The sequence below is a fragment of the Danio aesculapii genome, chromosome 7, assembly GCF_903798145.1.
Source record: "Danio aesculapii chromosome 7, fDanAes4.1, whole genome shotgun sequence".
In the NCBI taxonomy this organism is placed as follows: Eukaryota; Metazoa; Chordata; class Actinopteri; order Cypriniformes; family Danionidae; genus Danio; species Danio aesculapii.
The window spans coordinates 47,204,185-47,276,273 of record NC_079441.1 but is presented as its reverse complement, the minus strand read 5'-3'; the positions used below and the strand labels follow the sequence as shown (position 1 = coordinate 47,276,273).

At 36.8% G+C, this 72,089-nt stretch overlaps 3 protein-coding genes and 1 long non-coding RNA gene across 6 annotated transcripts in view; 3 read left to right on the top strand and 1 right to left on the bottom strand.

The window, feature by feature from the left end:
- Window positions 1-7,679, bottom strand: part of oaz2b (ornithine decarboxylase antizyme 2b) — an 8,959-nt gene extending 1,280 nt beyond the window's left edge. Inside the window, 5 exon segments of the mRNA XM_056462014.1 lie at window positions 1,867-1,952; window positions 4,119-4,291; window positions 4,923-5,000; window positions 5,002-5,074; window positions 7,645-7,679. Of these exon segments, the coding sequence (XP_056317989.1) occupies window positions 1,867-1,952; window positions 4,119-4,291; window positions 4,923-5,000; window positions 5,002-5,074; window positions 7,645-7,664 (430 nt within the window). The 5' untranslated portion in view covers window positions 7,665-7,679.
- LOC130232237 (uncharacterized) overlaps window positions 1-9,507 on the top strand; it is a 12,254-nt gene extending 2,747 nt beyond the window's left edge. Inside the window, exon 3 of the long non-coding RNA XR_008838097.1 lies at window positions 9,442-9,507. This is a non-coding gene — a long non-coding RNA (uncharacterized LOC130232237). The remainder of the gene's footprint in view (window positions 1-9,441) is intronic.
- Window positions 9,508-17,893: 8,386 nt separating this feature from the next.
- Window positions 17,894-40,004, top strand: rbpms2b (RNA binding protein, mRNA processing factor 2b). 3 transcript variants are annotated; one of them, XM_056462013.1, is made up of 9 exons: window positions 17,894-17,987; window positions 19,376-19,516; window positions 31,935-32,012; window positions 34,037-34,075; window positions 34,314-34,376; window positions 36,414-36,564; window positions 36,974-37,125; window positions 38,880-38,960; window positions 39,043-40,004. In XM_056462013.1, the coding sequence occupies exons 2-8, from the start codon at window positions 19,463-19,465 to the stop codon at window positions 38,943-38,945; spliced, it is 603 nt and encodes a 200-aa protein (XP_056317988.1). In that variant the 5' UTR covers window positions 17,894-17,987; window positions 19,376-19,462; the 3' UTR covers window positions 38,946-38,960; window positions 39,043-40,004. The 3 variants fall into 3 exon arrangements, with proteins under 3 accessions (XP_056317988.1, XP_056317986.1, XP_056317987.1); XM_056462011.1 differs by lacking the exon at window positions 17,894-17,987 and having other exon boundaries at window positions 19,260-19,516; XM_056462012.1 differs by lacking the exons at window positions 17,894-17,987; window positions 19,376-19,516 and adding an exon at window positions 29,505-30,049.
- Window positions 40,005-43,064: 3,060 nt separating this feature from the next.
- Window positions 43,065-52,832, top strand: cpeb1b (cytoplasmic polyadenylation element binding protein 1b). The gene is made up of 10 exons (XM_056462914.1): window positions 43,065-43,237; window positions 43,715-43,923; window positions 45,051-45,303; window positions 46,044-46,157; window positions 48,684-48,773; window positions 49,047-49,183; window positions 49,422-49,620; window positions 49,716-49,810; window positions 51,434-51,514; window positions 52,631-52,832. Exons 1-10 carry the CDS (start codon window positions 43,084-43,086, stop codon window positions 52,739-52,741), a joined length of 1,443 nt encoding a protein of 480 aa, XP_056318889.1. The 5' UTR covers window positions 43,065-43,083; the 3' UTR covers window positions 52,742-52,832.
- Window positions 52,833-72,089: the final 19,257 nt, after the last annotated feature.

Genomic DNA, 72,089 nt, shown 5'->3' with positions numbered 1-72,089 from the left:
ACTGTGAAAAGGGTGGCTAATAATTCTGACTTCAACTATAAGCAAGTAAAGTAAAAGTATCTGTTCGAAATAGTACTCAAAGTATAAGTAAACAGTAGCCCTTCTAAAAATACACAAGTGCAGTTAGTGAATATTGCACTGTGAAAATTACTCCAGATTATATTATATTATATTATATTATATTATATTATATTATATTATATTATATTATATTATATTATATTATATTATATTATATTATATTATATTATATTATATATGTAGCTTACATCAGTGCCAGATAAATGTAAGATATCTAAGTGTAAGATAAATTATTTGCCATCCATGTACTATAATTCTAAAATGTGAGAATAATTTAATTTCAATTACTCATTAAATGAATATATATATCTATAATAAGCTGACAGAAAGCAGGTTGATGCGTTTACATGTAGAGTCTCAAAAATCTTAAAATGTGGCAACAATCTAGCTCTGATAATATGTTAACACTTAGGTCATGAATGTTAAACCTGAATAAAAAGCTATGAGTGGCACCACAAACACAGCACTGATAGAATACATTCAATTTGTGCACGTATTTGAAAATGTAACATTTTGTAGTGCATTTAAGTTATTGTTTCATCATACAGTACTGTAAAAAATGCAGGGTTCCACACAATTCATCCATGTTTCCCAACACAAAGGATTAAGTTAACTTAACACTTTTAACAAATTTATGTGGATTGAACATAAAAAATTAAGTTGTCCTAATGAAATCTCAAGAATTGTGTTGTTTCAGCTCATTTTATTTTAGTTTGAACAAGTAAAAAAAATTTAGTCTGTAGACATCCTTCATCTTTCAGTACTAATTTGAGTATTTGTAATTCATTACACCGGTGGAATTAGATTTTATAGGGTCAAATATTTTTGTCAATACCATTGGTGGATGTGCTGTTGACAGCTGCCTTAAAGTGCACCTATTACGAAAATCAGATTTTGTAAGCTGTTTCGACGGGACTGTCTGTATGTATTGTGTCCACTGTCATAATGGGATAGAAACACAACAAGTCTCTATTTAAAATTTCCTGATGTTAAAATAGGACCCAAATCCCAGTGATTTTGAGGCCCATCGAAATGTGATGTACAGGTAGGAGTGCTGTTTACCCCGCCCACCGGATTGATTGACAAGTGCCATGTTCATATAATAACATGTGCACACATGTACACAGAAATTTTTTTTGCAAACTTAGATTAAAATATTTGTTATAACTCTATGATTTTTATAAGTTTAAAACGTTTTTTAAAATAGAGCATATTTGTAATGAAGTCAGTAAAATCGCTGCAATTCTTAACCACTATAATCACTACGGTCGCATGGTGTCAGCAAACGCTAATATGTGTGTGTCTGTCTGTGTGTGTACTGCAAACAGCATGTGTGTGACTCATCGTTTCAGAAAGGCTTGAATAGACTCCACAACAGTTACATCAAATAAACTAACTTGGTATTTTTGACTAATGAGCTGTATTTCAGCTTCATCTGTGTCTGTCGCTGACACTGTGCTGTTCGTCTGACGTAACGCAAGATGAGAAGCAGACACACATGTGGGCGAAGAGAAGCAGCTCATATAGATTTAAAGCCACAGGCTACAAAAACATTGTCCTCAGACACTAAAATGAGAAGATTCTGGAGGCTATAATAAATAATCTGATGGGTATTTTGAGCTGAAACTTTACAGACACATTTTGGAGACACCAAAGGCTTATTTTATATCATGTAAAAGGGGTAAAACAGATGCCCTTTAAATGATAAAAAAAATTATGATTGTATGTGAAAGTGTAAAACTCAAGTCATTTCCAGCAAGTCAATACCACTCATTCTGAACTTACATTTATCTGGCCTGTTCTTCATGAACCAGACAAAAACATGACTGATCTTCAGTTTCTCCTCTGCAAACTCTAAAACAGCGGTGAGCCTTCAAAAGGGAAAAGAGTAAAACAAAAAACATCTATTTAAAATAAATTTCAAGAACATTCAGTTCACGCTGAAGCTGTCAAATTCAGTTCATCACATGTAGAAAAACTTGATTGAGGAACTTCAGAAATCTCCAAAACTTATAATGTTTCATATTCGAAATATGCTCTAATTTCTGACATTAACTGTACTATAAATCTTATTTCTTATGCTGAAATAGTGTTATAATTCATTCTAACCAACACACGTGCAGCATTACGTCACTTTTTATGAGTACTATGTCATTGGACTCTTTTATTAAAAAAATTAAATAACAAACAGAACTGGGCGATGCGGTAGCACTGTCGTCTCGCAGCAAGAAGGTCACTGGTTCGAGGCTTGGCTGGGTCACTTGGCATTTCTGTGTAGAATTTGCATGTTGTCCTCGTGTTGGCGTGGGTTTCCCCCACAAGTCCAAACACATGCAGTACAGGTGAATTGGGTAGGCTAAATTGTCCGTAGTGTGTGTGAATGAGTGTGTGTGAATGTTTCTCAGTACTGGGTTGCAGCTGGAAGTGCATCTGCTGCGTAAAACATTTGCTGGATAAGTGGGCGGTTCATTCTGCTGTGGCGACCCCTGCTTAATAAAAGGACCAAGCCAAAAAGAAAATGAATGAATGAATAAACAGAACTTTTTCCACAATAGTTTTACCCACATGAGTGAATCACGCTGTTATTTAACTCTTCCACCTGTATCTAAATGTGTTTACCTGTAAACAAAATTCCCTTTGTGGATCCAGTGAGAAAGAAGTCACGCAAGACCTTTTTAGGCCAGGCTTAGGAAGTTCTGAAACATTTATAACCTTTCTTAAATGTGACAGAGGGGTTCCATTCAAAGTATCTCACGGCTAAAATAGGTCTTGGGCAAAATTGTTACTTGTTCTGCCAGTATACCAGGGTGTTATTGTTAACAAATAAATAAATACTATACTAGTGAAAACCTGAACCATGAAAAAAGAAATGTAAAACGGAGCTAACTGAAATAGGTTTAAGTTAAAGCTATTAAATTACTGGAAATAAAGGAGAAGAAAAAAAAAACTAAAGCTGGAACTGAATTAAAACACATTTAAAAAACACTGTAATATTACAGATACACCTAAATGAGATATGCACACGGTATCCACAGGGTCTTAAAGTCTTAAAATGTCTTACACTTCAAAAACTAAATTTTAGGCCTTACAAAAATCTTAAATTCACTGAAATATAGTGTTGCATGTCTTAAATCATTTTAAACAGGTCTCAATTTTCCTCTGTCCAAGTAAAGCTACCCAATTGGCCCAACATCCATCAAATCACCAATCCATCTTAATGAAACCAGGGAAAGAAAACTAAAAACAATTACACAGTCAGTCCTCATGATAATAACAAAGCAATTTATCCCTTTACGTTATCTTCCATTCATTCAAAAACTCTTGACAGAAGTAAGGGGGAGTAGACATAATGTTTATAAATAGGCATGAAACTTAAGGTTTTATAACAGAAATGCATTAGGTTGAATAGAAGTTGTACTCAATCAGTGTGGACCAAACGCCAACAAATATATATTTTGATTATTTATGTAATTGTCTCCACAAAAAAATATACTTTTAACAATGCTAAACTTGCATTAAAAAAAAGAAATATTATATTATATTATAGTGTATACAACTAGAGTTGTCTTGTTTTGATACATTAAAGTATGTCGATAAGAAATTATTACATTCGTTTTTTTGTTGTTGTTGTTTTTTTGTGGCATGCAAATTAAAAAGAAATTAAGAAATATTCATTAGTGTTTAGCCATCTAAAAGTCTAAAATTTCATTCCTAATGGTCTTAAAAGGGTCTTAAAGTCTTATATTTGACTTGACGAAACCTGCAGAAACTTTGTATGCATGTAATAAAATTACTAAGTTTAAATTACTATAAAATTAAAACTGAAATTATAGAGAATAAAAGCTAAATAATAAGAGTAAAAGCTAATTCAAAATATAAATTCAAACAAATAGTGAACAAATAATACTCACACTGCAGGTTTCAGACACATAAGGCAGTTTACATGCACCTGTTTGGTACTGAAACAATACAAGGGCAGTGAACAGGATATGAACTGTTCAACAGGAAAAAGGATGCAGTCCATACTAATAGCTTACCCTTCTTTGGTGCCTTTGAGAAGTTCTCCGTTTGGTAAACCAACAAAGAGGCTGTGGCCAGAAAGCACAGTCTGCATGCTCCATGACAACTGCTCACTGAGCTCGTACTGAAAGAGCAGAACTGATGAGTCACAGTCCAGCGAGGATACCTGTTTCACTGTCAACTTCCCATCCTGCATGACATTTCGTGAAGACACACACACACAAATAACAATTATTAAAAGCATTATGTGATCTGTACTTTCCTATCTAATTATTCTCTGTAGCTTTAAAATCACATTCATCTCATAAACACAAATAAAAGTAGATAACTTGGACCACTTAAAGGGGCAGTTCACCCAAAAATGACAATGTTTGAGTTTCTATCTGAACGATAAAAGCAACAGTCACTGACTTCTGTAGTATTTTGTTCTATAATGGATGTCAATGGTTCCTATTTTACAACATTCTTCAAAATATCTTATTTAGTGTTCAACAGAAGAAAAAATATTTATAAATATAATCACTTCAGTGTGAGCAAATGGTTTGAATCCTGAGTGAACTGTCCCTTTAAGTATTGAATGCTATAGCTAATGGAGTGTCTTAGTCAACACGATTCTTTTGTTCACACTGTAAAACCAAACAGTGAAATAAAAACAAAAACAGGAAAATAGAAATAAAAACAGTGAAATAAAAATTTCAAAGTTCTACTAACTTAAACAAAAGAAAGTAAATTAGCAGAAATGCTTTGAATATTCTGATCCTATCAGGTTTTACAGTGTGGCTTTGTCAATTAAGCATCTCCATTAGTGGTGATGGGCTCACCTTGTAAAGAAGCACATCTTGATTCAGATCCCTGTTCACATCTTGTCCGGCTGTGCTTATCTTTGTATGAGGGGCATCAGGAGCACCACTGAGGCCCCGGAGCCTGCAGCCTGACCCAACGGAGCACACATGCTGAATCCAGGAGAACAGCTCTGCACAAACACAAGACAGAACTTTGAACTTTGATTTGATTGACCATAACTGGTGCTAAACCATCAAGTTATAAGATACGGTCAGTGTGACACAAACTCTTATTCAGACGCATTTGGAATAAGACCTAAAAGACTTCAACAAGAGCCTTTTTTATATGCAGGGCAATAAATGGGTCAGAAATGACAAGGCTTGGGTTGCTGCAGTGGTGAGGATAATGCATCCTGCCATGCATACATTTTTTAGCAATTTGGAGAAGAGCATGATGTAAAATTTAAGGTGTTGCCCTGACCTTCAAATTCTACAAATCTCAGTTCAACTGCACATCTGCGGGATGGGATGGACTGGACTACCAAATTGAATCTACTCACAGCCGAAAGGGCTTGAAAGATTGTCTAACTCATCAATCAAATTTATTAAAATTGTGCAGTGAAGAATATGCATGCTTTTTAAAAGGTGATTTTTTTATTTTTTTTCCTCAGATTCCAGATTTTCAAATTGTTGTATCTGGACCAAATGCTGCCCTATTTAATGTTGTCCTATCCAGTATACATCAATGGAAAGCTTATATATATATATATATATATATATATATATATATATATATATATATATATATATATATATATATATATATATACGATCTGCTGCAGTTTAAATTGAGCATCAGAATAGGGAAGAAAGGTGATTTAAGTGACTTTGAACATGGCATGGTTGTTGGTGCCAGATGGGCTGGTCTGAGTATTTCAGAAACTGCTGATCTGGGATTTCACACACAACCATTTCTAGGGTTTACAGAGAATGGTCCGATAAAGGGAAAATTTCCAGTGAGCGGCAGTTCTGTAGGCGCAAATACCTTGTTTAATGCCAAAGGTCAGGGGAGAATGACCAGATTTTTTTTTGAGCTGATAGAAAGGCAACAGTCACTCAAATAACTAGTTACAACCGAGGTATGCAGAGGAGCATCTCTGAACACACAACACTTACAACCTTAAGGCGGATGGGCTACAGCAGCAGAAGACCACTCCGGGTGTCACTCCTGTCAGCTAAGAACAGGAAACTGAGGCTACAATTTGCACAGGCTCAGCACAATTGGACAATAGAAGATTGGAGAAACGTTGCCTGGTCTGATGAGTCTCGATTTCTGCTGCGACATTCGGATGGTAGGGTCAGAATTAGGTGTCAACAACATGAAAGCATGAATCCATCCTGCCTTGTATCAATGGGGGATATTTTCTTGGGACGCTTTGGGCCCATTAGTACCATTTTGAGCATTGTGTCAACGCCACAGTCTTCCTGAGCAGGGCCGTGCACAGGGGGGTGGCCCGGTGGCTAGAGCCACTGCCCCTTTGCCCTCATTGGGAGAGGTGCACTTGCTCGATCAGAAGAATGCCCCATACACCCCCCCACTCCCTACATTGTGATCGCCACCAACCAATCTTCCAATCACCAATCTTCTGATGGCTACTTCCAGCAGGATAACACGCCATGTAATAAAGCGTGAATCATCTCAGACTGGTTTCTTGAACATCACAATGAGTTCACTGTACTCAAATGGCCTCCACAGTCACCAGAATCCAATCCAATAGAGCATCTTTTGGATGTATTGGAATGGGAGATTCGCATCATGGATGTGCAGCTGACAAATCCGCAGCAACTGTGTGATGCTATCATGTCAATATGGACCAGAATCTTGTTGAACCTATGCCACAAAAAGGATTACGGCAGTTCTGAAGGCAAAAGGGGGTCCAACACTGAACTAGTAAGGTGTACCTAATAAAGTGAGTGTATATTTATATTTATTTATTTATATATTATATAATTTAAGAAATTAATAAAAATATATATTTTCCTAAAGTGGGTGAGGTGTATCAATTTATGCTGAGAACTATTTATTTATTTATTTATTTTTTTTTTTATGGACTTGCTGCGAGCTCTAGCATTACGTAACGTCCCGCTGGAGGACGCGCGCATGTAATCATGTAAACCGGTTGACACCGGAGATGGAGGAACATGTAGTGCTGAATCACAAACTTTAACGACGGTGTGTAAAGATGCAGCAAATAGACGTAGAGGACAGACACCGTAATTATATAGAGAAAGGTCCGTTAGGTAAAATGCGCTGTCCAGGACGCGAATATGAGACTGGTGATGTAAAGAACATGATGTACTGTACACCGTCATCACCATCACCACCACTCTAAATATAGAGCACATCTAAACATCTTTCTCGGATAAGGCAATCGATACAATACAATACATGGTGGATATTTTCAGACTGAGAATGAGCTGTGATCCCAATCTAAATTTTTTTTTTTCCACCATAGTTTATTTAAAGGAAGCAGTTCATCTAGGGTAAATAATGCCACTCATCTTTTGAGTTGCAATGCCATGTAAATCAATGGGCTCATTTGGGGTTTGTGTTATTTAAACAATTAGTAATCTACAGTAAAACGGCAAACCGTATCAGCAATGTAGTCAAGATGCTGTAAGTCTCTCAACTGATGCTGTAGGCTACACACAGACTAAACCAAAGAAAAATATATACACATAGGCTATGTAATTAGCTTACCTTGCTTGTGTGTTGATCATTTCCACTCTTCGGAGTTGCTCTTGTTGTGTCTTGCGCACTTGTTCGAGTCGCAGGTTCTCGACTGATACTCTCTCTCTCTCTCTCTCTCTCTCTCTCTCTCTCTCTCTCTCTCTCTCTCTCTCTCTCTCTCACACACACACACACGCACACACAAACCCCATATCATTTAGGAGTTACTGATGGGAGGATGAAAGGGAAGTGTGATTTGTTTTCCCCTTCTCGTCTTATACTGAAAATACCTCAAAATAGCAAATTGAAATATTAATATAAAATAGTTTTGATGACATTCATGTTTTCAAAACATAAAAAATAGCATATAACGCTGCATGTGAAGATTGCTAAACAACAACAACTGTTGACTTAAAATGTTGTCCTTCACGTGGGTTTCCTCCAGGTGCTCCGGTTTCCCCCACTGTCCAAAAACATACGCTATAGGTGAATTGGGTGAACTAAATTGACCAGTATGTGTGTGAGTGTGTGTATGGATGATTCCAAGTTGCAGCTGGAAGGGCATCCTCTGTGTAAAATAATGCTGATAAGCTGGCGGTTCATTCCGCTGTGGCAACCACAAATGAATAAAGGGAGTGAGCCGAAAAGAAAATTAATGAAGTAAAATGTAAAATGTCTTTACAATGAAAATGGGGGGAATCGAGTCTGCATCGCTCGTTTTGTCGTGACATCTCCACTAGATGGAGCAATAATCCTGAAATATTAGTCCTTTTTTCATTGTCACTCCAGGTTGCTTTTTGTAATTTTCAGTACTCTCGTCTGCCGACAGGGTCAATACACATATTTTACCTACATTAAATTAAGCTTGCATTGAAAGTATAACAATAAAATAAGCACAAAGTAGAATATTTTTGAACACATCATACAAAACATCAGTAAAAAAGCATAATGCGTGTAAAAACAAGTGAATACATTTTATAATGTTAATAAACGCATGTAAGTTATAAAAGTAATTCTTATATGATGCTTGGATTACTTCTGTATTGTCAACATTGGATTTATTATGTGTTTGATATTCTGAGGTTGCACATAATTGCACAATTTCATATAGTTTTCGTTTTAAGTAAATACTTATTACAACAGTGTTTGCATTCATCAACAGGGTTTCCAGGGTGAAATTAATAAGACTACCTCTCTTATATTTAACTAAATAAAAAATACTTATATGTTATCTTTAAAATTCTATATGTAATTACACTCTCAGAAACAAAGGTACGCGAGCTGTCACTGGGGTGGCATTGTCAAAAGGTACAAATTTGTACCTAAAAGGTCCATATTAATACCTTAAGGGTACATATTAGTACCTAAAAAGTACAAAAGTGTTCCTCTTAAAATGTTTAGGTACTAATATGTACTTCTTTAGTACCAATATAGACTCTTCAAGTACAAATCTGTTCCTTTTGAAAAGATACCACCCTAGTGACAATTCACGTACCATTGTTTCTGAGAGTGTATTAAGAAATTGAAGCAGAAAGTTGAATCTAAACCTTATAGATGCATTTCTTTGCACATGCTGATTTAGTTGTTAAACTAATATTTATGCAATTTTGTGGTGTTTTGTCTAAAAAAAGACGAAAAAATAAATTAAATAACTAACAAAATGAAATACTTTGTCTTTGGGATAGTTCGATCACCCACAAGCTGAAAATGTGCACCTTCAATTTATTCCAAACCTGATTGAGCTATTTTCTGTTGAACAAAAAGGAAGATATTTTGAAGAATGTTGAAAGCCAGTAGTCATGTTTTTTTTTTCTTCTTCAATTATAGAAGTCTGTGGATGCCAGTTTTCAACATTTCATACTTTGGAGCCAATTTAGGATGCGTAAATGTTGAGTAAGTTTTCATTTTTAAGAGAACTGCCTCTTTAGGTAGGGCGAATGTATATTTTTGTAAATTCTTTTACCTCAAAGACAGTAACAGTCTTCAAGAAGTGAGCAGTAAAAGTGCTTGCTGAGGTATTTTGTCTTGTTTGTATTGTCATGGGAGGTAAAGACAAATATTTGTCTTCTGCACTTACTGGAGATTTGCTGAGTATAGTTTTAAGTTTAGTTTCGGTGTTATAAGTTACTTCAAGCAAGAAATTAATTACTAATTACATAATTAAATAACTTTTCTAATTACTTAAATTACTTGAAAAGAAATTTAGGTGACACAATGACTCAATGGTGAACACTGTCACCTCACAGAAAGAAGGTTGCAGGTTCGAGTTCCGGCTGGGTCAGTTGATATTTCATATGTAGAGTTTGTATGTTCTACCTGTGTTGGCATGGATTTCCTCCAGTTTCCCCCACAGTCCAAAGACATGCAGTACAGGTGAATTGAATAAACTAAACTAGCCATAGTGTATGAGTGTGTGCGTGAAAGAGTGTGTATGGATGGGGTAAAAGATATGCTGGGTAAGTTGCTGGTTCATTCCGCTGTGGAGACCCCTGATAAATAAAAAAAACTTAGCCAAAGATAAAATTAATGAATGAATGAAAAAAATTAATTAAATTACTTATTAAATAATTTACTTGCCTGGCTCACTAAACAACGGATAGGCAACAAAAAATAAACCCTTTTAAATATTTGAATTTAATACTTTAAAAAAAGTTTAACATTATATTTATCAAAACACTAAATGTTTCAAATTAATGACACCCTATTTAATAAATAATTTAATACATAATATTGTCATTAATTTGCAATCGCAAAGCATGCATCTTGATAAATGCGTCTTGATAAATGCAACCTTATTTGATAAATGCAAACTTATTTAGCTGAAAAATATTAGTATTTTGCTAAATGTATTTGTATAACAAAACACAATGACTCTGCTTCTCTGAACTGTTTAATGCAGAACTGTTGAATCTATTTACAGTATTTACAGAATTACAGAACTGCTAATAAGGATTGTCTTGTCTCGAAGTGTAACACCTCTTTTGGTCAATCTGTTTTCTCTGTTAAGGGAACCAAATTGTGACTTAGCTGTTAGCCTAAAATTAGAAAGTAATGTAAATGTTTTTAGTTGTGTACTTAAAGTTGCAGTAGGTGATCTGCCAAAATGTTATTCGTTAGCATAATGACATAATGACCCTGCCGTCCTAAGCCACGCCACCTAAAATCATGAACGCACACCTTAACGATGACAGTAAACAACCCACTAGATCATGTCATTCGCCAGTTAGAAAACTTTATAGTACTTTACAACACTACATTTCCGAACGAAAAAAACTATTATATCATAAATAATATATAAAAATTGTCATAAAGTGCAATATTTTATTATTGCAAGGATCGCTGGTTTCACTCTCTCACGTGCTTTGTCCTAATGCGACTATGCTCATAGTATCTGGATGCAGCCTTTATGACACAATGCACTCAGTGGAGCGAGTGACGTCACTGTGACGGGTAAGGTTAGGTGGGCGCATTAAAAAGCATTGGATGCAGCTCAGATTGCACTGCACCAGGTCTGCATCCAGACCCCTCTCGGTTGACCGGCGGCATGCAGGAATTACACTTATTACTAAGCCATACTTACATGCAGTTGCAGACTGAATATTCAGAGTAGCATGGTAAACAATAAAGGGAGCGCATCACAGGCTGTCATTGTTAAAAAATGAACCAATATGAATATAAAACAAACTTCAGCTCAGTAAAGCAGGCTAGGTGGAATAGCGTTATTTACTAATGTTTTGTTGTGAAACTAAATAAAAATCTACATTATTAATGCTGTAAAAGGTTCCTTATGAAACTGAAAATAGTCACATCAATCTTTTGCCGGATTTCAGTGGCTGAACAACACTTCTGTGCATATAACCCATTCATAAAATGACAAAATCTGCATCAGCTTTGCGTGACTAAAATAGTTTTAAAACAGAACATTATCTGTCTAAAAGAAATCCTTCAGCCATGGTGTCATCCTCCAGCGTGCAAAAGCAACTCCAATATTGATTCAGGATTTTAATAAGTTTTGATTCAGCACTTGTTTTTACTGCTGTCACTCTCTCTCTCTCATGTGCACATGAACGTGGCACGTGAACGGCTGTGCAGTTGTACAAATCTCTTGTCGTCAGACTGTTTTCTACTTATCAGAATTATGGGAATTACTGACCTGACAATGTTTTAATTGAATGCCCATTTTTTAGTCCTATGCCTCACCCAGAATATAAAAATACCTATAAATACATTCAGATCATTTACTTCAATCATTACTATTGGAATGTGAAGAGACTTTCAACCAGCACAACAAAAATGTGTCTGAAGACAATCACCTACTGCACCTTTAAAAAGGGGTTAAAAACAAAACAGCAGTGTTTACACTAATAGTCTTAGTTGATCATGCCGCCTTTGCTTTTGCCTTACAGTAATTTTTATGTAAAGAATTATAATGTTGCGTATATGTATGTATTTTACTGTCATCTTTACTTTCACAAGCCTCCCTTGGAAAGGTGTTAAGAATTAGCAAGTCTGCTAAAACAAGTAAATGCATTTGATTAGTCCAGTGTTATTGTGATGTACATGTTGAATAAACTATAAATAAATACAAATATTTAAGGAAAGTGCATTAAAAATAACTCTAATACAGTTATCAAGAAATGAAAAGTAATCCTTTATTTACTATTTTAATCAGAAAATTAATTTAATTAGACTAAATATACTGTAAGGGCGGCACAGTGGTGCAGTGGTTAGCACTGTCGCCTCACAGCAAGATGGTCGCTATTTTGAGCCCCAGCTGGTCAGTTGGTGTTTTTGTGTGGAGTTTGCATGTTCTCCCAATGTTGACGTGGGTTTTCTCCGGGTGCTCCACTTTTCCCTAGTCCAAAGACATGCGCTAATTGAATAAACTAAATTGTCAGTAGTGTATGAGTGTGTATGTCCTGATCCTCCAGGTTGGGGGTCTGCTGCTTACATGTCAGTGAAAGAACACAGCTAGCTGGTGTGTAATATCTGGATGATATGAGCTCAGTGTAAATGACTGACAGTAATAACAGAATCCTGCTGTTGGCAGTGCAGACTCCGCCTCATTAGATAAAGAGGCATGAAGCGCAGGCTGCTCATTTGTCTAATCTTCCTCAGCACAAACATGACTCTGGAGTGAGGGGTGAGGAATGCCTCTCTGTGGGGGCGGCGGAGGGTCAGGCGGAGGCCAAAGCAGGTGGTGTTCATCAGCCCGCCCTACTCCTCCTCCTCCACCCTGCAGACACAGCATGGGAAAGACTGGAGACGCAGACTGGATATAACTGTATATTATAGGCTTGTTTCAAAAGGACAAATTGAACAAAGTGTTGGAGTGTTGATTCTGAATGTGTGTGCGTGTGTGTGTGTGCGCGCGCGCGTGTGCGTGCGTGTGTGTGTGTGTGTGTAAAAAATCCTTTCAATTTTATTGATTTTATTAAACATGCAAATGTAAACACACGTGTGGCATGGGACTGATGGTAATCCGGAGTTAATATAACTTCTCTCAACCAAGTTCAAATTTAAAAACATTTTATGTTCAAGAAATTATATTAATTATATAGTTATAATTAAAATTATATAATCTAATTTAATATATAATAATTATTTTTTTACAATCAAAGGAACCTGGACTTGTTCTTCATAATGAACAAATTATTATTATTGTTATTATTTATTTTTATTAATATAAATTAGTTTATTAATTTGTATTTAATATTTATTATTATTTTTAATAAAAAAAAATTTGTTAATGTAGTTGTTATTTCCACACTGATCTAACAATAAGAACAATTATAATTGTTGTTTTTGTTGTTAATTATTATTAATGATCAAGTAATTAATTTGTTGATCTTTATTTATTATTAATGTAGCATTTATTATGAATTTCAATCATTCATTCATTTATTCATTTTCTTTTTGGCTTAGTCCCTTTATTAATCTGGGGTCGCCACAGCAGAATGAACCACCAACTTATTCAGCACATGTTTTACGCACGATGCCCTTCCAGCTGCAACCCATCTCTGGGAAACATCCATCCACACTCATCCACACTCATACACTCCGGACAATTTAGCCTACCCAATTCACCTGTACCGCATGTCTTTGGACTGTGGGGTAAACCGGGGCACCCGGAGGAAACCCACACGAACGCAGGGAGAACATGCAAACTCCACACAGAAACGCCAACTGACCCAGCCGAAGCCCGAACCAGCGACCTTCTTGCTTTACTTTGAATTTACTTTTTTTTGTGTGTTAAAAAAATCTGCTCTCCGTTAAACAGAAATTGGGGAAAAAAATAAACAGGGGGCTAATAATTCAGGGGGGCTAATAATTCTGACTTCAACTGTATATTAATGCTCCTATATTGTAATTATAATAACATAAATATTGTTATTATCTCATTGATTAATATCGCTTGACCTGATCAAGCAGCTGTCCTCCTGGCAGCTCGTCAACCATTTGATGTCAATAGTCCTTTTGTTCCCCATTCTTAATCCTACCACACACACACACACTGTGTCCACTTCTCTGGGCATAACTGTGTCCAATATTATGTAAACAACAAAGGGTGAGCGAGGTTGTGTTTAAAAACCTTCTACCACTCGTAGTTTCCCCTCTCTGCGGCTGAGTCAACACTAACTTTTCTCCGAGCGCATACTTTCAGAGCTGCACAGACGACACATTTCTGATCTTGAACATGTATGGTTACATTTCAGTCTGCTTTATTTATCATCCCATATGGCCCCGTTTTTTTTTTTAAAGGGACAGAAAGTGCACAGCGTGGAGCGTCTGAATAATGCAAGCTGTACCGTCCTCTTAAGTCCAGAGAGAGTGTTGTGCAGTTGTGGAAAGAACAGGAGCTGACAGGCCCGTACAGGAGGGAGGGTCATTATGAAATATTCATCTTATGGGCTGAGACTGACTTTAGTGGATGTGATAGACAGATGGGTTTCTGTATTTCTGTCTGGAGCACAAGGCCTTTTTTAGGGATTTACCAAGTGCATTGTTCTTACCGTCTGCTAGTGCGTAAACTCAAATAGATTGATGAGGAGGGTGTATAAGATTAAGTTATGTTTTTTCATTCATTCATTTTCTTTCCGGCTTAGTCTCTTTATTAATCTGGGGTTGCCACAGCAGAATGAACCGCCAACTATGTTTTATGCAACGGATGCCCTTGCAGCCACAACCCATAACTGGGAAATAAGTTATATTATTAAACATTTTTAACAGAGAATTGTAATAGAAGGAATACCATCACATTTATTGTTATTTAGTCTTTTTTTTTTCAGAAGATGACAACTGGTCACAATAATCTTTGTTTTCTTTAGATTTTTGGGATTGAAAATCAGGAAAATTCATTTATTCATTTTCTTTCGGCTTAGTCTCTTATTTATCAGGGGTCTCCACAGCGGGATGACCCGCCAACTATTCCAGTTAATTTTTTACACAGCGGATGCCCTTTCAGCTGCAATCCAGAACTGGGAAACATCCATACACATTCCCATTCACACACTCTTAACACTACGGCCAATTTAGTTCCAATTCACCTATAGCTCATGTGTTTGGACTGTGTGGGAAACAAGAGCACCCGGAGGAAACCCACGTGAACACGGAGAGAACATGCAAACTCCACACAGAAATGCCAACTGAACCAGCCAGGACTCAAACCAGCAACCTTCTTGCTGTGAAGCGACAGTGCTAACCACTGAGCCATCGTGCATGCCGGCAAAATTGGAGATGTTCAACTATTTATTCGTGTAAAACATTAGCTAAAATTAAAATTGGTGATATGTAAAATTGAAGTGTGTATGGATGTTGGCGGTTCATTCCGCTGTGGTTACCCCTGATGAATAAAGAGACTAAGTTGAAGGAAAATTAAAGAATGAATGATGCAAAATTGAATATGAGCATATGAAAATGCTAATTTATGTATATATAGATCTCAGAAAGAGAGACTTAATTTAGTTTTAATCTGTATACTACTGGTGATATTTTTATCCAAATTTAAATAAAGACATTTTTGTAATTTTTTGCAAACTTAATATTTTTTTAGATGTAATACCAATGTTTTACCTTCAGAACAGATAAGCAAATTCATTCATTCATTCATTCATTCATTTTCTTCTCAGCTTAGTCCCTTTATTAATCTGGGGTCGCCACAGTGGAATGAACTGCGAACTTATCCAGCATATGTTTTACAGTGAATGCCCTTTCAACTGCAATCCATCACTGGGAAACATCCATACACTCACATTCACACACAGACAATTTAGCTTACCCAATTCACCTGTACCGCATGTCTTTGGACTGTGGGGGAAACCGGAGCACCCAGAGGAAACCCACGCCAACACAAGGAGAACATGCAAACTCCACACAGAAATGCCAACTGACCCAGCCGAGGCTCGAACCAGCAACCTACTTGCTGTAAGGTGATCGTGCCACCCACTGCACAACCGTGACGGATTAACCATAATTTTCATTCGCAACAGTTAACAAACATTTGGTTGTCTAAATATACTAAATATACGCCATATTTACATTTAGTCATTTAGCAGACGCTTTTATCCAAAGAAATAGGCCATATTTGTATTTGTATTTGAAACTGTTATCAGATCATTAAATAAACAAAAATAAATATTAGGCTTTTACTCATACCTGTACCTATAATCCAGTAAATGCAGAGAAACTGACATTTTTTTAAGTGGTCTTTTTTTTCCCCCACATAGCTATATATGAATTCAGAATTGTTAGCCTCCCTGAATTATTAGCGCCCCTGTTTATTTTTTTTCCCCAGTTTCTGTTTAACGGAGAGAAGATTTTTTTTAATCACATTTCTAAACAAAATAGTTTTAATAACTCATTTCTAATAACTGATTATCTTTGCCATGATGACAGTAAATAATATTTGACCGGATATTTTTCAAGACACTTCTATACAGCTTAAAGTGACATTTAAAGGCTTAACTAGGTTAATTAGGTTAACTAGGCAGGTTAGGGTAATTAGGCAAGTTATTGTATAATGATGGTTTGTTCTGTAGACAGTCGAAAAAATATATAGTTAAAGGGGCTAATAATATTGACCTTAAAATTATTATTTTTTTAAATGTAAAGCTATTTTTATTCTAGCCGAAATAAAACAAATAAGACGTTCTTCAGAAGAAAAAATATTATCAGACATACTGTGAAAATTCCCTTGCTCTGTTAAACATCATTTGGGAAATATTTAAAAAAGGAAACTGTATATATCGAGTTCAGTTTTCAAAAGCTTTATCATTACAGTGATATGTAGAGAAGGTAAATCTTAACATATGCGTACGCACTGGCCCACTTAAGCACCATCATGAGCGGCCCTTAACAGTCCCATGCATCAGTGAATCACTCCCCCGACTTCTGTTTAATATTTGATGAGATCAGTTCCTCTTGACTGGTTTTTCTGTGTTTCTGGAGTTCTACTTTGCAGTCTGTTCTGTGCAAGAGGTTTGAAATGGCTCTGTGAAGTTTTGCTTGTGCCATCAGAAAAGTGGGTCTCAAAAAGCTGTTTGTGCTTGATGGCAAGGCTCAATGAAAGTCTTAAAAAAGACCTAAAATCAAGTTTCAGGTCTTTATTGGCACGGCAACTTTCTAGAAATGAAAATGAAGATATGAGTGATTAAAAGATTTGTGAATTTTAGAAATGATCTATTATTTTAATAAGTCTGTTCCTCAACCTACTGTTATTTTTCATATGAAAATTCAGTATTGGATGTACCTGGCTATGCAGTCTATACACTATTGAGATATAAAACTTGACTAAAAACAGGGTCTGCAAAATGCTTACTGATTTAAACAGGTGGTCCACTACAATATCATATTTTAAGCTTTAGTTGATATGTAATGTAGCTGTGTGAACAAAAACAACATCTCTGAATGTAATATGCTCAATGTTTAAAGCAAAGAGAGAGAATTACTTTTACAAAGTTAGCTTAGCAAAGCCTACAGCGAACAAATTTGGAGACTACAAAAAATACATCTTGGTTAGTGAGATCACAAACGCTTCAGGTTACGCACATTAACCTCACGCACACACCCTGCGCAGCGAAGGGGCGTGGCCAGAGGCGCTGTAATGTTATAGCAGAGAAAGCTAAAATGTCGTCCAAATGCTGCTTTTCCACAGAGCTTGTTCTGTTTCTGTATTTGGGCTTCCAAAGGACACGACACAAAGAGAGAAGTGCTTACAGTTTAATTTTAATTATGGTCCAGAGAATTATTAAAAATATATATTTTTACAGCTAGCATTTGACAAAGGAGAACTTCCAGAATATCTCCCAGTTCAATGCTGGATTCGGCTAAAAACTCCTCCAACCAATGAAGCTCTGGATTGTGAGCCACAACCTGTAAGTGTTTTTATTTGTTGAAATTGATCACCTAAATGCACAGTTTTTAGCTTTAACAGTATGTTGTAGCGAGGACGTAAACAAGGATGTAAACAACAGGAAATGCTGTTTGGCACCGCTAACAATTTAGCTACAAATTCATATTTATCAATCAAATCGCTGTAAACACCCACAATCTTCACCAGCACTGCAGTGTCTCTCTATGTGGTTGCTTTTCTTGAGTTCTACATCTCAAATAACTCTGATTTACACACTGCATGAAACATAATTTTCAGATATCTGCTTTCTCTCAAGGTTTTTTTTTTCATTCTCTTTCGTCAATTGGTTAAGTTTGTTCCTCGCCACAGGCTTGCTTGGTTTGGGACTTTTAGAGCTGTTCATTGATGGATTTGCTCTTCAGTGTTTGGACTTTCAGCAGTGAAAATTAAACCACACTGAACTGAACTTCAACTCTGAAAACTGGACTGAAACTGTTTCAATTCACTATAACTTCTATGTTAAGCTGATTTGACACAATCTACATTGTAAAAGCTCTATATAAAAATACAGGAAATGAGCTGAATATCCATAACAGGGGTGCTTCATAACTTATAACTTAAAATAATAAAACTACTTTCAGCAGATCTCGAGCAGCTTAAAACTCAAAACAATACTTTCTGCACAATATTATGGATGCTTTAAATCTTACTGTAATGTAGGGAATGCAAAGAGAATAACAAACTTGAGTAACAAAAATCACAGAAAAATCAACAGTCTTGGCCAGATAGAGCTGTCATACTAATGTGATGTTAAAATTCCAAGTGCAATGCTAAAAATGAAACACGAAGCCAAACTTATCTGTCACTCAGTTTTCTGAGCAGACTCAGAGTTAACAGTTTCAAGGGTGAAAATGAATAAATACAGCTCATAGTCTGTTTACATTAAGGCTCTAGCATTGCTAGCCCTGTTTCTGAATTACAACTGTAAAACATTTCTTTGCCTAAAAGTGAGGTAACCTGAAGTACAGAGCTGTCAATTCAATTCAATTCAATTCACCTTTATTTGTATAGCGATTATACAATGTAGATTGTGTCAAAGCAGCTTCACATAAAAGGTCATAGTAAATAGGAACAGTGTGTTCAATAGGATCAGTTTGTAGTGTTTAAGTTCAGTTCAGTTGAGCTCAGTTCAGTGTGGTTTAATAATCACTACTGAGAGTCCAAATATTGAAGAGCAAATCCAACGATGCGCAGCTCTATAGATCCCGAACCATGCAAGCCAGTGGCGACAGCGGAGAGGGAAAAAAACTTCACTAAATGGTGAAAGTGAAGAAAAAAAACCTTGAGAGAAACCAGGCTCAGTTGGGCACGACCATTTTAATTTCTCCGCTGGCCAAACGTCTTGTGCAGAGCTGCAGTCTCAGCGGCGGAGCCTCAGCGAAGACTCGTCTGTCTCTGGAGTGTCACAGGAATCAGTCTCATGTTCTCCACTCCTCCATGACCACCACAGTAGCTGCTCAGGATACGGCCTGGTCCAGGATATACCTATATGTAAGTCTTTTATCAATTAAAGAGTTCTTGCATATTGAGTCTGAAACTGTCCTTATTTTGTGTATAATAATTTTATAATTTCTTTTTTAATTAGTTTTCTACAGATAGTCATGTTGTTTTTGTTAAAATGTACTTTTATATAATTTTTTTAAATGTACACTCACCGGCCACTTTATTAGGTACACCTTACTAGTACTGTGTTGAACTTCAGAACTGCCTGAATCCATCAATAAGGTACTGGAAATATTCCTCAGAGATTTTGGTCCATATTGACATGATAGCATCACGCAGTTGCTGCAAATTTGTAGGCTGCACATCCATGATGCCAAACTCCCATTCCAATACATCCCAAGGTGCTCTATTGGATTGAGTTCTGGTGACTGTGAAGGCCATTTGAGTAGAGTGAACTCATTGTCATGTTCAAGAAACCAGTCTGAGATGATTCACGCTTTATGATATGGCACGCTATCTTGCAGGAAGTAGCCATCAGAAGATGGGTACACTGTGGTCATAAAGGGATGGACATGGTCAGCAACAATACTAATACAATAACAATACTCAGGTAGGCTGCGGCACTGACACAATGCTCAATTGGTAATAATGGGCCCAAAGCGTGCCAAAAGAATAACCCCCTCACCATTACACCACCACCACCAGCCTGATCTGTTGATACGCAGGTTGGATGGATCCATGCTTTCATGTTATTGATGCCATATTCTGACCCTACCATCTAAATGTTGCAGCAGAAATCGAGCCTCATCAGACCAGGCAATGTTTTTCCAATCTTCTGTTGTGCAGTTTTGGTGAGCTTGCATGAATTGTAGCCTCAGTTTCCTGTTCTTAGCTGACAGGAGCTCATCCGCCTCGAAGTTGGACGTGTTGTGCATTTAGAGATGCTCTTCTGCATACATCGGTTGTAACAAGTTATTTGAGTTACTGTTGCCTTTCCATCAGCTCGAACCAGTCTGGACATTTTCCTCTGACCTCTGGCATCAATAAGGCATTTGCACCTACAGAGCTCACTGGATATATTCTTTTTTGGACCATTCTCAGTAAACCCTAGAGATGGTTGTAGATGAAAATCCCAGTAGATCAGCAGCTTCTGAAATACTCTGGCACCAACAACCATGTCACGTTCAAAGTCACTTAAATCACCTTTCTTCCCTATTCTGATGTTCGGTTTGAGCTGCAGCAGATCGTCTTGACCATGTCGACATCCCTAAATGCATTGACTTGCTGCCATGTGATTGGCTGATTAAAATTCACGTTAATGAGCAGTTTGACAGGTGTACCTAATAAAGTGGCCGGTGAGTTTGTAAGCGGCCATCTTTGTATTTGTTTGTTCCTTTCTTTCTTTCTTTCTTTCTTTCTTTCTTTCTTTCTTTATTTCTTTCAATTTGTGTATGTTTTGGGACTTTACCCATGTTTCATTTTTACTTCATGGATTACAAAAGCTTTAAACCTCAGTATCTCAAAATTTCTCAGAAAGCAATAGTCAGAACCCAATAGTTGAATAATTCCAAATAGCCGATTTGTCTGAACACACAGTAGCTCACGTTAGCTTCTCATGAGTATGAGCTAAGCCCAATTATTTGAGATCCAGCACTGAAGAGCCTCACTGGGAGTTTGTTGTAATTTGTCCTGTTTGGCAGCCAGTCTAGGCATGAGGAACAGAGCCAAATTTTGATGTTCCCATCCAGTTTCCAGAGTATTTACAATATCAGCTCTTGGTTTTTACATTATACGTCGTCTTCACAAAATGTTCCTTTTTTTTAACAAACAGCCATCCATGTCTGACAACAGTTTGGCTGGGATTACATTTCCCAAATGCATGGAATGTTTATGTAAGACAGCGTCAAAACTCCAGAGTTCCAGAATATCAGATCTTAATTTGTCTCTCTGGGAATGTGTTGCCCTTTGTTTTAACTGCATAACCTTTCATGTGCATATTTCCAAATTTAAACAGGAAACATGGGATTGCTTGTGAAAACATGAGGGAGGACATAAAACAAATAGCTTTCAAATCAAGAAGATGTAGTAAACTTTAGCTAAGATGTGAACGACAGAAAAAAATGGCATTTTAAATATATTATATTTGCTTGGAACTATCATAACATTGGTAATAATTTGTGGTAACTTAATCGAGTTGTTTTCTTTTATATAAGAAAAGACAGATAAAGGAAATGACAGATTAACGTGAGAGCTTTAGTCAACTCTGTCTTGGACTGTGTTCAAGAGAATACAGATGCAAGAGAAAGCTAAAGGCCATACTAATATCCTTCGGTCAAAAGGGCTCATTGCTTCAGGACGCAAAAGAGGTCATCGAGAAGTAAACAGGAAAAGGACTGTATTGATGCAAACAGGGCTTACCCTAATTCTCTCTGTGTTTGTTTTATTCAGTTCTGCATCAACACTTATTGCAGAGATTCTACGGCAATGGTTTGTTTTTATAGTCGCTAAAATGTCCCCCTGATTTTGAGGCAATGAACTGTGCTGACTGTGTTTTGGATGTCATCAGACTTAAAATGGATGAAGATGAAGGTTTTCTGAGACTAAGAACTGTGCTACAATGAGAAGACGTACATGTATTGACTAGTGACAGTGTGGGAAGAGAAGATCAGAAGATGTGTGGTGGAAGATCTTGGAGAAATCCATTTACAGGCATGCAATTTTGCTGACTATTTGTGGTCTATATTAATATTGATGCATCAGCATTAATCTGAATCTAAGAGTGTGTTCACACTTGTAATTTTATTATCTTGGTTTGTTTGCTCCAGATCAGACAATGCAGTCACACTTACTTACTGTACAATATATTTGCTTTAAATACTGTAAATAAATTCAACAATGATGTTTTATAAACAAATTTCGGGAGGAGCACGCGCAGAAGTTTCAGTATCAAATATGTCATTGACAATTATTCTATTATCCAATCAGTTCTTGACCAAACCCCAATATATACCAAAGCTGTCTTACCTGCAGCATCTTACGACTTTAGCATCCCTCCACCACCCCGTCACCTCACCTCTTAAGCATTACAATCCCGGGGGGAGCGTTCTGGGGCCGGGCTAGATACTTGGCTCGAATCCCTATTCCTCTCTGTTTCCTGATAAGAGGAATAACTCGAGTTTGGGTGTCTTCCCCGAGCTCAGAGCCCTCTCCCCGGACAGCACGCCAAATACGTTTTATTCTGAAACTAAGTGTGAACTCGTGAATTATATATAAATCAGTTCTGAGAAGCAGATTAGTCACGGTTTTGTTACATAAATATAATTTGCAGAATAATTCTATTTTCCATCTATATACTCAGCAGACACAACATCATAAGACATTAATATTAGGTTAGATTTAGGTGACCAGCATCTAAGGACAATGATATTTTGATGTCCAATAATGACATGAAATGACGTTGATATTTGGTAGATTTTAGGTTGTGTTGGAAAGTGACCAAAATACAATGCCAAACATCTTAATTCAATTCCTGTATATTTATATAGTGCTTTTACAATGTAGATTGTGCCAAAGCAGCTTAACATAGACGTTCAAGTAAATGTAAACTGCGTCAGTCCAGTTTTCAGAGTTGAATTTCAGTTTAGTTCAGTTCAGTGTGGTTTAATTTTCACTGCTGAAAGTCTAAACACTGAAGTGCAAATCCATCAATGCGCAGCTCTAAACGTCCCAAACCAAGCAAGCCAGTGGCCACAACGACGAGGAACAAAACTTCACCAGTTGACGAAAGTGAAGGGAAAAAATACCTAGAGAGAAACCAGGTTCTGTTGGGCACAACCATTTCTCCTCAAGCCAAACCTCTTGTGCAGAGCTGCAGTCTAGGCACCGGAGACTGAAGAACGCTGGACGTCCATCGTGGAGAACTGCAGTCAGTCAGTAACCTTTCAGGAATCAGTGAAACATACTTTTCAGGAATCAGTCTCATGCTCTCCGCTCCTCCATGACCACCACAGCATCAGCTCAGAATACGGCCTGGTCCAGGATTATGAATACCTTGGTATCATTTCTTCACAGGTCTTGGATCGCATCCGTGGTGCTGCATAATCTCAATGAATCAGGAATCAGGATGAGTATCCCCAGGTGGAAATAGAGAAGAAAGAAAATAATTAGCGTAGCTGCTGTGCATAGTGTATTAAAATGAGATACGAAAATGTGTTATAAATGAAAATATAGTTGAATAAACAAACATGTAAAGCATATAAGGATTAACCCAATGCCATATTGACATCAAATTCTGACATTTATTTGTCAGGTACAGCAAGCAAAATCCAATGTCTGATAGATGTCATATTGGTCTCGTCCACACAACGTCATCATTAGACGTTAATACTTGGTTGTTTTTGGGTTGCGTTGGAAAGTAACTGAAAAAAGCGTTACATGCAAAACTGTTGCAAACAATTTATTTGTGTTGAATTTAAACAAACAAATTAAATTGAGCAATGTTCAACTTAATTTGTTTGTTTAAATTCAGCCCAAATAAATTGTTTACAACCACTTAACGTAAAAAAAAATTAAGTAAATCCAAGGAATCATCTTTATATAATTTTTTTCAGTGCAACGTCAACCCGATTTTCATTTTCAAGCAAAATGCAACGTCCCAGATGCTGGGGTACAACGTCAATCTGATGTTGTGTTGACATTCTGTGCCTGCTGGGTAGGTTGCATTTACCAGATGATCAGGTGATTACACATTAGGAAACAATATGTAAGTGTAAAATATATTTCAAAATATATTTCAACACAAATTTGTGTTTTCCCAACACAAATAGATTAAGTTAACTTAACACTTTTAACAAATCTATGTAAATTGAACTTAAAAAAATTAAGTTGTCCCAATGAAATTTCAAGAATTGTGTTGTTTGAGCTCATTTTAATTAAGTAGTTTGAACGAGCAAAAAATAATTGTGTATACGGGATAACGGGATAATAATATATGTTTATAAACCGTAGGTACGGAAAGTATTCAGACTTCCTTACAGTTTTCACTTCTTGTTATATTGCATCCATTTGCTAAAATCATTCAAGCTATTTTTTTTCCTCATTAATGTACACACAGCACCCCATATTGACAGAAAAACACAGAGAAACAATTCTGTTTTTCTGTCAATATGGGGTGCTGTGTGTACATTAATGAGAAAAAAATAACTTGATGATTTGAAAAATGATTTTAGCAAATGGCTGCAATATAACAAAGAGTGAAAAATGTAAGGGGGTCTGAATACTTTATGTACCCACTGTAGGTATAACAATAAAAAAGTGTAACAATTCAGTTAAAGTCATAATTATTACCCCCCACCCCCAGTAATTAACAACATTTAGTAAATAATATAAATATATATATTTAAAAAATATAGCTTTAAGGAGCTAATAATATTGACCTTAAAATTGATTTAAAAAAAATTAAAAACTGCTTTTATTCTAAGACTTTCTCCAGAAGAAAAAATATTATCAGACATACTTTGAAAATTTCCTTGCTCTGTTAAACATCATTTGGGAGATATTTAAAAAAGAAAAAAAAAAGGGGGGGGGGGGCTAATAATTCTGACTTCAACTGTATATATTTACTTTTCTTTTTTCCAGACAATTTTTTAAACTAAGGGATGTTAGGTGTAAAATGCTAGATGTCACACAAAGGTTATTGCATAAAGGCTCAAATCTAAATATACTGCTTAGATTTAAAGTGATTTTAAATAGTATTGAGTAAATTAAATTCTTTAATGAGCAATTAAATTACTTATCATACAAATTAGAAAAGTAATTGAAATATAATTTCAATGGCGTGATGAGTAATTAATTACTTTTTTTAATTCACTTAGCCATCACTGGTGCACACGTACAAATTGGTATCGTATCAGTTGAGAACTCATGAAGAGCTTATAAAGTGCAGTGTGAAAGTCTAAACAGCTATCTGCCACACACATAAACGAGATCTACACACAAACTAAGATCTGTATACACAGAGAGATGTGTTTCAGACACCTGCATTGAACTATAATGGGTAAAATTGCAACTTTGACCAGAAAAACAGGTATGCTTGAGCACTAGGGTTGCACTTGTGATATCTTGTCATGTAAGCATCGTTAGATGTTGTATTCATTCATTTGACCTGAACCAGAGTCTGGAAGTAGACAGAGATTCATCTTTTCTAGGATCTCAGTCACACATTAGAACATTACAACAAAGTTTACTAAAACTGCCAAGTGAACACTTCTTAAATCTCATTAAAGTCATCAGTTATGCACACAAAGAGATAAAGACTCTCCAAAGATGATGTTTTTCCTTCAATAAGACTTGAGCTGAGAGAAGGAGAGCTGGAGTTAATGGTGGATCCGCAGTGAGGCACAGAGGACACAGGGAACACAAGCTAAGTGCTGTGGAGCTCTGTGATGCTGATGTGATGGGACAAGCCCAGTGAGCCGTTAAGGAGGAGGAGTGTAGATTGAGGTGGCTTTTGGGACAATGGGCCTGCTCTTCTCCAATAAAACATGAAGGCCTCATCACAGCATTCTGACCCCACTGTACAGGCTTTGTGTTGGGGACCCACCACTAACAAGTAGATGACACGAAACGGGACGTCGATTAACAATTTGGTCAGAATTTGTCTATACCTGTCAGCTTTAGAATAATATTTGTAGTTCATTTGATGAATGATCACTTATAAAGTATTACTTTTTTAAAATAATTGTTCCCAAAGGGAGTTATTATCAAAGTGGAACCATTTTTGGCCATATTTTAGTGGGAAGAACATTTTAACAATCTAAAAAATCCTTCTTCCCTTCAGACAACCATGCAGTGTCCATAATAGTAGTTGTTTTTTTGTGTGCAGTGTAAATATAACTCAAGTACAACACTTAAATATGAAATATAAAAGTTTTTAAAGGGGGAGACAGAAAGGCTCAGTGGTTAGCACTGTTGCCTCACAGCAAGAAGGTCGCTGGTTCGAGTCTTGGCTGGGTCAATTGGCATTTCTGTGTGTAGTTTACATGTTACCTGTTCGTGTGGGTTTCCTCCGGGTGCTCCGGTTTCCCCCACAAGTCCAAAGACATGCGCTATAGGTGAATTGAATAGACTAATTTGGCTGTAGTATGTTTGTGAATGAGTGTATGGATGTTTTCAACTGGGTTGTGGCTGGAAGGGCATCCACTGCAAAAAACACATGCTGTATAAGTTGGCAGTTCATTCCGCTGTGGTGACCGCTGATGAACAAAGGGACTAAGCCAAAGGAAAATGAATGAATGGGTTTTAAAAGGGAGTTTTTGACTTTATTGCAACAGTATTAAAAATCTAAATCTAAATGAATTAAAAAAAAATCTTAGTGTGAAGAACATTAAAAATAGAAAGAAATTCAAAACTCCTTTCTAATAAAAAGAAAAACTTTGTTCTTTGCATGTTATTTACCAGTGTTAATTTCGTTGACGAAAAATGTTCATCGTAATTTTGTGACAAACAAGTTTTTACCGATGAAAACCAGACGAAAACTAAATAAAAATTTAGTGATGATGACGACAACTATAATAAAAGTTTATTGATGTTTTTGTTGACTAATAAAAACAAGACGAGAATGGGATTGAGGGACGTTTTTGGAAAATATCCAATTAGAATTAATCTTGGTGTGTGACGCATGACGCACACACATTTGAAAAGTAACTGATCCACAGTAGACGCGGGATGCGATTACATCATCTATAGGGGCGTCTGTCTGATTAAACTATAATGAGATGGCAACTGCTAAGAGAAAAAAGATTCACGTTTGTCAAGACAGACAGTCCGTAAACCGTATAGGGAGGAAAAAAGCTGACAAAAACAACAAATCTAAAGTGACATCAGCATGCCAAGGAATCATACCGAAATTCCCGGTTAACTCGGATCTTTTTATTTACGTGTGTGTGTGCTTTTGCTTAACTGAAATGGAATAAATAAATGTATACAATAATTTAATTAAATTACATTTAAATAAAACCATATATATTTCAGTCGACTAAAATCATATGAAATTTAGTCAACTAAAACTAGAGTAAACTAAAAAGATTCATACGGCTAAAATATGACTAAAACTAAAATGGAATTTTAGTCAAAAAATTACACTGAAAAAAATTATTCAAAGATAATTCCTTGGATTTACTTAATTTTTTTTTACGTTAAGTGGTTGAAAACAGTTTATTTGGGCTGAATTTAAACAAACAAATTAAGTTGGACATTGCTAAATTTAATTTGTTTGTTTAAATTCAACACAAATAAATTGTTTGCAACATTTTTGCATGCAACACTTTTTTCAGTATACAACTAAAACTAAATCAAAATTTGCTGTCAAAATTAACACTGTGATATAGAGGAATCTGTATAGATGATAAGAGCCTTATAATAGAACTATGATAATTAAAACCTTAATTTTAATAATCGTAGAAAGAAATTTAGGGTACATAAACAATTAAAACAACCAAACTCGGTCAAAACCAATGGTTGTTGATGTTAATTTATAAAGCAACACTAGCATTCACACATACAGTACAATCCTGTAATCTGCCATAATATTTACAGTACTTGTACTTGTATACTGAACACATGCAGTACATGATCTCAATGTTATCACAAAATTGCCTTGTATGATGATGACAATATATCATTCTCCAATGCTGTCTTCTAAATAAACAACATAAACACATACATTTTTTCTTTTCATTTTTAGTTGCAAACAGTGTCATGTAAACATTCCCTAAATATTTTAAACCATCAGTTTGAATGTCACTTTGCGTTGCAATGTGTAAGACAAACACCAGCACTCCTCTAGCTGTGGCATGTCTGCACTCAGCCAATCTGTCCACTTGTCATTCTTAAAGAGCCTGGCACTGATATGTCTATCAGTCTGTCTGCTGTATAATCATTGGCTGTGCGTACCTCTGTGCTCTGTTTGACTTATTTTTAAACCCCTGAGAACAAGACAAGAGGCACAGCTTACTAAAAGAACAAGTGTTAATGGAAAATTGACATCAGGGCGGTCAACCTTTCATTTGATGGTGTTTTTAAATGTTATACATGAAGAGTGTATAGATGCAAAAACCTCTAAGCGCCATCTAAAATTTCTATCGAAAATGAATATTTTTCTCAGCCTCCTTTGTTTATGTTGAGATATTTCACTTTGAAGACCAGGATAAGGACGTATTGTTTGCCATAAAAGAGATATTACTGAAAAAACACACAGGAGCTTCATAAAACTGCTCATTTTAGAGGAAAGATTCAGACGGCATTTAGAGGTTTTTGCATCTAAACTCTTATATACACAGTACATATGCATCTGTGTGAGTGTGTGCATGTGAACCCATATTATTTATTAGTGTATTAAAGCTTTACACAAAGTGTGTTGCCTGTAACTGGATTAAGCAGATACAAACTGCATGTCTGTGTATAAACATCTGTAAGATTTATAAATAGCTCATATTTCCCTTATGTACAATGGAATTAGAGAGGCCTGGCAAGAAGGATTGTCTATATTTAGACAGATTGTACAAAACAACACTAGGTCAATCAGAAAATAATGCAAAAAAAAGCAAAAAACCAAACATTCTCAGCCCCTGCCGCACCCTGCCGGCTTCAACAAACTCCTTTACTTTGATTGTGCGACAACACAATGCCAGGAAACGGGACAGAAGTCCAGTTAAAGGTGCAAACAATCTAACCTTAAATTTATGAGTTTTTGCAAAACAGGCCCATGTCTAATAGACGTCTAGTGTGTGTATATCCCATAAAGACAAGCAGCTTTCCTTTTTAACAGATGTTCCCACAATTAAGTGCACTCAAATGTCAGGCCTATTTTTAGAATAGCTCAGTTTTTCAACAAACAAACAGAGGATGTATAGGCTAAACCCTGACCCTAAACTGCCTCCTCCTCTTCTTTAAAGATACAAAGTTTTCATATCTCTTGGGTAAACTTTTAAACATGCCATTTCTCTTTTTCATTTCTTTCCTCTCCTCCTTTCTCGAGATACAGTTGATATGAGATGTCTCCAATAATAAAAGCAGCGTTTTCAATTGGTCAGTGCTTCCCTGTGAAGGCGATGATTCACTAATGGTAATGGAGGGGCTGGCTTTTCCACCAGCTGCAACGCCACTCTCGAGCCTGCCCCATCTCACTTGATGACCTAATTGGCGAGCAGGTCAACTATGGAACAGGTTTCACCCATGAGCTCCGCTTTCTTTGAAATTTAACATTTAAAACGAGGTAAATGTGAGGTGGCACCGCTCTTTTTTCTTCCTCTTTCCCCCCTCACACCAGGCACTGCACTTCTTTTCACCGAGTCACCTTCGCGTCTTCAGCTCACCTGCCACTTTTGACACGACCTCGGTGTTCCCGCACAAGTTCTGCTGAGTCCCGCACGCTTCGCCAACAGGATCCAGTCGCACTTTAAGGACGCGGAAAAAAAACACGAAACTTCTGCCGGTGTTTCTTTTGGGTGTCTCAAGTTTACGCACAAGATGAGTGTCAAGTCTGACTCCGAGCCAAACAACAACGTCTCTCTTGAAGAGGAGGTGAGGGTTCTCTGCGTTTTAAAGATGGGTTTGTGAGGAGTTTGTCGAAGTGAAATGTTTTCAAACTTTTCTGAAGTGTTTGCCTCAGCGACTCTCCGTGAAGGGGTTTTCTTCATATGAAGAATGGAAAAATCACTCAAGAGAATTTTAAAAACCGTATTTTGTAGATAATTCCAAACTAAAACACTTTCTGCCATGCCAATCGTTTGATTAGAAAAATTACAATCGATTCGTTTGATAATGGTGTTTTTTTTTTTAAAGAATAATGAGCTATTTTGCGTCGTGTGAAGTTTATTGTCCATTCCTTTTATATTTTAGTTTGTGCAGTCTGTTAAAATCTAGTGATTTTTAGGTCGTTTTCTTAAGCTGTCATGTATCAGGCGAAAATCACTGCATTGTATGAAAGGGGCTTCAGCGTCACTAAATGTTTAAGTACAACTGATTTTAATTTGATAAGACATCCAGTTCTTTGTGCCAATCACATAACTTTAAAATGACTTTGGTTTGAGGATTTAAGTGTTGGATAATTTGAAATAAATTAAAACACTTATATTTAGCGGTTTGGAATATAATTTAACATTTTTTTATATTAAATTTGTACTTTTTTAATTTTTATACTGTTTTAATGACCTTCGCATTTTTGTGCTTTTTAAAAGTTTTGTGAAAAAGCAGGTTTACAGAAAATTTACATTGCATTACACTTAATTGTTACCTCAAAATAATTTCTAGACGTACCAAACTGCCAAATGGGGAAAAAATGTGTCGGTGCAGGTAAATGCAGCTATACCATGCAATTATGTGATGTCAGTATTTCAGCAGAAACTCTGAATATGATCAAAAGCAATAATTGTGATAGTTAAAATGTTTATTTTAAGATTTTTACTTATGTTGATTCAAATATATTCTGATGTCTTTTAAATGGATTTGCGTCCTCTCTTCAAAGGTGTTGGAATTTATTCTAAAATGTAACCTAATGGCGTTTAAATCATTAAGTGTGTAATCTGTCAGGTGAAGTAAGTCATTAAGGTGTAGCTGTGCAGGGTTGGGGCTCTGTTTGAGGGCCGAGAAATGGCATTGCGCTGTCGGGGTTGTTTCTGTGGGTCAGAGGAAGGAAGTGCTGTCACACTGTGCGATGTTGTCCATCGCTGTTCCTCTGCAGTCCATTGTGGCTTTGAACCTCCCCCTAAGTCAAAGTGAATGGATCCACATTTGTTTATTTCTGTAGCTATTTAGCTGAATGTAACTACATATTTATCTGTTCTAGGAACATTTGTGATTTAGTTTCATGTTTCACAAGAGAATTTTTATTACGCTAATAGCTGATTACACACCATGTATGCCACCCCCGCCCCCTTTTTTATTTTTAATTTGTTTTAATTAAATTAATACTGAAATTAAATAATTTGGAGGCCTGTCCCAATTAATATGTCGACCTAAGGTGCAATACTTTGGGATGACCTCTAATTTTTGCTGTTGCAATGTTTACTAACTCACAAATAATGTTAAAGCCATTTTATAATGACATTTACGTTTTACCTCACCGGTGTCAGATAATTGCCTTTTTAAGGACAGATAATGGTGTGTGTGTATATATAATGACATTTACCTTTTTAACATCAAATTATAGAATCTAAACCTTAACTAAGTATTTTAAAGGGGCTTTTTTTTTCTCCATTATTGTGCTGTTATAATCCATGGCATAATGTTCTCAAAATGACTATCGCTTTAAGACTATTTCTATGACAACATATCGCACAACAAAAGTTCCTTATGACAGACCTAGTAATTTGCATTCTTTTGTCTTCTATCCTTTTGTAATCCAGTATTTGTCAACATATATGTATTTAAATTAAATCGCATTCGATTTCTTTCTTGTATTTTACAGGTTCGAACTCTATTTGTCAGTGGTCTGCCAACAGATATCAAACCTCGTGAGCTCTATCTGCTATTTCGACCTTTTAAGGTAAAACAAATGTTTTAAATTGGGGATGATGTTCATTTTTGGTGAACTACCTTTTCTCACCTTCAAGTGGTTTAAAACATTTTAAGGTTATTATTATTTTTTTTTAATACTGTTGAATACAAAGATATTGAGGAAAGTATATGAAAGCCTGTAACCATTGATTTCCATAAAAGACAAACCAATACAATGATAGTGGAATGGTTGCAGGTTTCCAGCATTTGTCAAAATATAATCTTTAGTGTTCAACGGGGGAAAAACTCCATTATCGTTTGAAACGAGTAAAAGGTCAAATGAATTATGAAAAGTTTAAAATTTTGGGTGAACCATTTTTTTATATTATTATTATTTATTATTATTATTTTTATTTATTTTATTTTTTTATATACCGCTGGCTGTGATTGGGGGGGGGGGGGGTGCATGGATCCATATAATTCCTTCATGTCCCAGCTCAAATCTTTTAAGTTAACTAATTAATACTAACTCAAAGTCGGTTCAATCCATTTTAATTTGTAAATTAAGTTGTCCCAAAAAAACTACAGTTTCAGCTTTTAACTTTTTGTTTTGGGTCTTTTATTTTTCATTAAAGAATACAACATTTGTGTAGTGCAATAGTGTAAAAGTTTAGTTTTTTTTCCTTGTTAGTCCATCAATTTCTAGCTACCAAAATGGTTGTTAATGCATGTAGAGAACAAAAACATCCTTGGGACATATAAATAAGGAAGAAAAAATATCAGTAAAAGTATAAAATATATATATTTTTTAAATGCATTCATACATGCATACATTAGGCATGGGCCGGTATAAGACTGTGATGGTATGATGACCTTAGATAAGAATATCATGATTTCACTGTATTATGATTACCGCTCTAAAATATATTCTTTTTAAATGTACGGGTGTAAAAAAAGAAATGTATTTTGAGAAATGTTTAAAATATTTTGGAGCAGTAAACATGTCAGGCTGAATAATTGAAATGAATCATTGACTTCTGCTGCTGTCTTCATTGGTTTCTAAAACTGTTTTCTTTACAATTTAAAATGGCATCTTTGGATATCTTTTCTGCTGGAGATACTGTTGTTCTATAAATGTAAATTTAATAAATAAATAAATAAATCTTTTACAGACCTTAGGAATGATATTACAGATTTTTGGTGGCTTTAAAACCTTGACTTATCCTATGCCTAGCATAAATGCACGCATGCATCCAAAAAAAAGGGGGGAGGGGGCAATTATATGGTAAGGTGGGGAGAGAAAGAAGTGACCTTGGTCATAAGTGTTGCAAGTTATTAAAGATTTAAAGGCATGACATGAGACCATCTCCAGAAAAATTGTGTTTTTTTTTTTGAAGTCGCAATGAGTATGTTATTTGTTCCATTTCATACTGTTCCCACACTTGAATCCAAGCCTTATGACAGAGGTTCAGAACTTAGCCATCTGCATGTAATGCACTTTAAAGCTGCAGTAAAATAGAATTTATTCTCAATCTGCCATCGAAGCCTTCCGGGCATACACCTAGCAGAGCCACTGTGGGATCTTCAGAAAATTCATAAAGGAACATTTGTTTCAGCTTCATTTACATAAGTACTTTGACCAAGCAGCAAAAATAATCTAATTGGTCAGCTTTTTGTTTTTTAAATATACGCCTATACAAATTATATTGAAGTCATGACAAATATCTTTTATTTAACTTATTTTAGTTAATTAGGTTTTAACTTTTACTTCAGCCAGTTTAATTGATATGAGCTGTAATGACTTAAGTTTTTGATTCTACTAAAATAAATAAAATTGAACTAATGAATCAATTGGATGTGGATGATCATGTTTATAAACTGGGTGCTAGATCTGGGATCATGTTTGGAGATGTTCTGCTCCAGTCACGCAGGTTAGCAGTGCAGTAAAGTGCATCCTCTGTGAATGTCTCTATCTGACAGCACTGGCCTCTTATGGGGTGTGCGGCAGGAATTTCTTCCTTTTTTAAAGCATGTGACTACATTACTGCTAATTGGATTTCTTTTCCTTTTCAGGGTTATGAGGGTTCACTTATCAAGCTAACTTCAAAGCAGGTGAGACATTGTTGGATATTACAGCTGACCAGGTCTGCGGTAAATCAAAAACGTGTATATTTGCACTGCAGCTTTTTTTTTTTTTTCTCCTCCCCTGATAGTGTGTTTAAGGTGGATATCAATGTATTAAATCAACATAAAGAACTGCATATGTATATTTTAATTGATATAATATGTAATGTCTCTTGTCTATTCGATTCTGCTTTTGGCCATTGATTGCTCTTTCTTTCTTTTCCAGCCTGTTGGGTTTGTAACCTTTGACAGTCGTTCTGGCGCTGAAGCGGCAAAAAATGCATTAAACGTAAGAAAGCAGCCATCTGTAAGCAGTGGCTTGAATTATTGAGAAACTGTCAATGATGCCCTGCTTCATATTTGATGTGCTTTTTATATGCATTATCTACTTTACATACACATATTAAGGGATGTACTGTACCTTTTTGTAGCTGGTTTAGCACAGATGTCCGAATATTTGTATCGTTCTTGACATTAAATCAGTGCAGTTTCTGCTATTCTTTTAGCCTTATGGTATCCCGTATTTATTATAGGAATGTCCCGATCAGAATCCTTTAATATTGAGTCACCAAATAGTGTCCCTAACCAAGATTTGTATTTTTCTCGAGCTTAGTTCACTTGGGTATATTAAGGTTGTTCAATTTTAGTCTATATGCTGGCATCTCTGTAATGCATTAAAATATCCAAACTGTTCTTTAGTTTTATAAACTTAAACTATCTCTCGTTATTGTTAAACAGGATTATGGTACAAATTAGTATAGTGTAAACTTGAACGTCCATTATCCTTGCTGTTGTGAATTTAGAAAATGTGTCTGAACTTAAGAAAAAGAAAAAAGTTTCATCCCGCTGATGTTAACCCCTTCAAACCGGAGTTGTTCCAGTTTCCAGAAGAACCTTAAGTACTTTAATTTTGTATATATTTTTCCCTCATTTTTCTTTACTAAATGACACCAAATAAAAATAATGTCAGTCTTTATTTTCAATGGACATCAGGTCAGCACAGCTGTACTTGGCAATGATATAGCAACACGAAATTCCAAATAAAATGATATAAATTGTTAATCTTCACTTGAAGTGTTGTGCACAATACATAATTGAGAGCAATTCAAAAGAAGAGTTCACCCGTTATGAATTTATTTTCTGTGGAGCACAAAATGCATTTAGAAGAGTTAAAAACCTATAACCATTTGACTTTTTTATTTTATTTTTTCCTATGGAAGTCCATGATTACAGATTTTTAGCTGTTCTGTGCTCAGAAAAAAAAAAAAAGCTCAACTTTGGAACTGGAGAGAAAATGAAGTGCAAATTTTCATTTTTGGGTGAACTATCCCTTATGTCTAAACCAACTGAACTATTTTAAGCCCACTGTCCATTTTATATTTATAGATATAGATAGATAGATAGATAGATAGATAGATAGATAGATAGAATTATTATTTTTTTTTTAAGCTTGATTTTACAATTGATTTTTGACTTAGTTAATCTAATCCTCATACAAAGTATTTGCAAATATCAAGAAATGTGAATTAAACCATTGAAATTGTTAATAACAGTGAATATAGTTTATTTTCAAATTACAACAGGCAGAACCTTACTGCCGTTTGATTGGACAAAAGAAGTCCCATGTCATGGACAACAGGCTTTACATTTCGTTAAATGCCTAAACCTTGACCTGATATGTGGTGTCATTATTCAACAAGTGTTGTATTTGTTTATCGGTATGGAACTGCAAGAGCAGAACTCATTTTAAGCCCAGGAGTGCAATGGATTGAGTGTTTAGCTTTGAGCAATTACCTTTACTATCAAATATGATATTGTAGCAACAGAGCTTTGCTCATTGTGGAAATACTGCAGTGTACATGGTGTAACAGTTTAGCTGGGCATATCTAGGATGTTTTGCTCTATGCATCTAACACATTTGTATTTTTTTTCTGATTTAAAATCAAAACTTTCCTGAAGCTGATGCGGTTTAAAGTATTCCTTGTTCGCACACTAAATATCTTATTTCTGGATCTGATCGGGACATCCCTGATTCATTACATGAGTTGGTCTTTTCCAGCACATTACAAATAAGTGTTGTTTCTAAAACTCCAAGCCTCATACTTAGGACAGTCCACTCTAGCAATGTTTTCCTCTTGTCTTTTAGCGTGTAGTTTGTCCACTTCTGTATAGGTAACCACTAGCTTTGCTGTTCAGTCACTTTCAAAAGTAGTAAACATTCACTGCATGTGAGCACCAGCATAAGACACACTGCACATTTTGACCAGGGTCTGGCAGGCACAACCATCCCCATTACTCTATCCCCCTCCCCCCCTTGTGTCTCCAGGGGGTTCGATTTGACCCTGAAAACCCGCAGACCCTCCGGTTAGAGTTTGCTAAGGCCAACACGAAGATGGCAAAGAGTAAGCTGATGGGCACTCCGAATCCCACAAATATCCACCCAGCTCTAGGAGCGCACTTCATAGCACGGGACCCATGTAAGTTTCCGGCCCACACGGTAGTTCACACACCGCAGAGACAGACAGACCAGACACACGCATCTAGAGTAGCGCTTAGGAAAACACAAGAAGAAACTAATCCACCTCCACATGCATGTGTCATTAGCAAATGGCCTTTTCTGTTCTCTGATTTCTTTTACTGAAGTTGAGCGTTAGCACTTCACAACTCTTTCAGCCTCTCTTCTGTTCCAAGTCACTGAAGTTACCAGAGATCACAAAGGTACCAATGCTCAGTTCCTGCAGATTTTAAAGCCTGCTGGAATGTGAGGGCCTCCAACTCCAGCAATTTGTCAAACACTTATCTTTGATTTGAAGTGTTGATTTCGGTCATGTCTGATGTGTTCTGCTGGCTTTGAGTCAGAGGTGATGACTTGCTGTTCCTCCTCAGATGACTTGACAGGGGCGGCGTTGATCCCAGCGTCTCCAGAGGCCTGGTCTCCTTATCCGCTATACACCCCAGAGCTCAGCCCCGGCCTGCCCCACACTGCATTCACCTACCCCGCAGCCGCCGCCGCTGCAGCAGCTGCACTTCATGCTCAGGTGAGGCACTGCATTTTTCTAGGCAATAGTATGAACCGTTAAAGGGGTGGTGAATTTATTTTTCTTTATTGTTAATGTTAAAACACTCTTCTCCCTCCATCCCCAACCCCTCCACAAGATGTTTTTGTGTCATTCGAGAGGGGGGGGGGGGGTGTCAAGGCTCAGACACATAATTCGTGCCCTGGTTGTAAACGAATCAGCCTTTTTTTTTTTTTTTTTTTTTTTTTTTTTTTTTTTTTTTTTCTTTTCTCTTCCCACTCACTCTTTCATTCTTTCTACTCACTCACTCTTTCACTCACTCACTCACTCTTTCACTCACTCACTTTCTTTCTACTCACTCACTCACTCACTCACTCTTTCACTCACTCACTTTCTTTCTACTCACTCACTCACTCACTCTTTCACTCACTCACTTTCTTTCTACTCACTCACTCACTCACTCTTTCACTCACTCACTTTCTTTCTACTCACTCACTCACTCACTCACTCTTTCTTTCCACTCACTCACTTTCTTTCCACTCACTCACTCACTCACTCACTCACTCACTCACTCACTTTCTTTCCACTCACTCACTTTCTTTTCACTCACTCACTCACTCACTCTTTCTTTCCACTCACTCACTCACTCACTCACTCTTTCTTTCCACTCACTCACTCACTCACTCTTTCTTTCCACTCACTCACTCACTCTCTCTTTCCACTCACTCTCTCTTTCCACTCACTCACTCACTCTCTCTTTCCACTCACTCACTCACTCTCTCTTTCCACTCACTCACTCTTTCTTTCTACTCACTCACTCTTTCTTTCCACTCACTCACTCACTCACTCACTCACTCACTCACTCACTCACTCACTCACTCACTCACTCACTCACTCACTCACTCACTCACTCACTCACTCACTCTTTCTTTCCACTCACTCACTCTTTCTTTCCACTCACTCACTCTTTCTTTCCACTCACTCACTCTCTTTCCACTCACTCACTCTCTTTCCACTCACTCACTTTCTTTCCACTCACTCACTCTCTTTCCACTCACTCACTCTCTCTTTCCACTCACTTTCTTTCCACTCACTCACTCACTTTCTTTCCACTCACTCACTCACTCACTTTCTTTCCACTCACTCACTCACTCACTTTCTTTCCACTCACTCACTCACTCACTTTCTTTCCACTCACTCACTCTCTTTCCACTCACTCACTCACTCACTCACTTTCTTTCCACTCACTCACTCTCTCTTTCCACTCACTCTCTTTCTTTCTTTCCACTCACTCACTCACTCACTCACTCACTCGCTCTCTCTTTCTTTCTTTCTACTCGCTCTCTCTTTCTTTCTTTCTACTCACTCACTCACCAACCAACCATCTACTGTGATTTTGTCACTTACCTACACATTATAGCTATGGACCCACCGAGTAACCACAGAATAACACATTCCTAAATAGTCCCCCCTACCTCCTCCTGTTGACGTCTGACCAATAATTGAGTGACTACCTAACTTTCTAAATATTTAGTGAGAGTCATTAATGGCAAATGGTCCTGTGACAAAAGTATTTATAAAAAGCAACTGTTAGCGGTGACTGGTTTGGTGTAATGATAATGAATTGAGGGTGAATTGCTAAAGCTACTTCTAAGTTTTTGTAGTCCAAGCCTTTAGATTTCAAACTAATAATATATCAGATGAATATAATTGTGACTGTCATGTCAACTGATGGAAGAACCGGCACTAATTTTCTTAATGTTCATTTCTTCTAGATGCGTTGGTATCCCTCCACATCAGACTCCTCCCAGCCTGGATGGAAATCCCGACAGTTCTGTTAAAAAAAAAAAGAAAAGGTAAGATCATTGCCTGTATCCTGCAACTTGTACAATATCATGCAGAATAATAATAATATATTTTTTCCCCACTTTCCTTCAGGTTTCTCTCTTCAGGAACTGGATATCACCTTTTTGAATCTAATCAGTCCAGTTCATTTTGGATCTATTGATGTCTTTGGAATTGGGCCATGAAGAGATGAAGTTTGAGTTCTTTGGGCTTGTATTGAAGTCATATTGCCAACAGCACAAAAGTCATGTTTAGAAGATGGTACAATAGACCGTAACCATTCTTAATGGATACATTCATTGAGTTTCCCCCCCACTATATTCTGTTGACGATTGAGAAGGTGGTTTTCATTTAGTCTTCCATCAATTTTCTTTATGTCTGGGTCTTGGTTGTATGAGGAAAACAACTGAGTCCGACATTGAGCATGTTAGTTTTGGCATGAAGTGTAGCCCTGTGCATCATTCAAGTACGTTGCTTCCATGACCAGTGTAACCTTGTTCATTTTGTCTTGTTTGTGTTTTGTAGCTTGGTCAAGTTGAAGTTGGTTTATGTACAAAACTGTGGCCAGCTTCTTTTGAAGGGTGATTTTCCAGAAGACTGCTGATTTCCACTGAAATGCATCACAGGGTCTGATGACTTTACAAAATATGAGAATCTCCTTCTAGAGTGTGTGTATATGGGAAGAGAAGAGTTTGTGCAATTTAAAATAAGTAATCCGTATAAGTTATTGGTAACTCTTTCTTTGTACGTGTTTGTTTTTGTATCAATGACCTTTATAGCAGCTTCAGAGGTTAAGTTGTAATTTTTCTTTTGGTTTGACTGTCATTGTGGCACAAAACTAACAGTGTATGGACAGCAAATATTGCTGCTAACATGAAATTGCTGTTTCAAGTTAATACTCTGAATATAAAGATATGCTACAGTGGTGCATGATTTTAGTGTGGGTAATAGAAATGGTTAAGACATTAGAAATGTATTTGTAAAAAAAAAAAAGTGTTTGGTGTATAAAGAAATACTACTGTATGATATAGTATTAAATTGGGAATGCATTAAAATGCTTGTCTGTGTTTTATTTTTTTACTAAGTGTGAGATGATGTGCACTAGTTTTTGTTATGTAGTGTTCATAACGGCAATTCACAACTATATATATCCCAAATCTGCTTTATTTTATTCCATGGAGCACTAGATATTATCAGGACTAGTTTACCCCTTTGAATTTAATATAGTTTCCAAGCACACTGAAAAAACTTATTCAAAGATGATATCCTTGGATTTTTTTTTTTTTTTTTTTTTTTTTTTTTTAAACGTTACATGGTTGTAAACAATTTATTTGGGCTGAATTTAAACAAAAAATTAAGTTGAACATTTCTTAAATTTAATTTGTTTGTTTAAATTCAACACAAATACATTGTTTGCAACAGTTTTCCATGCAACACTTTTTTTCAGTGCAGTAAATGTTATCTAATAATTAGATATATTTCTGCAGATCATGTCTTTTTGGGTCATGGAAGTAAACTAAATCCATTTATTCATTTTTTTTTCTTATTGGACACAATATATAAATAGCATTTATCTTAAAGAACTGGTAGCCACATTCTATAGTGAAAAATAATGGAAGTCAAATGCAAAAGATTTTCAAATTGCATTTATTGAGGCAGAAGAGAAACAGCAGATCACTGCTGCCCTCTGGAGGAAATCACAGTAGAGTCTTTGTAATATATTCAATTGAGCTCCACCTCACTATTGCATTGCATTCGCATTGTGTGTGTGTGTGTATGTGTGTATATATATGTATGTGTGTTTTATGATGAAGATTTCAGATGCAAAACACATTTTTTCGCAGGCTCGTGTGTAGGTTTTGTCATTTAATATTTATGACAAAGAATAGGTTCTTGTCATTGCCCATAAAGAGAAATAACCAAACAAAAGGCCCAGGAAAAAACTTATTTTAGAAAAAAATAAAATTTATATATATATAATATATATATATATATATATATATATATATATATATATATATATATATATATATATATATATTCAATTCATGTCACCTTTATTTGTATAGCGCTTATACAATGTAGATTGTGTCAAAGCAGCTTCACATAAAAGGTCTATATATATATATATATATATATATATATATATATATATATATATATATGTGTGTGTGTGTGTGTGTGTGCGTGTGTGTGTGTAACATGATGAATTTTGATTTTAAGTATATGCATCCATCTCCCAGAGGGCCCTCCACGTAAGGGCTGCAACGTAACGTCCAGTTGCGTTATTTACTGAATTAGAGTAATTATACTCAGAAAATCATACTCAGGCAATAATGCAATCAATTATTACAAAAATAGTTCAGGACATTAGATATGTAGCCTACACGTGTTTCTAAACAATAACTGTTATTGCACGTGGAAAATGACGTCCGCGTCAAAGTGCCCGCCCCCTCATGAATAAAGAACCACCTATTATATGTGATTGGGTAATTCGGTGAGGAGCTGGATCCAAGAATGAGGCGCTTGACGCGAGTACAGGTGTTGTAAGTTAGGGCAAAATTTTCTTCGAAAGGTTTAAGTAGACTTTAGGAGAGTTGAGTTGGGTGTTATTTTCGGTAATTTTGGTTGTTTGACCTGCCATGGCGTTTTCTCTGGTGAGTAACGTTAGTTAAGACAGAGAAAGTCTGCCAATTCAGTTTCGCATCATTCGTCGTCCTTTTATCGAGTCTTGTTAAAGACCAAGTAATTTAACCGTGTTTTTTAATTTGTTTGCACCTCGTTTATTGTCTTAATAAAGTTTAGGCCTTGGTAACGTAAAATGTAAAACGTCTTTTTTTTTTTCATTGAGTTTACAGCAACGTTAACCGCAACTATACCCTGTGGTAACGTTACTGGAACTTTCAGTACGTTAACTTAACTAGAGTTTCCTTTTTATTATGGTTACTATTGACTGACGTTGTTCAGTCTAAGCACTGTCTGCTTGATTTCACAGCTTGTATGAGTGATAACTGACGTATTGCACATTTTTTTTTTTTTTTTTTTTGAGCTACAGCTGAACAAATTTTTTTTTAAACCTAACATCTTATATACTGAGTTTTATGAGCTTCTAGAAGTTAAAATAAATGGGCTGATGAGGAATGAGGCCTACACGGTGTTCTACTATTCCAGTAATGTTTATATCTGCTTTGTCCTGACAGAGAGAAAATCCCAGACTACTTAACTGCCTGGATGCTGACATTCCAGCCCTGTCCACATGCAGCAACGCAGATGCCTTCTGCAGAATGAACACCATGCTGGGCAACTCACTGGATCTGAGTGGGGTGTGCACAACTCCCACTGCCAAGTGCAAGCGAGACCCTTTTAATGGTAAATCAGAAAGTGTGTGCCTTTTTAACCTTCAAATAATGAAACGAGTGTTTAATTTAGTTTTGTAACTGTCCTGTTTTATCCACTACCCACATTTGTGCATCTGCTGCAGTGCTGTTTGCACCCTCGGCCTTTCATTCGAGCCTTATGTGCACAGGGATTCATTACAGCGCTGGTCATGCAATGTCATGCAGGCGAGACTGAGGATGCTGAATCAGGGCTGGAGCAAGCAGTTGGGTGCTGTCCAGTTCTGCACGAGCAGCCCAGATTCCTCATTCTTCAGCTACTTAGCCAGTAGCAACAGTCCTGCGATCCACTGGAGTTTTATTTCTTAGCCTGCAGCTAGCGGTGGGAGATCTTGCTCTTTTTCTCTCTCGGTCTCCCTCTCTCTCTCTCTGCCATCTCGAACAGGAGCCAGAGGTGGGAGGGGGTGGTGGCTCTTTGCGGGAGTATTTGTCAGGAATGCTCTGTGGTGTGGCATCAGAGGAGGCCAGGGACTGATGTCATTAGCAAGGGGCTGTGAGGGCAGCAGCGCCTGGGTCACATGCAGGGTGGGTCGTCTCTGCAGAGACAGCTGCTCCTGTGCCGTTTAGCCAGGCGGAGGGAGGCGATCCGCTGATTTATCAGAGCCTAGGGAGCCAATGCTTTCTCGAATGTGCATGCCTTATTTCCACAGCTGATGCCGAGTCGCCAAACAGTGTGTATTATTTCTATACTCTGTTTACAGATCGTCCAGACTCAGACCTGTCTGCTGTCCGAAGCAGGATGCTTTTTCCCAGTGGTGGCCAGGACTCGCCCAGGGGTCTGCCTGATGTCAATAACTGGGGTCTGGGCCTACAGTCCCTCAGCCTGTCTGACTGGGAGAGACCGTGGAGCAGCCATGACACCGATCCCTCTGTGAAGACCAACACAGCCTCATGTGAGTGAAATGGAGAACTTTTTAAAGAGCAGATTTGATTACACCCGAATGTTTGAGTTCAATGTTTATTTTGTACATGTCTTTCAGCTTTAATGGTTCATGTAATTTTTAATTGGACACTGAATATTGCTTGACATGTTCTAGCCTTTCAAACAGAATTGGCTCAGTCTGTTTGCTAGCTGTACAGCATTGTTCATGAATAGAAATGACATTGTTTTTATTTGTATCTGTGTCCTGACTGCCATTCTCTCTAGGCCTATAGTGAGTCGGAGCCTTTTGTTGACTATAGTCCCAGATTCTCGGCCTGCCTCATGCATTCGTAACCCCCATGAATAGTGCTGCAATTTTATTTTCCTCCCTCACTTGTTTTAATTTGAGTAATAGCTTAATTTTAGAGGTAAAGTGTGAATTTTTTGTATTATGGTTTCTTTTTGAAGTCACAATTATCAACTTGATTTCTCTTCTGATTTCATTCAGTGCAAGGGATTTTGGGGACTCCCAGTCAGCTTACAAACAAGCTTTCGAGCTACTCTGATTCCTCCATGGGTGCCACAGACTTCCTAGAAAAATTCCCCGGCATGGCTCGCTTAAACTCCCAATCTTTCCTGGACTCTCACTCCATTAGCCCTGTGGACTCTGAGACTAGTGGCTTCAGCTCTGGTTCTGATCACCTGTCAGACCTGCTGGTAAGTGTTTTGTGATCTGGATGTTTTGGTTTGGTCATATTTGGGGTTGAATTCCTCTTACAAACTAATATTTTAAGAACTGTACATGAAGCGTCTTTTTAACTGTAAATAGGGGGATATATAGCTAAATCAGTTATTCTGTCTGAAGTAAGCCTCGTTTTGAAGAATAGAAGAACAGATTTTTACATTCCCTGAAACCAAATGGGTTTATTTATAGAGATGTGAACCTACACTGGTCTCACAGTTTGGTTATGGTTATGCCATCGATTCAGTTCAATTCTCTATCACGGTGCATCGCCAATGCTTTCCATACACTGTTTTATATTTTCTGCACCGCAATTCTTGTGTAAATACTATTTGTAATGCAACAATCTTTTTTTTAATACAAACCGTCAGATATGTTAGCTGTACCTTTTGTGCAAGTACATGCACATAACAATGGCTTTATAGCAAAACATGTAAAATCCTGCTCTTTTGGAGCCTTGTCTAGCGAGTTCTTACACCCTATGATTGGTCATGTGCTCAATGGAAAGGGGTGCATTTTTTTTTTTTTTTTGGCTCTGGCACTGTTGACCGATAAGTTATATAAATGTCAAAGGCGATCACAGCTGTGTAATAGCAGAGAGGAGAGCAAAAGTTCCTGCCAGCAGGTCAAATGGGAAATGGGCCACAGTGAAAAAGAAATGGAGTTTACTTTCATTTTCTCCATCACAGTGAAGTGGGGGGGGGCTTCTGCTGTAACTTCAATGTCAGTGAAAGACTGTCCAACAAACATGCGCAGTGAAATAGTGCAGAGTTTCTGCGTTTTAAGTAGTTGGACTGTTGTAGATGCACTCGCTCTCCTCCCTCGCCATAGTATACTACGGCAACATGGCGCATATAAAATAAATGAAGCCAGTACGTAACCGGTTCTGATTATGACTTGACCTATACCAAATTGTCCGTGTCTGCATCGCGGTGCACCAAAGTGGTGTAGTAGTCAAACTGGTGTAGTAATGGTGTACGCGGTGTAGTAATCAAACTGAAACTGCCTTTTTGGGGTCAGTTTTAAAGATGTAGATCCTAATTGTGTGGTTTTTTTTTTTGTTTGTTTTTTTTTTTTTTTTTTTTTTTTTGTCCCCCCCCAGTCATCTTTGAGGATCTCTCCGTCTGTGCCCTTCCTTATGTCCAGTATGCAGAGGGACCCTCTCAAGTTGGCTCTGGACTCTCGTATGGACCACAGCAGCTCCCCTCTCACCCCACCTCCCAGTGCATCTCCAAGTGGTAGTTTGTCCCATCGCTGGCCTGGTGCCTCCATCTGGCCTAGCTGGGACCTGATGAAGACTCCCGAGAGCCCCTTCAGCATTGAACGAGAGGCCTGGCTTCACAGACAGGCAGCCTGTATGGCCTGTTGTGTGTTACTTTTGCATGCTCTTTTAGATTGTCCCTCACTGCTTTTACCCTCCCACCAAAACCTCTGAACCTCTCTCAGCACTACCCTTGAACACATTTGTTGGGGCTTGTACCATAATTCATAAGTCACTTTGGATAAAAGCATCTGCTGAATGTAACAACGTTGTATAACTTAGGATTAGTTGAGTTGACACCCAAAGCAGTCCATGCTTTTTGTACTATGATGCTGGTCAACAACTTTGAATCAGTTCAGGCAGATTGTTCAAAAGAGTGATGTGATTGGCTGTTCATAACCTGACAAACCACTTGACTTAGGAGTTGGCTTGATCAAAGCCCATATGTAACCAGATAAAGCCAGACTTTATCTGCCGAGTCAAACTTACTTATAATCTTAGTTTGATTCAAATACATTTGGTGATAAATTTATTTGCCTGTATAAAGAAATGTATTAAATCTTCTCTAAAGGTATTTTTCAAAGCAGCGCCCTTTACTCTGAAGCAAGAGACGCTGGGGTTTTGGGTTGCATTCATATATCGAAATCATATGCATTAAAGCCATCTTGGAGCAGTGGTGTTCTAGCAATGAAACCCTTTCTCAGTTGGCGCAAACTAAATCCTGGTTAATTGGCTAAACCAGATTCGTGGTACAGGCCCTTCTGCTTTTTCTATCAATATGTGATGCGGGTTTTTTTTTTTTCCTCCCTTCTCTTAATGGTCTTTATTTTGCAGCAATCAATGAAGCTACCTTTACCTGGAGTGGACAGCTGCCCCCCAGACACTACCAAAATCCTGTTTACTCTTGCAAGGTATTTTTAGGAGGAGTTCCCTGGGACATCACTGAAGGTAAAAGAAACATTGTTTTTATTAGGAGCAACTTTTAGAGGGACTTTTACTGTAAACTGACCATTATACAATAGGGTCATGTTTACACATTACAGGGTATTCGCAGGGTCTTAAATATCAAAAGCTACATTTTTAAATCAATTGAAATTTGTGTTGCAGGTCTTTTTAAAAAAAAAAAAAAAAAAATTGCTTTGTTTAGCTGCCCAAGCCGACTATTAACATGCATACAATCCATCTGACCTTATGGGAAAAAAAAATTGCATTTTTAACTCAATTTTCCATATTTTAATTACTTTCTGCACAGTAACATTTGTTTAAGCCTTCATTTATTTACTGTTTGTGTGTGGGTTTTTTTTTTTTTTGACTGGGCAAGTGAATCTTTTCCAACTGGGATATGAGAATTCTTAGCATTTACCCTGTATAAGTCCAAACTTTAGTTTGTAATAGTCTTAAATTTTTACTTGAACCTGCATAAACCTTGTATTAACACATTTTGTTATTGAGTCACCAGCTAAACTAACTTGCCTCTTATCAACATTCTTTCAAATGGGTCTTGTGACTCGAGTGCAAAATGAGAAATAAATTATTTCTGCACTACCTGTGAAGCGCATTACTGAAGATCAATCTCGCATTGTGTGGTTTGTGTAGATCAGAGAAAAGTGTGGAGTAATGTCTGAAAGCTGCAACTTGTGCAGAAAAAAAAAACACTTAACATTTCAAGTCTAGTTGTCATTTTTTTTTTTTTTTTTTTTTTTTTTTTTAAATGGCTGTTTTCAATAGCTGTCATGTTTCAATAAGCGTTCTAGCAGAAATCATTTCAAATGAACTCCCTAAACCTAACAATTAAGATTTAAGGCATATGGTCAGGACTTGTGACGTTTACTACAATTTGTCATCTTTATAGTTAACTGTACATGCTTGTCTTCAGTCCCCTGATTTGGATTTTCAGCTTCACACAGCATTGGTTTAAGTTTAGATTTTAAATGCTTCTGTGTCCTTGGGCATATTTCATAGACTTATGGCAATATTCAATGTGGAAATGAACATGCGCAAGACTGGTATCGTGGGGCACTTCTAAGCGTTCCGATTGTATTAGTGGTTCTTTATCAGCACAAAGTGATTAGACTTAATTGGATATTTTCTTAAACCAGTTTGCAAATCTGAATGAATTGATCTGAAATCACTGCATGTGCTTGTGAAGCACATGTCCATCCTCAATCTTGATCAATGCAGTAATTTGGTTTGACTCAAGACCATGCAACATCAGATTTTAATCAGCCATGTGAGTTAATTTGCTTTAAATATTCTAGGCCTGGGTGATTTTCGCCTAATCTGAATCTCGATGAATTGAGCATTTTAACTGCTTTTTAAATTTTATTTTATTTATTGCCATTTATAGTCTAGTGACAGGTTTTGTAATGTAAATAGGCTTCCATATTACAAGTGAGCTTTCTGAATGACTGGTACCATACTTAAGATAATTGAAGGAAACACAATCTACTATCTATGATTTGTTGAACAACTGAAATTAAAACACTCATTGCCTAAAGAGCAGTCACTGATTTCTTATAAAAAGAACAACTCTTATTGGAAACAAATTATTTTCAATGGTTTTTCATATTAAGTGTCAAATAAGCAGGATCTCTTATCCTGTAAATTTTAAACTTTGCATCTTCTGTAAACTCAAATTTGAATGAAAATATTCCATCTAGGGGCATCTCTGGCACAGCTTCCAATAAGGCTCAAGTATGGAAAAAATTAGATGCACTTACAGCTTTTGAATTTCGCTTAATCATACAGCCTTTTTATTTATTGTTTTTATTTTATTTATTCTATTTGAAGTCCGCGTATTGACTTAATTTGGCATGTTTTAAACCTTGTTCAAACGATGAGCGCTGTTAATTTAAACCATTTAATTTGACAATACTAAAGACTAGCATGTTAAGGTTTAAATTATATATAATTTGTGCAACTTAATAATAATTCTCTCTCAATAAGAATATTGGCTGTCAATTTTCAAATTGTACTAAAGCTGGGGTGTAAATTTTTATTTTGTAACTCTAAAGTTTTCCTGAAGTACTCAAAGACCGTGTCGTCAGTTGATACATGCTTTAGTATCGCCTTCTCTTGAAACTAGACCATCTAATCACGTCTGAAGTCTGCTCCAGAACCATTTTCAGCTTGCAGACCTGTTATGACTACTTCGGGATGAGTTTTGAACAAATTATCCTTGGTCAAATCTCACTAACTGGGTACTTTGCATACAATGAACAAATCCTAGAGATATTAAGCAATACAGCTGTTGTCAACACTGAACATTTCTTGAGCACTAAATTGTTATCTGAATGACCTCTGAAGCAGGGTTTTTTATTTTTATTTATTTTATTTTTATTTTTTTTAAATATCAGCCTTTTGGTGACGCTTGGACGAATGACTATTACAACTTGATGCTTTTGGGACTAATTTTAATTGGTGAAACCTTTGTTTAAAAAAAAAGCTAACGACTCTTTGCTTTTCTATCCCCAGCTGGTTTGATAAACACTTTTAAATGCTATGGCCCTCTGAGTGTGGAGTGGCCGGGTAAGGATGGCAAGCACCCTCGCTGCCCTCCGAAAGGTAATATGCCCAAAGGTAATGCTGAAAGGGTAGGAAACTTTTTATTTTAGCACTGTGTCGGGATGGTGTGGTTTATGGCACTGGGCTTCCTGGTGTCTACGAACGCCTCTTTATGCACGAGGTGATGAGTAATATTTTTGTTTTTCTGGGAGTTTAAGGATTGAACCTTTTTCAGAGTATTTGATTTTATTTGCAATGTGAAACCAAAAACTTCTGGCCTGTCAAAGCATACATGTAACTATTTTTTATTCTTTATTTTTTCTTCTCCTCCAGGTTATGTGTACTTGGTGTTTGAATCTGATAAATCTGTGCGAGCTCTGCTGCAGGACTGCACTGAGGATCTGCTTCATCCTGAGGGCTACAGCGAATATTACTTTAAAATGTCCAGCAGAAGGATGCGCTGCAAAGATGTATGCTTCTTGCACTTTCTAACATGTGCAGATTGGCATTTATTTATTTTAATTTTATTTATTTTTTTTTTTATAAATTGGTTGACTAGCCTTGTTTGAGATTAATTTTCATGTAATGGACTATACGCTGTATGGGTCTCCAGAATACAATATTTCTAAAATTGTCTATAATCTGCATATAGAACTTGAAGGTGGTAAAATAGTGTATGTTTATGAAATCTGTTTCTTGGATCCACAGGCACAGGTGATTCCCTGGGTGATTTCAGACAGTAACTATGTGAGTTGCCCCTCTCAGAGGCTGGACCCCAGAAACACTGTGTTTGTAGGAGCTCTGCATGGCATGCTCAACGCTGAGGCTCTGGCCAGCATCATGAATGACCTGTTTGGTGGAGTGGTGTATGCAGGCATTGACACAGACAAGCACAAGTACCCAATTGGTGAGATGTCCTTGCATATTTTTATTTTTTTTCCACTGCCTAGATAACTGCAATGACACTGGCGGTTTTTTTTATTTTTTCCCCCCTCCATCTAGGATCTGGACGCGTAACCTTTAACAACCAGCGCAGTTATCTGAAAGCTGTGAGTGCTGCATTTGTAGAGATAAAGACGCCCAAATTTACAAAGAAGGTAGAGTAGTTTCAGATTTTCCTTGTATTGAGTACTGACATGGCACCCTCTGTTCACTATATAGCAAGGTCTGAAATTGAAGGTGCATTAAGTTTGACACCCAGTGATTGAACTAGGTATTGCACTCCTGGATCAAAACCAATGCAAGCGCAGGTTGCCAGATTGAGGACGGGAGCGAGTGACCGTTCTATTAGGTGGCGTTGCTTTTAATTTAGGAAAATTTTCCATACTAAAAGGAGTTTGTCCCAACCAACTCAAATAGATGTCAGATATGGCTTTTGTTGCTCACTTGTGAACAAAGCTGACAATGATCACCTCAGGCACACCTCATGTGCTTTTATTCGGTGTTAAATACTAATAATGTGAGTTTACATGACATTCAATGCCATACTAAAAGCAGCAGATAGTTCTCTTCAGATCTTGAAAATAAAATGGACTGTTTGAAATTGAACTTTAGAACTAAACGAGTGATTCAGCATCATTTCATGTTAAAAAGGGTTCATATGTATAATTATAAACCTTACCATATCGTGCTGAATGTCTGTATTTAAATTGCTGGCGTGTTGTCTGGTGCAAACGGACACACAGCTACAATGTAACCTGCACATCCAATGTTTGCGTGTACTTTCTAATTGCTAATTAGCCTCATGTGGAACTCTAAATCTGCATTTCATTTTGGGGCTGCTACTGTCCACCAGAGGTCACTTTCAGTCAGGGATGCATGCTTTTGAGAGCCATTCTGAATGAAATGAGCTGTTTTCCACCAAGGCAACCCAGGTGCTTAAGTGGCATTGGGCTGGTTAAAATGACCAAAAAACACTGACATTTCTGGCACAGCATTTTCAAAGCAGAATTTCGCACTTTAGCATTGTTTTTCAGATCAACAATGTTCACTTGGCATGTTTCTTAAATCTGCAAACAAATGTATTTTTTTTTTTTTTTTAATTTAAATTTATGAATGCTTTCGACTAGTCAAACTTAAATACAGCACCTTTTGAATGGGGGTGGCTTGGGTGAGAATTCCATCAGTTAACGAATGCTACTAAGTGGGCCAGAAAATGAACAAACTAAAATGACTGGCCTATAAGGTATGTTTATATTAGCTGGTGCTAAATGACAAGGTTTTGAGCGCATGCTTACTGTTTAAAGTCTGCTGTTCCACATTCTCTCAGTATTGAATATCCTAGATGGAACACTGGCCTACATTCATTTGCAGAAATGGCACAGTGTTGCTGAAGTTCTTGCAGAAAGAATCGGAGAATAGCGAATGCTGTTCTTGCACCAGTACGTTAATCAAATAGAGTAAATCTAATAGAATTGGCAAATGGAATGGCTATTTATTTATTTTTATTGTTTAATCAGGATAAACTTTAGTGCAGTTTATTGAAAGTACATCTTAAAGACTGTGGTGTTGCTTAATTGCATCTGCCATGGGATATTCAGTGATGTGAAATATGGCATGCTACTACTAATAAAGCCATAAAGCCTGGCTTTATGGTTTTATTCACTTAATGACTTTTACGGTGACAAGTTAATTTATGTTAATCACATCTACTGGTGCGTGTTTATTTTTATTTTTTGAGTTGATTGCTCTGCATAACTTATTGAATTTTCCCTTTTAAGGTTCAAATTGATCCGTACTTGGAGGATGCCATCTGTCAATCATGTAGCCGTGAACCTGGGCCATTCTTTTGCAGAGACAAGGTTAGTTTAGGGTTTTCTGTCTGCCTTTTAATCCTTCTACATCAAAGGTCTTGCACTGTTCCTGGAGGGCCGCAGCTCTGCAAAGTTTAGCTCCAACTCACACCTGCTTAATGGTCTCCTAGTAGTCTTGAACCCCTTGATTTTGTTGGATTCAACCGTTTTGATTAGGGATGGAGCAGAACTGTGCAGAGCTGTGGCCCTCCATGAATCAAGTTTGAGACCCATGTTCTACGATTATAGTAAAATGCTCTAGTGCCTTCAACGCTTGCCCCGCCTTCGCGCTCTTCTTATTGGCCCACTGCTCTAAGAACTGAACACGAATGATTGGTTAAAATCAGCTGTCAATCACTCAGTCAAAACGCCTCCTGTCTTCAGATGACAGGAGCTACAACCAAACCGCGAAAATTGTAAAGCGCTGAAGAACGAGAGAAATGAAAAACAACACTGACAGATTTTGTTCTTAGAAAACACCTAAAGCTACAAATATTGGCACACTCTGATTACTTGATCATGTGCTGAATGTTAATCCAACACCAGCTATACTTATTGAGAGTGGAAATAAAAAAGACCTCCATTCGGCTTCAAGTCTGCTTATGAAAATGACTAGCATTCACTGTAAAGTCACTGTGGGGATATCGTTTGGGATATCCGTCCGTGTATCTTTTGGTCACTCAATTAATGGTTATAAAAATGATCTTTCGTCTTGTGGATAACAGGGATTTCATTAAGACATATTTTCCTCACGCATGCATATTTAGTTTTTGCCTTGTTATTTTGATTAGTGTTGATTTTCAAATGGCAATAAATCTGGGTTGATAAAACTTGTAGTAAACAGTGCGATAATTGGTGGGAGCCACTAAATTTTGGCTGGTGCGTCTACATTTTTAAAGTTAGAAGCACCAGTGTTACCAAGCAAAAATGTTAATTTTGAGCCCTGTAATCTATAGTAAATATAGTTAAAATATTGTGAACAGCTTAAAAAAAAGCTATTTTTATTGTTTGTATATGCTTTGGTAGTGGGGGGTCGCGAGTTCTTGACGATCTTACAATGGGGGTCGCGGGTTTAAAAGTTTGAGAACCACTGCTCTAGTGGACTCTATGATGTCTTTCCTCCAGACCTGCTTCAAGTACTACTGTCGCTCCTGCTGGCATAGGCAGCACTCCATGGACATCCTCAGCAACCACCGCCCTCTGATGCGAAACCAGAAGAAGCGGGATGCCAACTGAAGCCACGCATGGCAGCACGATGCCTGAGCCTGGATGTCCATTTGCACCTGCTCCCCTTGGGAGACTCGTCCAGAGTCGGCCCTCCTTCAGAAGGCCCTGCCAGGAGATGGGGCCTGGGGAAACACTGTAGAAAGTTCACTGTTGCACTTTCTTTTTAGTTTGGCTTGTTCACTTTGGCACTGTACACAGTGAGATGGGTTAGCTGGGACCCGTGGATGGGAAGACCCAGAGTTTTGAACCAAGTTGAGATTAAGGCCATGGTTGAAGGTGGGTTTTTTTTCTTTTCTTTTTTTTTTTATATATAGGTTGCCATTTTTGGTAAAGATCATTCTAAAGTCTCATTGTTTAACAGACGGAAGCCATATAGTGCCTTTAATTGGTTTTCCCCTTTCCACCCTAGCTGCTTTTTTTTTTTTTGTTTTTTTTCTCCTTCTGGCGCTATTTTTGCCGTGTGGTTTATTATTACTTTGAGCAGCAACTACAGAAGCCAGATTTTCATCATGACACTTCACTGTTTTAGTTTTCATAAATTTTTACATGAAACAGTTTTAAGGTATGGCATGGACGAGGTTGAATAGCAATCTACCTGGCGGATTTTTAATTTCTTTTTCTTTTTTTGCCTTTATTCCCCTCCATGTTTTTGGAGCCTTTTTTTTGCCTTATCAGTGTTCTGTTTGGTAGAACAAGAGGTTTGCTCTTAATCCTGCAGATCTAATCGCCAATCCAGATCATTTTTCAGTGCGTGCCTCCACTAGGCATTGCTTTTACTGCTCTAGATCAGATTTCAAACCAACTTGTATTAATCCAGAAATGAGAATGGCCATCGACTGCACGTAGTTTTATTGCACTTTTTAATTTGCACTTTGTAAAGGGGTAGGTTTTTAATCACTTATACTGTACATCAGCAGGTGTTGTGGGTGCGAGCCCAAATGGCTGCTTGTTGAATTTAAAACCGTAGACTTCCCTTGAATGTACCAAGAGCCTTAGCAGACTTAATGCAAATGTCACTTTAATCATCTCCTGCTGAATGTCTGAACGGATATCCTGTCTTTCAGAACTAAAACTGTCTCATCTCATCATATGCATTCCATGCAGAGCTATTTCCCAAGCTCCTCTGTCATTCTACCTCATTGTTGTCTGCCAAGTTTGCTTACAAAGGTGAAGTTTGAATTTTTTGACTGGGCACAATAAAGGTGTTTAAGCATTACTTGTGTTGTGACCCTTCCTTTATGCATTTTAAGTTTAAATGGCACTTAAGAAATCTGAAATTTAAATACAATGTTTATTTCTATAGTGCTTTTACAATGTAGATTGTGCCAAAGCAGCTTTAACATGGAAGTTCTAGTAAACTGAAACTCCAGTTTTCAGAGTTGAAGTTCAGTGTAGCTTAAACCTCATGTGCAGCTCCATGACAAATTTAAAGAAACCAAGCACTTGCTCTTGACTATTTGGGATTTGTAAGTTTCAGGTAGAAGTAAATATTCTGTGGGCTGTTTAAACAACAGTATCACGTTTTATTACTTAATATCTCATAGCTACTGAAATTGAGGTTCATAAAGCATGTCGCACCAATATTTAGGTACCTGGATAACATCAAGGTTGATTGAGAGCCTAAAGATTATGAACATTTCTTTAGGAAATGCTTTTGTCTGATAAGGATGAGCTAGAGTGGTGTGTGTCCTCCACTAATAGCCATGTTGGAAACTAGTGTTTTGCCATGCAATTCTTTTCCAGTAGGTGGAAGTGCTGCATGCATCAACTTATAAATGAGGCAACTTTTACATAGTGTTGACTTACTCTGCATTACATCCAACAATCTTTTTTCTTTATATTTATTAAATTTTTTTATTTATAAAACTGTCGTATACATTTATTTTGGTTTCTCAAATCATCTTATAATTCTCTAAATGCCAAGAACAAATGTCCAAATTCTGCTGGAATTTAGAACTTAATTGCATGTCTGCAAAATGTGGTTACTCTCCCAAAACATTTCATTTCATGCCTTAATCTGATTGTCAGTAGTTTGGCCAAAATAGTCACTGAGCCACTTTGTTTTTCATTTATTTTTATTTTTTTCAAAAGATTGACTGCTACATGAGTGTATATAAACAGCTGTATTCATATAGCACGTGTTTCTTTGTAGGAGTTGGACGCAAAGTTAAATCTTGTCAAATTACGGTTTCGTACATTTCATATTTATTGCTGCTATAAAATAACATGTTAAAAAAGTCTTGGTGTACATCCTGTTGGTCAGGCTAAAGATTAACCATCTTCTAGAGCTCTTCCATAAACATTGCTGCAGTTCAGGATTGAGGAAGCCCTCTGTGCTTTGGGCAATCTAAATATTTATGCTGCCATTAAATTGTTAAATTAAAATGTATTGCAATTAAAGGTCATTTGCCACTTTAGCAGACATTACAAACAATGCCAGTTTCATTTATGAGGTATGCATGTATACCATTTTTCATAATGGAATGGTGTGTTTTGAGTGTGATGGCTTACACGGTGAAAAATGTATTAAATTGTGAAGAGTTTGACAGTTGACCAATAAACCTTAGCCTTTACTGTTAATTGTCCAGCCTAAAGATAGTTGTACAAAGCATCTGCACAAATCAAAAAGAAATTCCAATCTGATGTGAACAAGAATCCAATTGTTCACGGTAGGCATGGGCTGCAATAAGACAGTATAGGACAATAGTTTCATGGCATTGTGAGTAATTTAAAATGTTTTTATTTATTTTTTTTTCTAAATGTCTCGGTTAATTGTTTTTTGTCTCCATAGAACACTTATTTTAAGAAACGTAAACTTTTTTTTATTTTTTTTTTTGAAACTGTATTATTGAACAGTAAATCATGGCCTTCTGCTATCTTTATTAGCTTCAAAAGAAGGAAGCCCGATCAACCTATCAACCAGTTTACAATTTATCCTCTTCTGTTCACCATCTCTACAATAGCTCAAAGTGTGGCGTGGTCCATGCTGGTGAAACTCCAATATGACCGTGGACACACTATACCTACCCAAACCTGTCCAAACACCTTACAGAAGTTGATTTTCATCGTAGGTGCCCTTTAAAAAGACATCTTTGGAAGTCTGTCTTCTCTTTGGATGTAAAGTAAGCTACTATTCAAGTTGAAAACATGCTTATGTTTTTCAGATGTTTGCTGAATTGTGGCCTAACCAGTAGTTGTTGATTTGCAGATACGCTGTTGTCCAAAAACTAAATGATATAGTTCTAAAAAGACCAAGAAACGTACAAATACTGTAGGGATGGTATGACATTTTTTATCGGTTTTAAAACCATTTCCAAACCACAGTAAAGCTTGACACCAGTTATTGTCCCATGCCTCCATTGCCTAGTTCTCAGTTACAAGCATCACACACTTCGGTATCAGTCAGCAGTGTCAGAGCCCACCATTAAGGGTCTCTCTCGGTGACCTGTCCCGCACCATGCCCAGTTTCTCACAGTGACCCTCCCTGTTGTTTTCTCATGGTGTCTTCTATTGTCCTTTATCTGGGTCTTCGTTCTGTCACTGATGTGTGGGAATTAAAATGAACCAACTCACATTGTATAGTAAATAAACCAGCCTTACATTCTTCAATAGGCCTATAGACTTTTTTTTTTTAACCAACAGACATAAGTGTTTTGTATATGAGTGTTTTGCTTGTATTGTAGCCTACCTGTTAGCTAGTGCTAGCTAGTTAGCTAGTAATCTTTTCTTTATTTGCTCAAGTCCAATATATGCAGCTTTGATCCAGCCACACAGAAAACATGTTTGCAAATTACTAATAAACAACAAAAACTAAATTATAGTAACCCTTTTTGATTTTGAGCATTTTATGTCTTTAATTGTGTCAATGCAAGCATGTCTGTGTGTGTGTGTCCAAAATCACTGCTACGTGAAAAACGTTACATCTTTATTTGTAAAGACTTGACTCCCAGCTCTTTTTAGCGTCCAGAAATAATTTTGTGGATCATATTTCTACAGTTTATGGCAGAGATGCCTGAAGTAGGGCTTGCAGAGGCAAAGTTGGCCCATTGTAACCTTTGATGTGGCCGATCGTCCCATCTGAGAGTGAGAATGATGGGTTGGGGAGAATGCCTTTAACACAGAGAAACATCATTTCTAATTTGACGTAACGTTTTTTGCTTGATTTATTGCTTTTTATTTATTTTATTTAGAGCAATCTGAAATTAACTGTTGATGAGTGAATCTTATTTTATTTAAAAATGTAAATACTGTCACTCGAAAGATAGAGAACTATGCAGGAGACATCGGTGAGCAAATCAAGGCAAAAACTAGTGTAATTGTAATAAATTAGATAGTTTTGTTATTGTAATAAGTTCATTATAAAATGTAAAAAAATACTTTGAATTGCCAGATGTAGTTACACTGTGTGCCAACAGGGGCGGCTAATGAGCTTATGCTAACCAGTCAAACTTTGGTTATTTACAGCTCCGTGAATCAAAACCAACCAGGATCTGGAACACATTGTGAGGTGGAAAGTGTGTGAGAGCTGGAAGAGGACCTGCCAGCTGAGTCCATGTGAATCACTCAGAAATCACAGGTGTGTGTGTGTGTGGAGGAGGAGGAAGAGTGTCTGCGTTTACATAACCTCCTGTTTCTCCTCCCTCTATACACGTCCCACTGACACCATCTGAAACTCACCTCTTATTCTGGAGCTAATCTGAATGCTTTCACAGTTGGTACAGCTCATTTAAGCTCACATATTGGATGACAATTTTTAGACACTTTTATTTATCACGTCACTTCTGGGGTCCGTTCTTTGTACCTCGCCTAATGATCTAAGTTGATTGACAGATCCTGGATCTTTTAAATTTTGATCACCTCTGGCTAATTTGGTTCTTCAAACAAGTTCGTGAATCAGATTAAAATGTCTGGACGAACTGATCTGAGATCGCTGCGTGTGTTGTGAAGGACGGAGATCTATCGATCCCTAAAATCATGATCAGCAATACAGCGATTGGCTGACGCCACAACAGCGTAATGACATCATCTGGTCAATATTCAGCTATCCACGTGAGCAAAATTACATACTGTAACATTAGCAGTAAACGGTTTGTTAAATATGATACACAACTTTCCTCATGTGTCAAGAGTATTTAGCAATTTATTTAGTTTTACATTTTAGATCAGATTTTCTTAAATATAATAGGCTAGGCCTACTTTAGTTTCTGAATCAACATAAGAGATTTAAATAAATTTTGCATCAAAAAAGCATTTTGCAAAGCATCAAATCATCATAGTAGCTGTCAAAACGTCTGCGACTGCATAAATTATTATTCATTTATAAAAACAAACAAACAAAAAACAGTTAAATATTGTTTATATCTATAATCTTTCAGAAATTGTACTAAAGCTGGATCGGTGCTTTTTTACGCATTTGCATCTAAAAAAATTCTTATTAATAAATGTCCTCTTTGATTCTTGTGGAGAACCACCTCATTTTTTTTTACTTTTTTTTTACCCATACTTTTATTTGCTAAGAAAACATATATATATATATATATATAAATAGTAACGGTGTCAGTTTCAATACCATTATACCATTATAAAAAACAATGCACTTAAATAGGAGACAAGTATTAAATAATAATTATTATTTATTTAATGCCTACAAATGCGTATGCGTGATTGTCATCACGGGACAGTGTGGAGGAGAAAGAGGGAGAGGTGAGGTGAGGTTAGGTGGCGAGTCGCGCACCAAGTGACCTGCAGTTTGGCAGTATTTCCGGTTTCGACCGAACGAGAAGGGAGACGTACGAACTAGAGGTCTGCATTACCGCTGTTGTACCGTGGGAGCCCGCCAGATTTCTTGCGGTGCGGGAATCAATTTCCGAATAAAGTGCGGGAGCGGTCAGGCGTTCGAGTGTTTTTGTGTGTGTGTGTGTGTGTGTGTGTGTGTGTGTGTGTGTGTGTGAATGAGAGAGAGAGCATATTGCTGTGTGTGTGTCTCTCTCTCTCTCTCTTTCTGCGCGCATATGAGAGAGAGCGTCCTGTGAAGTTCTCTAATACAAACAAGACCGCGAAGCTAAGGTCGCATATACAGTATTCAGTTTTTGAATAGTTTAGGCATAAGCCTTATGTCATATTTTTCAGTTTTACCTTTGCTTGAGTCGATCTAATCCTGTTTAAATAAAATGAGCCTGCTCCCGAGCAGGTTTGAGCTACCAGAACTATTGCTATGACAACAACTCTCAGATGAGTTTTGAAGAACGAAACGATCCTGGATCGTGTCAAATCGTCAATAACCAAATCCAGCTAATTGAGTAATCCATGTACGAAGAACGGCCTCCTGAACTTGAGAAACATAGGCTTAATGTGTTATGAAAGACTCACCCAGTAACATGGGCAGAGAGTTGAGAAAAGTGGATAAATGAAGTTTTCTTGTAAATTATAACTGATACGTGTTTCCATAGCATAAATTACATTTATGATCTGTCGTGCCATTGCCCTTGCATTCTCCAGGTTTATATGTGGGGTGGTTGATTAAGTGTTGTAAGTGCTTATTGTGCTGATCGCTTCAGATTTAGCTGCTGTAGTTTTATTTTGACGTCACTATAAAGTTACAGAATTGGTGAATTTATGACTAATCCCACTAATGCTAGAATCCAGCATCATCACTCGTTTAATAAAAGCCCATATAAGACTCACTCTGTTGTAACTGCTGAACAGGCATTTTAACAAACTGGCTTTCACTACTTGAATTTTCTATTGAAATCAAAGCTTTTAACTACACTTTTGCATTGACTGCAGATTGAATCGAAGACTTGTGGCAGAAAAACACTCAAAACTTAAATTCATTTTTGCACAAATTAAGATTGAAGGGTCAGGATTAGCAATGAATGAATAATTAGTTAAACATATTGTCTACACTGTTCAAAATCTAAATTGGATTCCAAATTAAGGACTCTAGCCATTCTAGAAAACATGTTTAGTGTTTTTTAAAGGGATAGTTCACCCCCAAAATTAAAATCATTTACTCACCCTTAACTTGCTTCAAACCAGTTTGAGTTATTTTTTTCAACACAACAGAAGATATTTTGAAGAATGTTGGAAACCGGTAACCATTGACTTTGTTGACATATAATTAGTTTTCCTTACTATGGTTGTCAATGGTAATGGTTACAGGTTTCCAAAAAAAAAAAAAAACGTGAAGAACGTTATTGTGAATAACATTTTAATAATTATAAATACTCTTTTATAAATCTTTTATAAATACTTTTTTTGAGATGCAAAGATGAGATTGTTCATGCAAATAAATAAACTTAATCACATGGAAGGACCTTAAATATCATGCATGATTGTAAACCAATACATTTTTGACATTATGATATCTGCACATCCCTATTATCAGAATTCATTCGTTTTTGAAGTGACATGACATGCACAGCCATAAAAAAAAGGCACATTTTTATGACCTCTTTAAAAGTGTGGAAAAACATGCAAGAAATGCTTACAGTGAAGTTTTTAGTTGATTATTAAAGGCATACTTCACCCAAAAATAAATTCTTTCATCATTTACTTATCTTTCACTTGTTCCAAACCTGTTTCTTCTGCTGAACAGAAGTCATGGGGTGTCTTTCATTTCTATGCTGATGACACCCCGATTTACTTACCTATTATAAGGAATGACCCTCTCGTTTGTAGTATACCTTACTGAAGTGCTTAGATGAGATTAACATCTGGCTATCCCACAATATTTTAACATTGAATGATGATAAGACATAGGTGATTGTTTTCAGCCCTACTGATAATGCTCAGGCCACATGCCTAGATCTAGGAAACCCGGGTTTCCTCCGGGTGCTCCGGTTTCCCCCACAGTCCAAAGACATGCGGTACAGGTGAATTGGGTAGGCTAAATTGTCCGTAGTGAATGTGTGTATGTGTTTCCCAGTGATGGGTTGCGGCTGGAAGGGCATCCGCTGCGTAAAACAAATGCTGGATGAGTTGGCGGTTCATTCCGCTGTGGCGACCCCTGATTAATAAAGTGACTAAGCCGAAAAGAAAATGAATGAATGGATAAATGAATGGTTAGACTACTGCAATTCTCTTTACTCACTATACACTCATTTTAAAATCACAAATCTCACCTTCAGTTGGTCCAAAATGCTGCTGTAAGATTTAATTGTAATAGTAGGAAACATGACCACATTACCACTCTTCTAAGGGGCCTTCATTGGCTGCCCATCCAATTCAGAATTAATTTTACTGGTATTTAAATCCCTTCATAATCTAGCCCCAACCTATCTCTCAGAGCTGTTGCATTTTTACACTCCTGTAAGATCTCTTAGATCAAGTGACCAAAATCTTCTTTTAGTTCCTCAGCCCAGTCTGAAACAGATGGGACAGAGCTTTCTCTGTGGCGGGTCCTCAGTTACGGAGCACTTTGCCCTTTCATTATCTATTTTAAAATCACTCCTAAAAACGTACCTATTTAGCCTGGCTTTTTAATATTATTTTAATAGTTCTTTCTGCTACATTTTAACATTTTGTTTTGTGTTTTTATAATCTGTCTTTTTATTTTACTTTGACTTGTGTTCAGCACTTTGGTCAATCTTGTGAATGTTTTTAAATGTGCTTTATAAATAAATGAACTCCAACTTGAACACAAAGATCTGTAGAATGTTGAAAGGAAAGCCATTGACAGTATTGTTTTGTTCTATGTTAATGGCTGCTTCTCATAAACATTCTTCAGAATATCTTATCTTGTGTTCATCAGAAGAAAGAAGCTCATAATACCACTTGAGCTTATTTTGTGAACTGTCCCTTTAAACTTCTCAAATTATGTTTCTTAAGATCACACTGGCCTAATTGTGGTCCATCTGATATTAGAGTTAAGGACATTTGCAATAGATTATTTGGGTTAGTTTTATTTATTTATTTTTTGGCCACAAGTTCTGATCATCATCACACGTTCCTTTCTGGTGACACTTGGGGAACAATGCCTTGACATGTCTGATTCATCCCTGTTTGGCCATGTTAATTAAAAAAAAACAATTATAAACAACATTTCCAAGCTCTTTTCTTTTAAATAGATGGCCCGAGAGATGATAAAGCAAAACTGATTTGTAAGGGGCAGTCAGATGTGGTAGATCTAACTGTTTTGTTAGTTTCTATATTGTCAATACAGAATTATGGCACAAATATCTGTGCTCACATATGTACTTCAGTTCTTTATGTCCAGATCTAAAAGGAAAACTTGGTACTAACTAAGCTTTGCATTCATACTGTCATTTAAGACTTAACCTGAATATACGAACAATGAAAAACGCTTTTATGATGTGTGTATATAACAAAGATCTGGTCCAGGGAGCACTGAAATATGATCTCTGGCTTGGTCTCATTAAAGTACTAGGAATTGCAAAACTTCTTTGCTGCATAAACATGTTTATGTAAGAAAGACTAAGTGAGAATCGGAAACATGGCTGAATTGTGGAAGTGTCTCCTACACCCCCTCCATCCTTCTGTGTTTGTAAACTAAAGCCCATGCAGGAAACAGAGGGTAATGGGGTTAGAGTTCAGCTGTGCCTCTTTGAGGAAGCTTCTCCTCAGGACAGAGGGCTGCTAAACCATCGTGGGAAACGGGGAGGGGCTTCGGTAAAAATCTGCCATCACTTCACTCCATCCTACAAACTTACAAGACCTGCGGGAGGAAAACTCTGCAGCTCTGGAAAATAAAACAAGCTGCTCAAACTTTTAAATACTGTAAATGGCACATCTAAAAAAAAGTAGTTGCAGACATTATTTTGGCTTTAGCAGTCTAAACCACCATGTAAAAATAAAACTACATCCAATATAGAGTTAATAGAATAATAGAAAGTATAATAATAGATACAGTACGCAGACTTGAGTACCGTTTACAACAGTGTGATTTTGCTTTATAATCAAAATGCTCCTTGGTAAAACTGGCGTTTCTGCTTCTATCTCCTTCTAAACTATAAAACACATGGTACATGACCATTCACACTCACTGTGTATTTGCATATCTTGCTGCCATCCATGCTGCAATCCACCATTTTTACGGCATAATAGTCATATGAGTCATATGACTAACATACAGTAGTCCAGAAGACCGGTGTCCTGAAATTTTATCTTACACCTCAGATTATGCTACCAACACTGTATTTGAACGGTTCTGAGGTTGGGGTTAGGGATTAGGTAGGTCAGCTTTATATCACACTACTCGATGTTAAAATGTACTCTGGTAGCAAAATCTGATAGGTAGGTATTGAGTCATCAAAATGTGCTACCTACTTTTTGAATGAGAGGTAGGAATATCTGACAAGGTAGGACAAATCAACAGAACACCGGTCAGAGAGCATTTGTGAGTAGCTACACCTGTTTTTAAAAGTCCCTCAGTATTGAAATGGAACACCAGTTTTTACAAACAAAAAACAGGTACTTTAACATTTTCAAAATGCTCTGGTTTCGCGGGTCAAGGCCGCAAAGTAGAGTAATGTGGACATCAGGTGTAGCCGTTAAAAAAATACTTGCAAAAACACATTAGTGTAAATGGCACCACAGTTATAATTATATTCTGTTTCAATGGCACGGTTTTTCTCATTTCTGATGGAGCTTTTTTTACATGAGACCATTTTAACTAAAAATGGAAAATATCTCATGCACTTTTGGACGTCTAAAATTTCAATAAAATAAAATAAAAGTTTCAATACAAGTGTTTAAAAACTATTCTTGGCTCAGTTTGAACTTTAAAATATTTGATTTTGTGAAAAACAATACCTGGGTAAGAGAATGGAAAAATAATAGGTCTCAAAAAAAAGCAAATGAAAAAATCCCTAATGCCAAGTACGTGTGTTTCCACTAGGCCTGCACAATATTGGGAAATTTTGACATTGCGATATTTCATTTTATATTTATATTGCGATATGAATACAACTTCACCAGATAGCTTGAATAGCTCTATTTGGAAAGAATTGTTTATTCTAGACTGATTATTCTGGAAGGTTATGGGGGTTATTATGGCGTATTATTGGGAAGATAGGAGTAAAATATTTTATCTTACAGTATTTAGGTACAGAAATTGAAAAATCAAACGTAAAATTACACTGTAGTCTTCATTGTACAAATAATTCAGTCCATCCGTCCATTTTCCTTTCGGCAATCAGGGGTAGTAGGCATGGGACATTTTCAAGGTAGACCACAGATTTGAAAAGTCAAGGTTTTAAAACCGTCAAAATTTTCTGCAATACCGTTCCTAGGGTATTTTTTATTTATGTTTATTTTTTTTTAGGATAACAGTATCTCCAGCAGAAAAGATATCTAAAGATGCCATTTTAAATTGTTAAAATCTGTTTTTGAAACAAATGTTTGGCATGTTTACTGTTCCAAAATCATTTAAATGTTTCTCAAAATAAAATAAATTGTGCTCAAAGTGGAAGTAAGTTTAATTTTTTTACCCAAACATTTAAAAACAATATATTTAAGAGCAGTAATCACAATACCATGTAACCATGATATCTTTATCCAAGGTTATCAAACTGTCAGAATCTTATACCGGGCCATGCCTAATCAGGGGTCACCACAGCAGAATGAACTGCCAACTTATGCAGCATATGTTTTACACAGTGAATGCCCTTCCAGCCACAACCCAACACTGGGAAACACAAATTCACACCCATTCACACACATACACTACGGGCAATTTATTAGTTCGAGCCGGGGCTCGAACTAATGATCTTGCTGTAAGGTGACAGTGCTAACCACTGAGCCACTGTGACACCATAATTCAATAAATACTTCTTTACTAAAGTTAAGAACAGTACAAACCCTTTCATGTACCTGAATATTTTAAATATTATATGAATATTATAATATTATAAATATTATATAAATATGATATTTTATGAATATTATAAGTCACAGGCCTTAAAAACATGTAAATGGTAAACTTTCACTGCATTATGGTTAAGCTTGTCAGTTATTCCAATATTCTTCTGTGTTCTGAACTGTGGCTTCTGGTAAACTATAATCCAAACATATAAACTCACTCAACATTCCTGCGATGTGACTTTTGCTGATGTGCACATTGCGATATCGATGCTGGAACGATGTATTGAGCAGCCCTAGTTTACACCAAGGTAAGGCAGCTGACTGTTGTATTGGTAATTCAGTAACTGCCAGTAAACAAGTGTAATGGAGACAACTGATTAGTTACATGCGTGTAGTATTTGGTACGTCAAGAGTTTATTAATTATTCTTTATTTACCTCAAACATTTTTTCAAAATAAAGGATTTTTATTCAAGATTTAGCATTTCCATTACTCGTTTGTCATACAGGACTTCAAAATGCACATTAACACGCCAATGACGTCTTGCCTTTGCGTATCACATGTTTAGTATACAGCTATGCACTAATCCTTTACAACCAAAACAACATTAATGAACTGCAGTACTGTGTGTAGTGATTATGTTTGGACTGTTCCAGTGAACTTGAATTTTTTTTATAAATAAATAATATTATTTTCTTCTTATTTTAATTTTCGTCAACATAAAATCATTAATAACCTTATAAAAGTATATGGGAAATGTTCATTTTTTGTTTTAAAATCAGTTTTACACATAGACTGTAAAGGTTTTACGTTGAGTGATGTCACTTCCTGAAGCTCCAGTCCCACTTGTCGTCAGAACAGATTTGAACGTGAGTGAGATAGGTAGGATGTGAATTTGCTCCGTGATAAAAGGTTAAAATATAGTCGATTAGGTTAAAATGTTTATGCATATCAGTGGATGACATGCTTTGATACTGGATTGAGTCAATTAGTGTGCTTGTTAAGCATTGTTTTTTAGTATAAAGTGAGTTTTGTGTTATGAGCTTGGTTCAAGTTACGCCCGCGCCAATTTTTTAAGGGGGGATTATATATTCTTTTTCCAGCGACTTTGCTACTTAGACATAGTAAAAAAGGTGGTTTATGTCTTTGAAATCGTCATGCAGTTAAAATTGTCAAGAGGTATTGTTATATTATGTTCAGTTTGTGTCTTTGAAGTCATGTATTTTTGAGTTGTTAACCTGCTTCAGTGTTAATGGGGACTGTGGTTCACTTTTCTCTCTTTTAGCAACTCTCACAGAACAAACAACTGAGAGTGTGTCTGTGGTGATTATCACTGTCCTGTCTTTAATAATCTGCAGGTATGTAATTGTAATAAAATAATAACCAATTTCCATGTGATGATAGACCGAAATAATTTTCTTTATTTTCAATGTATGAGATTATATGTGGAAATGTAGAAATATATAAATGTTACTTATTAATATATAATATTATTTAATTATTTATATTATTATTAATACGTTATGCACGTTTGTGTGTATATCAGTGGTGTAGTCCTAAAAAAAAAAGGTGTACTATTACCCACTCAACCCGCCCATGCTGTTTAATTTTACCTGAACGTTTGAGTGAGACATTCAGTTAACTTCGAAAAACCCACAAAATTCTCTCACAGCTGCTGTGGTCGTCAGGGGGCGGGGGATGGCGCAAAATATAAACAAAAATGCAACAAATTAGGATGAGAGTTAAAAAAAATTTGGTATAGAGTTAAAGGGGAAGTCTAATCAGCAAAACAAGTGAGTATACCGAGGGTATACGCAGTTATTGATCCTCAGAAGTCGTAATACCCAAACAGCTAGAGGAAAAAAGTAGGCATACTGAGTATACATGCGTATAGCCCTGACTACACCACTGGTGTATATGTTGTTTATTGTGTGTTTAAAGAAAACAGAGAAACAATGTTTGATTTAAAAAGTTTATTGTTAAATGAGAACGGATTTGGACTTGAGTGAGACAGAACAAAGAACTGAGCGTGTGTCTGTGTGGTGATTATCACTGTCCTGTCATTAATAAACTGCAGACGTGATCCACCAAAGCCAGTGGTGTCGGGGAATTCTTTGTGGTGAGGGACGAAGTCCGCTACATGTGCACGTACGCAAATTATTTGTTTCTTAACATTCTCTGCCAACTACTGGCCTGGTTTGCATATAGAAAGTTGCTAGTCTGTTTAGGGCACAGTTTGTCATTTTTGCTGCTAGAAGGTGCATATTCATAACAACAAAGGAGTATTTTAATGACTGCGTGAGGTATCATGGTCTTCATTTACATTCTATACGGGACTCCTGCAAACATCATGTTCATGTATGAGTTATAGTATTCAAAACTAATCATGGTAGTATCAAGCAGAGTAAGGCTCAACATGGAACAAGGCAAAAGCAGCACAACTTTTATTATACCACAGTCGATGCTTCCAGTTCTTCTAGTCACGTTCACATGGGGAAAAAGCAGTGTTCATACTAAAAACATTTTATAGTTCTGTCATAATGCTGCTCTTTCACTAGGTCCGTGGCTATAGCTAAAATGGATCTGCATTTTTTTAAACATTTGGGATAATGTGAGTACATAAGTCAGCAAAATATATAACAATATATAATATATAAATATATATATATATATATATATATATATATATATATATATATATATATATATATATATATAAAACATAATATATATCTAGTGGGCTTTGGATATTTTAATGAAAAAATCATACATGTTGTGCCCTTTAAACTGCTTGTTCTTGTCTGTATGCAAAACTTTCCCCAAAATTAAAAGTTTTTAGTATATTGCTGACTTTAAACCTACCCTCAATTCTAGTTCATCATCTGTTGTAATAAAATGTTCCACTAAAGAGGTTTTTAGTTGCATTTAAGCCCTCAGCTTTCTCCGTTTTGTGTTTAATAGGATTGATAGTAAAGGTGTAGTGTGTAAAGTTGTTGGTTCGTTAAAAATCCTCATCCTGCATCATGTTTCTTTGTATTAGGCATTCATGGATTTGTATTAGACGGCTCCATTACAGACTCCTGACAACAAATTTAAGATGATAAATAATGCATAATATACAGCATTTTTTTCACTTCCTTGCTTGCAAGTGTGTTTTAATAGAGTGAAAGTTATGCAAATTTATCTCTTGCAGACCTGGTTACGTAATGTAGAACCATTGAAGTGTTTTTTAAAGGATGCTGTTGACAATCTCATTCCTTTGCTGTTACCATGTTTGCTTGTCATCCATATGCATGTGTTTCATTTGAAAACATGGTTTTACTTTATTTCCATAGTCCTCTTTAAACATTGTGTTGACCATTGGTAACTGCAAAAACCTTTACATTTTATTGTAGTCAGATATGAATATACTGGATGACCATATAAGGTCAACATAAGGTCTAAAGGGCACTATGAAGTAAAGTGTTACTAAAAATGAACAATCACATGACATGCACTCACCGGCCACTTTATTAATGACACCTGTCCAACTGCGCGTTAATGCAACTTTTTAATCTGCCAATCACATGACAGTAACTCAATGCATTTAGGCATGTAGACATGGTAAAGATGTTCTGCGGCAGCTCAAACCGAGCATCAGAATGGGGAATGGGGTCTGAGTATTTCAGAAACTGTTGATCTACTGGGATTTTCATGCAGAACCATCTTTAGGGTTTACAGAGAATGGTCTGAAAATGAGAAAATATCCAGTGAGCGGCAGTTCTGTGGGCGCAAATGCCTTGTTGATGTCAGAGGTCAGAGGAGAATGGCCAGACTGGTTTCAGCAGATAGAAAGGCAACAGTTACTCAAATAACCACTCGTTACAACAGTCAACACACACGTCAACAACATGAAAGCATGAATCCATCCTGCCTTGTATCAACAGATCAGGCTGCTGGTGGTGGTGTAATGGTGTGGGGGATATATTCTTGGCACACTTTTGGCCCATTAGTACCAATTGAGCATTGTGTCAATGCCACAGCCTACCTGAGTATTCTTGCTGACCATGTCCATCCTTTATGGCCACAGTGTACCCATCTTCTAATGGCTACTTTCTGCAGGATAACGTGCCATGTCATAAAGCGCAAATGATCTTAGACTGGTTTTCTTGAACACAACAATGAGTTCACTGTACTCAAATGGCCTCCACAGTCACCAGAACTCAATCCAATAGAGCACCTTTGGTATGATGGGAGCTTGGCATCATGGATGTGCAGCGGCCAAATTTGCAGCAACTGCGTGATGCTATCATGTCAATATGGACCAAAATCTCAGGAATATTTACAGTACCTTGAATCTATGCCACGAAGGATTAAGGCAGTTCAGAACTCGGTACTAGTAAGGTGTACCTAATAAAGTGGCCGGTGAGTGAAGGTTCATGTTCATTCTGTCTGTTTCAAGGCTGTGACCTACATCTTGCACCCCTAAAGGCCTGACCCTGACATATATAGCTTCCATGGTCAGTGTCCAGTTGGCTTTCGAGAGTTTTGAAGACACACGTGGAGCCACAGGTGCAAGCAGATTTAATCTGTTCTTATTCACAGCCTAAAAAGGCACAGGTGCAGAAGAAAAATGAACCCAGGAACTCTGATAACAGTAACTGAGGCCATGTCCAGACACATTTTATTTTATAAACCTCCCCCCCCCCCTTTTTTTTTAAAGATTTTCCCTCCGTTAAAAGCAGGTTATGCCAAACCAACAGGTGGCGATATAACCTTAAGCATAAAGCCATAATGGGCAATCATAGGGCTGAAAGAGAGATATCTATGCACATTGTGATGTCAAACAAAGAAGAAAAACGGTGCATGCAGGTTTCATGGTAGGTTTTCACAACAATGCTGTTTAAAAAAAAAAAAAAGTTTTTGGTTTCAGTCATCTGATAATGCTTTTGCGAAACTGCGTTTACTGCATTGACCAAGCCAAACTATTGATAAAGCTGGAGTTTTGAAAATAGCTGTGCTCGTGTGGACAGGCAGACAGGGTGCTGCCTTTGTATGGATGTGTGTGGCTCTGGCATTTAATATCAAATGTCTTCACAAAATTATTTCTTTAAGTGATCGTTAACACAAAAAGGAAAATTCTGAATTATATTTCTGAAAAGTGCTTGAAGTACATTTCAGAGAAGAACTTAAAGGACTGAACATACCATTTAATAGTATTTACTTTATACCTACAGTATACTAATAGCACACTTGAACAAACTTCTTTTTTCATAAGGGCATAAAACATATTCATAATGACTGCTGAGAAATTAGCTTTACATTAAAAAAAATAGTAATTTTTTGTTTATTTTATATTTTTTTATTAAAAGATTGTATATTATTTTGCTTTGTGATATTAATTTATGCATCTTTATTCATAATGTTATTCATATTTGTGATATTTTCCACATACAGTTGAAGTCTGAATTATTAGCCCCCTGTATAGTTTCTTTCCCAATTTCTGTTTAATGGAAAGATTTTTTTTCAACCCATTTCTAAACATAATAGTTTTAATAACTCATTTCTAATTACTGATTGCTTTTATCTTTGTCATGATGACAGTAAATAATATTTTCATATTTTTCAGTTTACTAGTAATTTGTCTAACGGACATCTATTTTAACCCTTTTTCAAAATTTAAGATAAGTCTTTTTTGTCTCCAGAATGTGTCTGTGAAGTTTCAGCTCAAAACACCCATCAGATTATTTATTATACCTTTCAGATTATTGGAGTTTTCTGCTTTCAACACGCTGTAGCTGTTTTTGTGGCCTGTGCCTTTAATGCTGGTTCTCCCCGCCCACCGTTCCCACTTGCCTGTCAGAGCGTGCCTCAATCTCCGCCTCGGCTGCGTCAGATAAACAGCAGAGGGACAGACATGAAGGATGCAGATCAGGAAGCAGATCTCTCGCATAGTTTGTGAGAAATATTACAGTAAGAACTTTCTCAATGATTATTTAATGTATTTGTTGTAGAGTTAATTCAAGCCTTTCTGCATCGATGAGTCACACACAATGTTGTTACAAAGTTCACACACACTCACACACAGCAGGGACACACACAGAGCGCAGGTTTAACTTTGCAGTGTTTTTGCACAACATATGTGACAGGATACATGCTATTATCCACTGCTGGATGAATATTCTTTATGTTAATGTACAAAATAAACCTGATATAACGTCCACAAATCGGGATTAAAGCGTCTTCTTTTATAATTGTACTGATATGCGGCTGTGGTGATAAAGACGGTAAAATCGCTGTAATTCATTTCAAACATGCACTGTTTTATTAACGTTTTAAACTTGTAAAACTCATTCTTGATCACATTTGATGATGATTGATGATCGATGATCACAGAGAGCTGAACAGATCTTTTAATCCCAGTTGCTTTGCGCACATCCTGTCTTGTTGATATGATTATACATGTTACTACAGAGACATGTTAATTTGTGTCTGTCAATCAATTCGATGCGCAGGGAAACCGCACTCCTACGTCACGTTGCGGTGAGCCTCAAAATGGGAGGGAATTTGGATATGACAGTGGACACACTATACCTACACACAGTTCTGTGTCACAAGGAGGCTGAGGCTGTGTTAGAATCTATATGCAGAAGTTTATTAGAGGGATTAGGCAGAGACATCAACGAATAAACAGGCAGATAGTCAGGAACATGTAAGCAGTCCAAACCAATCGACATACACAAGGGCAAATCCAGAAGACGTAGTGATAATGCAGGCAAAAGTTCAGTACAACAACAATCAATCCGAAACAGATCAAGAGGGCAAAGACAGAGAACGTACGTGATCAAGGCAGGCAGGGTCATACACAGGAAAGCAGTCATGAAAGTCGCTTTGTAAGGCAGGTAAACTGGCAATACTTCGCAAAGAAGCATGGCCTGAGCCCTCACTGAAATACAGCACCAACAGGAAGTGACTGCAGAGGGAGCGGAGCTGAGTCAGTAGTCAGGCGAGGGCTCCCTCTGCTGGCGTGGCGTTAGATTCTGTCCAAACAGCTTACAAAAGATAATGGGGTATATGCCGAGCTAGTGTTGTTCCCATACTGATAAACTTCGGGTGACCGGTTATTGTGAGATTATTTTCATTTCATACGATTCCTTTTACACCATCGATGTTGTAATAACTAAAAAAATAACTCATGTAAGTAAATAAAATAAATGCTCTGTTACAAGTCTAGGGATTAAGGAGTTCCGTGTGCAAGGGGGAGGAGCTGAACACGAAGCGTCAACCGGCGCCTGGACTCTGAGGTCTGTGGGATTGGGGCAGAGCAATCACAGAATCTGCTTGCACAACTAGCACAGTAGGTGGCGATATGCACAAAGAATGCAATTCGCCAAAAAACTAAGAAGAAGAAGAATCAATGTTGTAATGTAATTAAAATACAGTCAGTTAAATAGACTTTGGCATTCATTTAGTTGCTTACAAAAAGCCGTTTACTCGCGCCTGCCTGTCATAATCGGCAGGCTAGCACGGAAGCGTCATTAAATATACTGGGGTAA

What these genes read in the sequence shown, in the direction of transcription:
- rbpms2b (XM_056462011.1), top strand. Translation starts at nt 19,283, where the DNA reads ATGGTGAAAGTGAAGAAAAAAAACCTTGAGAGAAACCAGGCTCAGTTG. An exon ending in TGCTATTTCGACCTTTTAAG is followed by an intron (nt 32,013 to 34,036) that starts GTAAAACAAATG and finishes TTTCCTTTTCAG; the next exon opens with GGTTATGAGGGTTCACTTAT. An exon ending in CGGCAAAAAATGCATTAAAC is followed by an intron (nt 34,377 to 36,413) that starts GTAAGAAAGCAG and finishes TTGTGTCTCCAG; the next exon opens with GGGGTTCGATTTGACCCTGA.
- cpeb1b (XM_056462914.1), top strand. Translation starts at nt 43,084, where the DNA reads ATGCTTTTTCCCAGTGGTGGCCAGGACTCGCCCAGGGGTCTGCCTGAT. An exon ending in GAAGACCAACACAGCCTCAT is followed by an intron (nt 43,238 to 43,714) that starts GTGAGTGAAATG and finishes GATTTCATTCAG; the next exon opens with TGCAAGGGATTTTGGGGACT. An exon ending in CAAGCACAAGTACCCAATTG is followed by an intron (nt 49,621 to 49,715) that starts GTGAGATGTCCT and finishes CCCTCCATCTAG; the next exon opens with GATCTGGACGCGTAACCTTT.